The 70,459-nt window shown below is 46.0% G+C and overlaps 5 protein-coding genes across 7 annotated transcripts in view; 3 read left to right on the forward strand and 2 right to left on the reverse strand.

Annotated features, from left to right (window-relative positions):
- Nucleotides 1-5,582: 5,582 nt before the first annotated feature.
- LOC123061928 (calmodulin calcium-dependent NAD kinase) lies at nucleotides 5,583-10,473 on the reverse strand. The gene is made up of 8 exons (XM_044485217.1): nucleotides 9,579-10,473; nucleotides 8,790-9,013; nucleotides 8,614-8,675; nucleotides 7,517-7,738; nucleotides 7,174-7,303; nucleotides 6,593-6,918; nucleotides 6,210-6,351; nucleotides 5,583-6,105 (listed from the first exon to the last, which is right to left on the reverse strand). Exons 1-8 carry the CDS (start codon nucleotides 9,673-9,675, stop codon nucleotides 5,818-5,820), a joined length of 1,491 nt encoding a protein of 496 aa, XP_044341152.1. The 5' UTR covers nucleotides 9,676-10,473; the 3' UTR covers nucleotides 5,583-5,817.
- A 233-nt stretch (nucleotides 10,474-10,706) lies between these two features.
- Nucleotides 10,707-21,494, reverse strand: LOC123061911 (TNF receptor-associated factor homolog 1a). 2 transcript variants are annotated; one of them, XM_044485207.1, is made up of 13 exons: nucleotides 21,313-21,494; nucleotides 20,288-20,505; nucleotides 18,988-19,099; nucleotides 18,347-18,435; nucleotides 18,202-18,270; nucleotides 17,973-18,102; nucleotides 17,303-17,461; nucleotides 16,841-17,204; nucleotides 16,256-16,365; nucleotides 15,403-15,553; nucleotides 14,057-14,400; nucleotides 13,786-13,981; nucleotides 10,707-13,121 (listed from the first exon to the last, which is right to left on the reverse strand). In XM_044485207.1, exons 2-13 carry the CDS (start codon nucleotides 20,463-20,465, stop codon nucleotides 10,860-10,862), a joined length of 4,164 nt encoding a protein of 1,387 aa, XP_044341142.1. In that variant the 5' UTR covers nucleotides 20,466-20,505; nucleotides 21,313-21,494; the 3' UTR covers nucleotides 10,707-10,859. The 2 variants fall into 2 exon arrangements, with proteins under 2 accessions (XP_044341142.1, XP_044341134.1); XM_044485199.1 differs by having other exon boundaries at nucleotides 18,988-19,102.
- Nucleotides 21,495-30,617: 9,123 nt separating this feature from the next.
- LOC123061948 (40S ribosomal protein S15) lies at nucleotides 30,618-33,928 on the forward strand. The gene is made up of 5 exons (XM_044485242.1): nucleotides 30,618-30,698; nucleotides 30,810-30,976; nucleotides 31,106-31,163; nucleotides 32,401-33,321; nucleotides 33,417-33,928. Exons 1-4 carry the CDS (start codon nucleotides 30,696-30,698, stop codon nucleotides 32,647-32,649), a joined length of 477 nt encoding a protein of 158 aa, XP_044341177.1. The 5' UTR covers nucleotides 30,618-30,695; the 3' UTR covers nucleotides 32,650-33,321; nucleotides 33,417-33,928.
- On the forward strand, nucleotides 33,038-35,949 carry LOC123061935 (photosystem II reaction center W protein, chloroplastic). 2 transcript variants are annotated; one of them, XR_006429415.1, is made up of 3 exons: nucleotides 33,038-33,321; nucleotides 33,417-33,839; nucleotides 35,781-35,949. XR_006429415.1 is itself a non-coding variant. In XM_044485232.1 (2 exons), exons 1-2 carry the CDS (start codon nucleotides 33,261-33,263, stop codon nucleotides 33,743-33,745), a joined length of 390 nt encoding a protein of 129 aa, XP_044341167.1. In that variant the 5' UTR covers nucleotides 33,038-33,260; the 3' UTR covers nucleotides 33,746-33,928. The 2 variants fall into 2 exon arrangements, 1 of the variants encoding a protein (XP_044341167.1); XM_044485232.1 differs by lacking the exon at nucleotides 35,781-35,949 and having other exon boundaries at nucleotides 33,417-33,928.
- A 33,668-nt stretch (nucleotides 35,950-69,617) lies between these two features.
- Nucleotides 69,618-70,459, forward strand: part of LOC123061953 (putative rRNA methylase YtqB) — a 4,330-nt gene continuing 3,488 nt past the window's right edge. The window contains exons 1-3 of the mRNA XM_044485243.1: nucleotides 69,618-69,909; nucleotides 69,984-70,047; nucleotides 70,177-70,369. Of these exons, the coding sequence (XP_044341178.1) occupies nucleotides 69,741-69,909; nucleotides 69,984-70,047; nucleotides 70,177-70,369 (426 nt within the window). The 5' untranslated portion in view covers nucleotides 69,618-69,740. The remainder of the gene's footprint in view (nucleotides 69,910-69,983; nucleotides 70,048-70,176; nucleotides 70,370-70,459) is intronic.

Genomic DNA, 70,459 nt, shown 5'->3' on the forward strand with positions numbered 1-70,459 from the left:
GAACACCATGGAGAAACGTGTTCTGTACGTCAAGCTGCCTAAGACTCCATCCCCTGGAAACAGCAATGGACAAAACAAGACGAATGGTGGCTGCTTTTACCACAGGACTAAATGTATCCTCATAGTCTATACCATATCGCTGTTTGAAGCCTTTTGCAACTAGCCTAGCCTTATAGCGATCAATAGTTCCATCAAATCTCCTTTTGATCCGAAAAACCCACTTACAATCAATCAAGTTTTTACCTTGCTGTGGAGGAACCAAGTGCCGGGTCTTGTTTTTCTTTAATGCCATGTATTCTTCATTCATTGCCTTCTTCCACTTATCATCACGAAGTGCTGCATCAAGAGTCGCGGGCTCATCTGGTTCTCCTGTGGAACAGACCAAGCCATATTTGGTTACGTGTTTATAATTTAAAGGCTGAATTAAACCTTGTTGGAGTCGTGTTCGTCGTGAAGGAGGAGCTACAGAGTCCGCAGCCACAGAGGATCCGGAGGGCTGCATGGATGGATCAGCAACAAATCCCGAGGGGGATCCTGTCGCGGACCCAGTAGCAGGTGCAGCAGCAGCCTCAGTCAGTGCGGGGCTGGCCGGATCTTCTGTGGTCGCTGGCTGAGGCGCCTCGGCACGGGTGGGTGCAGAAGATCCCAAGGCGGGGACCTGCTCATCATTGTGCGGTCCGGTCGGTTGATCAGCACCGGTGGGGCCAGCTTCAGAGACCCGCGCAGATCCGCGCCGCTGATACGTGACGGGACGGGCGCCGTACCGCGTGCTGCCTGGAGGGACCCGCATGTCGGGGAGGGCGCACGTGTCGGTGGTGGAGACGCGCGCATCTGGCAGGGCGGCGCGCACGCCTGCACCTGGCGTCCCTGCACCACCAGATTCCGAGGAGGATCTGGTCAGCGGCTGCGCTGCCGATCCCGAGGCGGATCTGTCCCCTGGCGCGTTGTCTCCTGCCACGGGACACATGAAATATGGCCCGGATTTTTCACCTTGTTGATTATTTGCTTCACAATTTTTTCTATTTCATCAACACAAAGCTCATGCATGCCATTAGATGAGTTAGTCAATGAATGATCATCAATATTTAGTCCCCCTTTGTCAAAACTAGTGAGATGGGGGGGTAGGAGGAGAATTTCTTCTCGAAGTAGTGCACCGGCGTTTGGGTGGAGATCGGCAAATGGAAACTTGGTTTCATCAAAAACGACATCACGGGAGATGTACACTCGCCCGGTGGAAACATCTAAGCACTTGACACCTTTGTGTTGTGCGCTATAACCAAGAAATACGCACTGTTTTGATCGAAACATGAGCTTGCGGTTGTTGTAGGGACGAAGGTTAGGCCAACATGCACACCCAAATACACGAAGGGACTTATAGTCTGGTTTGGTGTGGAGAAGTCTTTCTATCGGAGTTTCATTATGAATAACACGACTAGGGAGCATGTTGATGATATGGACTGTGGTTAAAAACGCTTCATCCCAGAATTTTAGAGGCATGGATGCGCCGGCTAGAAGGGCAAGGCCAACCTCGACAATATGTCGATGCTTGCGTTCTGCTGACCCGTTTTGCTGGTGAGCATGAGGACATGACACTTGATGTGAGACACCAAGTTTTTGGAAGAAGGAGATTAACTTTTCGTACTCCCCTCCCCAGTCTGACTGGACAGCGATGATTTTGTTGTCAAATTTTCGCTTAACAAGAGCTTGAAAGTTTTTGAACACTTGAAACACATCAGACTGTTTCTTTAAAAGATAGATCCAAGAAAATTTGCTGAAATCATCGATGAAGCTAACATAATAAGTGTGTCTGCCAACAGAAGTAGGGGCAGGACCCCAAACATCAGAAAAGATCAATTGTAGTGGTTTGGTAGAAACACTGCTAGAGATAGGGTAAGGCAACTGATGACTTTTAGCTTTCTGACATGAATCACAAATTGTCTCATTATGACGCTCACCAACAAACGGGAGATTATTTTTCCTAAGTAATTTTTCAACTAAAGAAAAAGATGCATGTCCTAAACGATCGTGCCATCGTGTGGACGAGAGCTTGATAGCACCACAAGCATATTTATTTGGTCTTCGAAACTCCGGAATCAACGGACAGAGGCCACCAACGCATCTACCTCGATAGAGAACCGTCCTCGTTGCCTGATCCTTGATCAAAAAGAAGTAAGGGTGAAATTCAAGAAATACATGATTATCAAGGGCAATTCGATGGACAGAAAGAAGACTCTTGTTGGCACTAGGAACATGCAGAATTTTTCTAAGATGAATATTACGATGAGGGGTACAAAATATTGAGTGACCAAAGTGACGTATACTCATACCTTCTCCACTGGCAGTATGGATTTGATCCTTGCCGCGATATTTCTCCTTCATGGTTACTTTTTCGAGCTCATTGGTGATGTGGTTGGTAGCACCACTGTCAACATACCAGTTCGTGTCGACACCATATGAGCCATCAGCCGCCGCAGCGACCTTTTCTTCATCTTGGGAGTCGTAGTCGTCCTCCTCATACCTGTACCAGCAATCTTTTGTTGTATGCCCGACCTTGCCGCAGATCTGACACTTAGGGGTGTCCGGACGGTTCCTGCCGCCGCCACCAGCACCGCGTCCGCGACGGCCTCGGCCACCAGAATGGGGTGGCGCAGCGCCACGGTTGCTGCCGCCGGACCTGCCCTTATTGCGAGAGGAGCCACGGGAGCGAGAGTCGCCACCCCGCCTGTGAGTGGCCGCGTTTGCGGATGATTTGAAGCCGCCGCCACCGGCCCCCTGGAAGTGAGCCATGCGCTGGTCGAAATTGGATAACATGGCAAAGAGTTCATCAAGAGTTACCCCGATCACGCGAGCGTCGAGGGCAGACACCAGAGGCTGATAGTCGGCGTCAAGCCCATGGATGATGTAGGAGGCGAGTTCGTCGTCGGGGATCGCCTTGCCTGCGGCGGCTAGCTCATCGGCGTAGCCGCGCATGGCGGCGAAGTAGGAGGCAACGGAGAGACTCCCCTTCTGCGCGTTGATGAGGGACGTTCGTATATTGTTGATGCGGCTGGCAGACTGAGACGAGAACATCCCAGCGAGCGTCGTCCAGAGCGCGCCCGCGGTGGTGACCGTGGTCACCGTGAGCAGCACCTCACGTGTCAGGTTGTTCAGCAGGTATCCCGGAACCTGCTGATCCTCCCGGACCCAGATTGGGTGGAGAGGGTTGGGCGTTGACGAATCCTCCTTGCCGTCCTTGGTGGTGACGAGGAATTTCGCTGGCTCCGGCTTGGTGCCGTCGACATAGACGTAGACACCGGCGCCGCGCAGCTGAGGGATGACTTGCGTGCGCCATAGCACATAATTTGTGCGGGTTAGCTTCTCGGTAACTTGGCTATTGAGGTTGGTTTGGGAAGCGCCGGAGGTGGAAGACATGGCTAGGGCTAGATGGAGTTTGCAGGGAGCTTTGATGGGAAAAGGATAGCTCTGACTACCATGTGCGAATAGCTGGAAACGTCTTGCCTGTTGAGGCCGACGGGTACGTGTTAATATAGGCGGGGCGCACCTCCCGTACAACACATACAAAGTAGTTTGGATATAGGAGATATTCAGGGAGAAGATAGAACTTGAAGAGAAAGAAACAACTCATGTATATCTATCCTATATCTATCCTAACTACCTCCAGGTACGGGTCAAGGATGACACGCCAATATACGCCAATGTATACCGTACCAATATAACAGCATGTTTGACAACCCCAAAATGCATTATTGATTCCAACAACCTTCACTTCATGCTTGCACTATTTTAATATTGCATATTACTTCCGTGTTCACAGTTCACTTGCAACATTTCAAACTTCCGTTTCAATTGTGCTTCAGGCCAGTAGCGGAGCTACACAATTTTTGTTGGGCGGGCCAAGCTGAAGGAACGCATTGTTTTTCTCCCACATGATTCAACTTTTGCCTTCATTATTCACTGTTTTGGTCGTGGATTGGGCGGGCCACGGTCATGTTTTGTTTTAACTAAGCTCCGCCACCGCTTCAGGCCGCAAGTGACTTATAGGCATGTGGCTCAGTCGCAAACGGTTTTTCTTAGTGAGTTGTGTGGGACGTTGTTGTACCATTAGATGTTTTTATATTGATATATAGATAGATAGATCCGGGCCAGCTGCATTTCCTAGGCACGCCGAGGAACCCGATTTGTAACGCTCATATCGAAGATTGTCAAAGCACACAAAACTGTACTGACACTCGTGTGTGTGTGTTTTCGATACGAGAACAGGGACGCGGTTTTTTTACGTTCGCGTTCCGTATGCAGCGCGAATCTGAGCTAGCCATCATGCATGATGTCCAATCAGTTAGGCTCACCCTTGTGTCAGCCATGCACCAGTCACAGGCTAGTAGATTCGTTTCTCTAGCTAGGTCCTATACATGTTCTATGCATTTTTGCCTCCCATACTCCTGTTTAGTGGCAGGCCAGCCTTATAATTATATCTGACGTGGATAATTAACGTCGCTAGTTACTTTTTTGCAGAATAATGTCGCTAGTTACTGTAGGATTATTACATGTTAACCTACAACCTCATTAAAAAATCATGCGCGTACAATTTTTATGAAGGCTTTGTCGGATTTTATGAAGGATATGCTTGAACTTTGTCATGAAAATCAGAAAAACTTTTGGAAAAACCAAAAAAAAATGAGAAGTTCTTTGAGTTTTGGCGACAAAGTTCCAAAAATACGGTTAAAACGTTATCTACCTATTTTTCAAAAATTGTGAGCTATGCCAAAGTTTTCCAAAAGTTCTTCTATTTATCATGACAACATTCAAATACCAGTAAAACAAAGTTTGGTTCTATTTAAAACTATTTAAAGAACATTCTTTAAAAACAATTTCAATAAAGGATATTTTAATTTTGTGATGTTTAAATTAAATCCAACAACATAGGCTAGATAATCACAGGAATTAATTCCACGGCCGGAGGGGTAAAGTGAATCTAGCAACAGCATCATCTACTACTGAACAAGACTAGCCTGAGTCCTAGTGGGGCCCTTCTCAGCTTTTTCACACGCATCATGGGTAAATTTGATCGGTGGAAATACTAGTTGTGAACGGAACGCTAATGTAAATGCCTATTCCCCGAGAACAGTATACAATGGTCCATCGGGTTTGGAGATGGTAGAAAGCACGGCCTCTTCGGCGAGCCATCCATCAGGCTGATTGTAGTGAGAGTATTATAAGTAGTATCATGCATGCCAACTAGACGTTTTGAATGATATGGCACACAATTAAATGAGAAAAGAGAGGATGTAGTATCATATTATGATACCGTATCATATTAAATGCTCCGCTGGTTTGTGTCATGCATGACAATTAATAAGGCAATCTAAGATACTACCTCTCTCTCAGTTTACAGGGCGTGCGCGTGCCCCTAGGTTATCAATTTGACCAACCTAATACAAGTCATATATTACAAAAATTATACCAATATAAACTTTAGATGTTCTATTTTCAAACCGTATAATTTTTGTGTTATATAGTTTATATTAAGATGATAAAATTGACAATCTAGATATACGCGTAGAACTTATAAAGTGAAACAGAGGTAGTACTAACTTATAATACTATGCATTACGGAGGTAGTATCACACACTAGTATCATATGCATGATACTAATATATGATACTTCTCATTACAACCAGCCTCATTTAACACCAGTCAACCAGCCACATCAACCCAACACCACACCCCAGCCTGACAGTGTCAAGAGGAAGAAGAAGAAGAAGAAGAAGAAAGGAGAAAGAAAACACCCTCATGACGGATGAAACGCACGCACCGGACTCAAAAAGTTTGTACCGGCGCGTCGCCGCCGCGGAGGGCGCCGTCGGCCAGCGACGCGGCCCTGAAGCGCGCCTCGCTCGCCTGGACGGCGGCCCTGAGCTCGCGCTGCACGGACGCCCTCGACGGCGACGCGACGAGGTCCTGCCACGCCGACGGCGACGGCTGCCCGTCCGGGTAGAGCTCGTCCACGCAGTTGGCCTCGTCGTTCAGGCCGCTCACCCGCTCCAGGCACCCGATCTCCTCCGGATCCACCAGCAGGTTGCTCTCGCCGTCCTTCCACCCTATCAGCTGCGATGCCATGAAGAACACACCATAGGTTCAGCAAACATGATACTCCAGCTCCAGGAGCGGATAGTTCATTGTTGGCTTCAGACAGAGTGGTGGCTCCTCACCTTTGGGGCACCCATGGAGTTGGTGCTGTAGAGCCTCGCATTGTCGACGACGCCACAGTATCCGCGGAACGCAGTGGCAAATCGCTTGTGCGACTGCAGCTGGGACTTGACCCTCACCGCTCTCCCCGTGATCACCGCTCTCCTGCCAATGCCAAACTTTTAGATATGCCGCTTCTGTGTTTCCATTCAAGTATGAGCAGAAATCTTCCCCTTTGTAGGGTGAGATGTTCACTACTTAAAAGTAGTTCAGCCAAATGGCGATAGCGCGAGATACTAGAATGAGCAGAATTTTAACGATGCAGGGGCTAATTCTGGCATGGACTAGATTACTCTGAACTAAAACCACGACACTTATTATAGATCGAAGGGGGTAGGAGATTCACCTGATCCCTCTCACAACTGCGAGGTAAGCATCACAGACGACACCGACGAGCTCGATGCGGTAAGGCTTCCTCGGCCTCATCTCGCTCTCTTCGTCGGCACTGCGAGCCTCAACAGGCTCCCAGTAATCCTCCGTGATTGACCCGTCTTCAGTGACCTTGTAGCCGACGCCCATGCGGTATCGCTGCCGGTGCACTGCCCTTGCCATGGCTACCGTTTGCTGGAAAAATGGCTCCCACGACAGTGTGCCATCCATGATCACATCCCTCCCTTCGTTCAGGGCGGTCACCAGGAGCGATGAGGCCGCGTCCATCGATGACTGGTGCACCTGTATCGACGTTGTGAATCACGATATAAGATGTGCATAATGATTCATCAGCTACTTCTGTTTAGATAAATTGCTTGTTTCAGTCTGGACCAGTAGAATTTGATTAAACAGAGCTGCTGATATGGATTTTCATTATTTGAAGTCTGGACCAGTAGAATATGCAATCTTGTTTGTTTTTATCAGTCAATTAATCGGTATGTACTGTCCTACTCACATAGGAATATGCACATATATAGCAATCATAGTGAGACATACCAGCTCTGCCGTCTGCAACATGTCGTTGTGATGGCCTCTTGAGCTGATGGCTCGATATATAACATCTGTTTCCTTGAATGCATCTGCCTCCACCACCACTGCATTTGCTGCTGCCCCAGACCAAAATGATCTACAAATAATAGGGTGATCAGCTTATAGACACAAAGTCTTCTATTTAGCTGCTCTACTTGCTTTGAGGAAAGTCTCAGTACTGTTTCTGTCTTCTCAAATCAGTTTGAACAGCTCGGCATTTCCCCATTTACTCTGCTTTTTTTTGTGCAAAGTGTGCAGATTGCCAGAAGAAATTTACAGTGAGCAACAAGTACAGAATTGATAAACTTACTCCTTTAGTATATCTTTAAGTACAGTGCTCTTGCCAGCTCCCATTCCACCACCCATCAGGAGTAGGACTGGGCTGCGATCACAATGTGCTACTGGGACCATCACATCGCTGCACTGTGCCGGGCCTTGGGGAGAAAGTCCTATGGCCTTGAGCTCTTCCACCAGTGTGGAGAATAGCCTAGTTACCTTCAAGTTTCTTGTGACCCTTTCGAATCTCTGACTCCTGTGTTTAGAGGAGAATCAGATACTAGACTTCAGTTTTGGTGTCAGAGAAACAGAGATCATTACCTGTAGTTATTTCTCATACTTATGACTGAACCAGATTAGAGTTTACGTATTCTTTTTTGAGAAGAAAATAATATCTCAGATCCAAGTTGTAAACATATGCTTAATCTGAACTCCTCTACTTAGGAAGTTTAGGGAGATAGATGATGCATAAAGGGAAGGGACTTGTAAAGCATGCAGTTCATGTAGCTTTATTTTTGTATATTTTTCACATTTTTAATGGATTAATTCGACTATAGTTCTCCTACGCAGAACATACTTCACTTTATAAATGGCCAGATACACACCGGAATTATTGTACCCCACTGGCAGTGAATTAATTGCTTTCAAGATTAATAATAAGAAACGCAGACCCAAACTGGACCAGGCAAGTTAGCAATGCACTCATTCAAAGAGGCATTTCCAGGAAAGTGTCATGGCAAACCAACATGTGGTTGTGGGAGTAATTTAAAACCTTAGCACATGGGTGCCATCTCAATCTCATCACTCCTGACCTCAAAAGATGCAGTTTCTGCTACACTGCCCACGCTGAGCTCTGAAGTTGATCTAGTGCCAGGTTGACTAATCTATCACTCCGTCAGATGAAAGTAGAAGTCAACTGTGTGAATAATTCAAGGACGAAATCCAGCACGCCGATAAAGAAGAAGTTATCAAACCACACACTAGAGCGACATACCAAGCTACATACACTAAGATGATGTAAGCTAAAAATAATGGGCAAAACAAAACAAAGCAAAGAATAGACAACCACAATGCCTTGACAGGCCGTTCTACTATGACGCATGCAGCTTAAAGAATGGATAATTTAATCACCTAGTGGCCTCCAATACCATGTTCCGGAGCTTCCTTTTGGGCGCGCCTTCCACCGTCAGAACCTGTGGAGATCACACTGTATCAAATCAATATACAAAATATCAGTGGGAGAGCATCGTCGTGAGGAAGACAGAATATTCAAAAGCCGTCGTTCGTGGTCGCTCCTTAATTTGTACCTGGGTGATCATGTAGGTGGAGCATTTCCAGTGGAAGGAGAAGTAGCCGAGAATGCACTTGTCGAGCTCCTCGATGAAGCGGACGATGAGGGGCCCGGGGTCGGGGGTGTTGTGGAAGAAGGCGAATATGTTGTCCTCGTAGCCCTTGTTCTTGCGCAGGTAGTCGTAGGCCAGCGTGCACAGGTGGGGGCACTCGCTGGCGTGGTCGAACCCGATTTGCCTGGCTGGAGAAAGATGCCACAGATTTTTGTCAGGCAGGCAGGAAGGAAGGTGCAGTGCAGGGGAAGCAGCGTGGCTCTGTGGAAGCATTATTGTCGTAGGATTGTGCAGCGGCTAGTAGAGCCAGAAGGAAGGAACATGCCGTGCGTCTGGATCTCTTTGATGGCGATGTGGGTTTAACTAGTTTATTATTGCGGAAGATCTTTTTTCTGTATGGCATGGGCAGGTTGGGTGCCTAGTTAAATTGTCCACCATGAGCTGAGCAGGCCAAGGAGTTAAAAAACAAAATGGAGAGGGGATGCTTTTTGTGGCTGGGATTCCGGGCTGCGCCCCCGCTTCTTGGATTGGGATCGGGGGAAGCAATAAACGGGAGATGATGAAATGGATCGCGCGAACAAATTCGCAGGTGCAAACGAAGTAGTAGTTGAGTACTAGTGCTACAAAATGAAAGATGAGCATACAAACGGCACAGGCGAACAGGAACGGCGTCCAGATTACTCCAGGAACTGAGACTGGGCGAGGAAGGAGGAGGACATGGCGGGGGAGGGGAGGATCGCAGTGCGCACGTACCGACGTAATGGGAGAAGCGCTCGAGCTCCTGGACGCGGCTGGCGCTGGAGACGGCCAGGCGCGGCACCAGCGCCGCCGCGGGCCCGTCGTCCCTCATGCCGCCTCCTGACCGCTCCTTCCGGCGGTTGGAGGCGAGAAACGCGCTGCCGCACCCGCACAGGCCCTCCCAGTCGGCGGCAGGTAGTGGGATCAGGCAATGGGGGAGGAAGGAGGAGGGTGCGGCGTCGATTTGTTTATACGGAGCAGGAGCGGGAGCGGGTCGCCGATGCTTCTGGACAACCAGAGTGGGTCGGAAATCCTGGAGCCGGGGGGCCGGCAGAAGAGTGGCGTGCGCCTAGGGAATGAGCGGAGCGGCGGCGATGGGCGATGGGGACGGACGGGCCGGGGACGGGCAATCTGCGCTGCACTCGCCGGCCGCGGCGTGGAAGGAAGGCAAGCCTGGCTCTGGCTCTGGCTGGCTGTATATGTATGGACGGTACGGTACGTTCCGCGGCCTCACGACGGCGCGCGTACGCCGTACGGCGTAGAGGGAGGGAGGAAGGAGCGCGCGCTGGTGGTTGGTGGTGGTGTGCGGGGGAGAGAGAAAGAAAGAAAGCGTACGGGTGAAATCTGAAATGATCGCGCGGAGTTTTGACTTTGCTGCCCACCGCCCACACCAGATTTGTTTCAATTTCTCTTTCTGGAAAAAGAAGGGGCTCTCGAACCGCACGGTCGCAGCAGGCAGGCTGCCATGTGCTCGCCGCGACGAGTCTTCCGATCTCCTCGGCCCGCGTCCCCCGTCGCGTCAACAATGCACGCCTCCCTCCCTCCTTGACTCGTCTCGCGCCAGGAACCTGATGGTAGGCAGGCGCCGGGTGACCCGACCGACCAAAAGCGGTCGATCTTGTCCTGCTAGTCTGGTACGTAGGCGCTAGGCAGCGAATGACTGACGCACAAATGCCAACTACTTCAACATTTCCGACGGAGGGAGTGGTCGTTCCGCTCACTATGATGAGAAGATTCCTTTCGAGGAAAGAAAGGTTAGAACGGCGGGCGACTGGTCTAATAATGCGTTCACTCACTCCAGCCAGTCAGTCATTCAGGCACTCGACAGCAAACTTGAAAGCAGCCGGCGAACAGGGCTTTACGGAAATGTAACTGTATCCCTTTTCTTTTCTCCCCTTTTTTAAAGCTAAAGGTTTCAAATTACATGCCCATGGCGGCACAAGCATCTGTTACAACAAGCATTATTTTCCTCAACTGTAAGACTGACTGTATACAGGCATATATCAGCGCATCGCATCACCAGCGCCCGTTGTTGGCCTGGCGCCGATACGCGGCGGCGGCAGAGCCCACACCGTTCACCCCACTCGCCAGGTTGCTGCTGTAGTCCCCCATCTGGTGGTGGTGCTGTGGGAACCCGTTGGTGCTCAGCGATCCGAGATTCATCGACGACGGGTTGACAGGGCTATGCCCACCATACAGCCAAGGCTTTGATGTGCTCATGTCAGACAGGCCGCCATTGGTGGCGTATGTGTCCAGCGAGGAGAACTGCATCTCCCTCGCCCCCTGCCCCTGGAGAGGGCTCATGTCGTAGGCCCTTGAGAACCCATCGTCGTAGTACCGGTCGGTGGAATTAAACCGACTGGGACTGCTGACAGAAGCCATCATCTCCGGATCTGCCAGGCTGCCTCTGCTAAACCGCCCAGGACTGCCCACAGAAGACATCTCAGAATCAACCAGGTTTCCTCTGCTAAACCGCCTGGAACTACTGAGAGAGGCCATATCCAAATCTGCCAAGTTACCTCTGCTAAACCGCCCGGGACTGCTAACAGAAGCCATTTCTGAATCTGCTATGTTGCCCCTCAGCGAAAATGGCAGACCATAAGCATGGTAATCATGGCGCATAGGCTCTGCCTTGCTGCCATTGCTCTGTCCCTCGTCAAGCAAATCATTAATGATGTCAAGGTGCTGATATTCTTCAGCCACGGGCGCCTGTGGTTGCTGCATGACAAAACTGACAGGAGTCTGTCTAGGTGGTTGCAATCCTCCAAACCTGCTGAAGTTTTCTGTCTCAGTGCCCCGTGTCTGCTGATAAGCATCATCTTTCCAAGTTTGTTGATACGCATGACCATTTGTCGTCCGTTGGTAAGGGGAGTCGTCCCTCCAGAGATGATTGTTGATGCTACTATCACCTTTCCATGGTTGCCAACTATCAAGTGTATCTGAATTCCCCAAACCAGATTTAAATCCATGCCTCGCTGACAACAACTGATCATTCCTCCCAGCAGGAGGCATCATTAATGACGCAGTTGATGCATATGTTGATAGCGGCTGCGAAAGTGCAGTACCTTGTCCCAGAATAGTTGGCTGATATGAAAGAATTGAAGAGGGCGTACCCAGACCAGGCTTACCAAGGATGGCATTACGGTAGGTCTGTGGAACATACGCTGGGGCAGAAGGGGAAGGATCATTTCCTGATCTTCCAGCTGCTTCACTCGCTGAGCGCGAAAGCAATGTAGAAACTTGAACTTGTGGGGTAGCTGGTACAGTTGTTCTTGGTGTAGGGAATACAGGGGCACTTGAAGGCCTTGATGTTGTGACAGCAACCTCAGAAACTCTGGTGGATGTGACCTTTATAGGAGTGGTCTCTTCCCGAGCTTCTGAATAAGTGGTGGAAGAAGTTTGTGGCGATGCGGAGGGAAGTGGAGCAGCTTTATCAACTTGTGGTAGTCTTGGGGGGGCTGGTATGGTTTTATCAACTTGCAGTGATCTTGAAGGAGTGCCAGCATCCTTAGCAGATGGTGGTGTTATGGGTACAACAAGAGAAGACTTACCAGCTGATGGAGATTTTAGAGGTACCGGATTAGCTTTATCGGTCGCTGGAGATTTCAGAGGAACCACAGCAGCTTTAGCAGCTGCTGGAGATTTTGGAGGAACTGAAGTAGCTTTATCAGTCAGTGGAGATTTTGGAGTAACTGGAATAGCTTTATCAATTGGCGGAGATTTTGGAGGAACTGGAGTAGCTTTATGAGTTGGCGGAGATTTTGGGGGAACTGGAGTAGCTTTTTCAGCTGGTGGAGGTTTCGGACAAACTGGTGTAGCTTTATCAGTTGGAGGCGATTTGGGGGGAACTGGAGCAGCTCTATTGATTTGTGGCGATCTTGAAGGAAGAGGAACATCTTTATCTGTATCAGTTGGAGTCGATTTTGAGCTATTCGGAGGTGCTCTAATTGGTTGCGGTGTCAAACTTGATCCATGATCTTTGTTTGAAACTGGGTCAACCTTTGTTCTGGTAGGGGCCTTAACAGGCACAGCTTCAGTACTCGTGGTGGCTGGCATGCCTGAAACAGCTTCTTCTGGCACACCATTGGCCAGAGGGACCTCCTTATTGGCTGTTCCATTGGCTTTTACATCGTTCGTAACTTCAGGGGAATGTTCCGAGCTCTTCAGAACATCAGGTGGCTTCTCCGTAGAACTGGATGAGGATGATCCATTTGTCTTTGTTTGATTTTCCATTGCTTCAAAGTGAGCTTTGAAAAGTTTCCTCCCCTCAATGTTTTTCTGAAATATACATAGAGAAAGATAGGTTACAGAAATGAATTGGTTGAAGCTATGAAGCAGGAAGACAAGACCCAGGCAGCGCATCTGCTACGAGTGACTACTGTACATACATTTATCTGTATTGTATGCACTTGAGAGAAGGTTTTTCCTTTCCTGTAAGGAAAAAAGGACATATCGTTTTTTCCAACCAGACACTACCATGCGGGGTGGTGATCGAGTATAGAAAAATAAACCAGAACCTTTTTGCAGTTAAAAATTGTTTCTACCATAGGCCATAGATACCTTGTCCACTTGACAAACAAAAAAGCATGTAACAAGTGCATGGACATTGTCGACCAGCACAGAACTTAGGAACAAGTCTACCTTAACAGTGTTGATGTGAGATATGAACACATGAATTTATACAGACTGGATCAGTACTCAAATGAATAGAAGATGCATCGTTAACCATTTCGAAATTAATCTCAAACCATCTAATGCTAGAGATTATAGAAGTACATACGAGTAATGGGAAACGTATATTCCATATCTATCAAGTTTAAAACCAATTCTTACAATTCAGATCCTTCAACAATCAAACATATGTAGAAACTCGAAAGTACAGCAGAACTTTGAACATCATGACAAAAGAAAGGCAATGATATTTTCGAAAGAGTAACTTCACCTCATGGAGACGCTGCCCCAGCTCACGAAGTCTATCTTTCAAGGTGAGTAGAACAGTATCCCGGTCCAATTTTGGAGCAGTGCCACAGCCTGAACTATTGCGATCTGAACTACCAGTAACACTGGAGGAGGGAAGGCAATCGTCTTCTTCGGCATAACTGATAATGCTTATGCCCTTGTTACGCTGATTTTTCCCTCTGCACAAGTTCAGTTAGCCCAGGTGCCATCTTACAAGAACAATGCAAAACTTTAAACATATCGTCTTCACCTACCTATTTGGTGACAAGTGATTTCTGCTGTCTGGTAAATTGTTTATTTTGCTGTGAATACCATTCATAGCAGTAGAATCAGCTGAAAATGCTGATGAGTTGGCCTCCATAGAGGAGACTCTCTTTCCATTCATAGGTCTAGAACTGTCCAAATGATCTGGCCCATCTGAAGCACCTTCTTCCAAAGTAAGCCCAACCTTCAGTGCCACTTCTTCTGCCTGTTTAGATGGTAAGCCATCACTGTCATCAACTGTGATTTCGTCATTAAGTCTTTCCAGAATTCTTGCTTCAGATTTATCTTCTCTTTCCTTGTCTTTAACCTTACGATTGTTCTTCTTTTGTTTGGCCTGAAAAGAAATAGTAAGAACACACCAGCAGAAAACAAGAACAATGCAGTAGCAAAGAAAGCATCAACCAAACAAGATATTAGACCCAGGGGTATTTAACCTCGAAAAGATGTACACATTAGAAATGAAAACCATGCATAAACTACTAAAGTATCCATTGAGATACACTCAAATCATAATAACTTCATCGCAAGAAATAAAGCTGATCTTCAAGAATGGTGTAGCACAAAATGTAACCAACATAGGACTAAGTGCTAGTACTTGTATCTCGAATACACATAAAGGGGAGCCAGGGTAGGGAGACGGGTAAAATATGTGCAGTCAACAGTTCTAGGGATATCCTCACCGCAAAATAAGGTTAGCTGTGTGGGTATCATATACCAGAAAGAAAGTTGTTCCTTGGTAACACGAGATAGCATGCATGACATACCATACATCTATAGTCTATAAGTAAAAAAGCTCTTTCAAGCTCGGGAAACTTATGCAAGTTTTAGCTGGACTATGGGCCAAGTTCATCACAAGACATCAAGCTAAGTTCTTTAAGTGTTTTCACAACATAACCGAAAACTCAAGAGAAAATAAGTAAAAAACTAGAACGATTCCAAGTTTACAGCCAGTTCTCAGTACAAAACACAAGCTGCCTTGTTTTATTCATCCCAGCTATGAGTTCCAGTCAGTTCCTATCAGATAATCACCCACTGCCACTTCATAAAAGTAGTAAAGGATATGAAAAATTATGACTGATGAAAAATGAAAAATATAGCGCATCACTGAAACTCAAAACAATGCTTTAGCATGCATCAAGACCAATCAAATACAAAAGAAGAATTATAAATCCTAACTCGCAATGATCACTCGATAAATTAAGTTCAATAATTATTGGGCAGGAAAATTGCTCCAGATTCAGTGAATTGGTCCCTACTGTGGCATTCCTAAATAATAATGGCAATACAACATTCAACCTAAGAAAATAAGCGAGAAGAAGGCACATAGAAAAGTAACCTGCTTTTTCTTTGCGCGCTTGTCCTTTTCGTTCGCGCCACCACCACGTTTTCCCTTCGTCTCATTTTCAAGTCCCGCTGCTTCCTCCTCACGGATTAGCTCTTCTTGCCTCTTTAAAGCAACAGCTTCTTGGTATGCAACTTCAATTCCACTGACACAAGCAACATGCAAGAATCAGAAGCAACAGATAGTTGATCACATTATAGAACAACTGACCCACAGTTGAAGATTCATCTACCCAACTTTCCATCAAACTTATATAGAAGAAATGCCTTTGATTTCATTTGTAAACTACAAACAGCAGAAAAATAGTTTAGTCTATTTTGAACTAGATAACCGCATGGCCCTTGCTTCTTTAGAAGATCACCAAAACATTATTCATCAAATACACAGTGGGGCACAACCTCACAAAAAAAAACAGCAACTAACTTGTGCCACAATCTTATACTTCTTCCAGAAACAGGTAAGTGCTGTTTCAGACACTGGTACCGAAAATACAATTGACCACCAGTTTCTATTATAATATATTGTAAAACCTATTGCCTTTTGTTTTTAAGAAAAATCTGATCATATCACATTCATGTGTCTACCCTAATTGTTCATTTAGTTAACTGATCAAAGGAAAAATAGTTTGGCTGCACACAATCAAGAATAGTTCTTATGTTTTACACTTTTAGTTGACCAAGTTTTTGTTGCTAATGAGTATAACATAAATTTCAGTACAATAAGATATGGCTCAATATAGGATTAACCAATTCAGCACCTTTTGTAGTACTTCGTAACTGGATATAATATAAGCCTTGAACATTCAGATCAGACAAACTAAAACCTGGCTCTAGAAAACAGTTGTTACCTAAATATGTGAGATAGCACAAATGTTTCAAGTATCTTCCGCCCAAGCTCAGTTAGGCGTCTTTCTTCGCGCTCCATAGAGATTTTGTTAACCTCGCCAGAACTACCATCCTATGAAGATGGGCATAGTTACAAAATGATTAGGAGCGACAGTTATTTCACTGGTACAATAGACTACAGTTTCAAATTTGTCCATTACAGATGTTACAATATCATATGATAAATATAAGCTCACCAGTACCTGCTGTACCAAGCTAGTTCAAACAACATCATAAGTCCACCCCAAACCAACATATCATTCAGTGAACATATACTAGGCAGTTCAAACAAGAACCTACAACATCTCTTTCAACAACGGAAGAAATTGGACGAGCTGCAGTAAGGTAGGTATTGTGCATATCACAAAAGGAGGTGCAGAAACTACGCTACTAGAACGACATATTGCAAATCCAGTAGAAAAACTTTATAAATTAGATTAACAAACAGTATGCATAGATATAACTAAGGCACTAGCAAGTAGTAAAAAATATATATCCTAATAAACTGGAAAAAAATGTTGCAATATATCAAACCTCACTAATCATACCTTCATGCGGCTCTGGGAACATTTGTCATCCTTTGGAGATACTGGTTGACAAGGCAACGGTTCCAAGGCTGCTCTCTCAAGTAAAGTTATAACATCACCAGCCAAAACAAATATGTCCATATCAACATTGACCATGGGTGCAGGTAGTTCATCCAATTCTGCTATTTTTGTTCTCCCTTTCTTGCCCTTGCTCTGGTATTCGAGTGCCTTCAGACCCGTATACAAAGAGTCCATCACTAATGTTGAAGTAACCTCTTTCTCTACAAAGAAATGCTTCACCAGTACTTTAAGTATGGTATCAGTCTTCTCTCTGGACATACGGTGCCTGGTTCTTGGGTCAATTGCTGACCAGAATGCACGAAAACTGAAAGGCCAACAAAGATTTCAATCTGTGAACATAATATGAACAAACAGGCAACATTGACTTGTTGTGATGTATACTGGAAAAGATAATGGCGTTACCTGGACCATCTAATTTTGTCCTCAATGAGCTTGGTAAGTTTATTTCTTCGTTCCTCAATAAAACGTCGGTAAATTTGTTCTATATTGGTTGTATAGACACGGAGCAATTCTCTTCGGTAAGGGCGATCAAGGCAACGAAATGGTCTGTCCACTTTCTCCCTTCAATATGAAAATAGAGCAGTCTAATGTTACATGATAGTTCGCGGTTGATTCTACATATGAAGAGAAAACAGCTGCAGCTATCTACTCCCTCCGTTCCCTAATAAGACCTTTTAGCTTTTTCTTGATTCGTATGTATCTAGACACATTTTATTATGAATGTTCACTCATTTTAGTATGTATGCAGTCAATATTTTGAAATAGATAAAAGGTCTTATATTAGGGAACGGAGGGAGTACTATATAAAGTAGCTGGTCTGCATGAGTTACTAAAGATTGACCAAAAGATTAAGACAATGAAACTACATGCATTGCACTCCTGCCATGGGAATAGCCGAGTATGAATTATAGGAAGAAACAATATATTCAGAAAAATTGGCATTTTCACTAATGTTGTTCTTGCGAAGATGTGCTCAGATGAACAGATCGAACAGTTCCCTTCTGAGACATGAATTAGAGGCACAATGATGAAAAAATTAGCTATCAATCATGAGCATAGACAGATTAACTACCTGATAACTTGAACTTGAGCAATTATTTCAAGAACATCGTCCACGAGAAAACCATCCTGAATCTTTGACAACTCCATAAACTTTTTCCATCCCCAATCATGCTCCTTCTTCCAGAACCTATGCAAAGTGTCTACAAAAATTACTTCATTAATGCCTGAACAAGGTGAAAAGATATATGGATAGATATACTGTAGCTTCCTATGAAGAGAACAGACCAAGTTCAGCTCACCTGAGTATTTAATTTTCTTAGGATCCATATTGCCTACAGCTATAGTGAACTGTGCAAAATGGCTCCATCCTGAAATTTTCATACTAGAGTCAGATAAGTAATTTCCAATGTGTGCAAGATAGCTGTAAACATGGTAACATCAAACCTGGGAGGAGTTTGTCATGATTAGCAACACAAAGAAACAATGACAAGTGATTGGAGACATCACATCCTTGAGGGTATACAAGTATATACCTGTGAAATAACAATTGGAAACAACAAGGGAATCAGTATCTGTGCATACAGAGAAGAAAAAATATACACCAGAAAAATGAGTCATGAAGCTTTCAGATTAGTTCATTTAGACATCAGGGAAGCTACAACATTAAGCCCTCAGCGAAGCTAAAAAACCTTTCTGAAGGTAAAAATGGAAAAAATGGTGTCCAAAAAGAGACAAAAATGGTATCGTATACCAAGACGCACTGTGTCAACGGTAACAGAATAATCAAAACAGACATGTCAGGACCGTGAACACTTCCAGTCCTTACTCTTCCCTCCCTGGCTCCCACCCACGTGAAATAAATACTCTAGTCAAAATGTAAACCAAACATGTCAAAACATTGCACATATGAGAAAAGGATTGTGTGGCACTCTCCAATCTCCAGCTTAAGGACTGGGGTGCACAGAATGACAGAAAGGGAAACATAGCAAGACAAAATTGCCCCATATAACGTTTTATAAATACCAACACGAGAAAAATCAAACAAATGACAAGTGGTTGAACAAGGTTGTCAAAAGGCACTTTACCATTTGTAACCACCAGCCTCAAACGGCTCACTTTTCATCTCTCTCTTCTTCTCCTTTGAAAAATTCTCAATCCTCCAAGTATGCCGACCGTATAATTCTGAAGGTTTAGGGCCTGCTATGAGAGTCGAGAGAAATGAGATTAAACACACGAAAACAAATACAGCTTCCAAATCTCGGAGGAAGTTATCCTTAAAGGAAGTTCAATCAATAGCATGGTATGACTTGCATCATGGTAAGGAAATAGATTTTTCCATGCAATGAAAGCAAATGTTGACACAAACCAATTTAATTTGGGCAAGTATCAGCATGCAAATTATCTACTCCCTCCGTCCGGAATTACTTACCGCGGAAATGAATAAAAATGGATGTATTTATCACTTAAATACGTCTAGATACATTCATTTCTCCGGCAAGTAATTCCGGACGGAGGGACTATTTAAAAGATTGTTCCAATTTTAGAATAGAAAAGATTGCATCAACGGGACAACTAATGACATTGTGAACTGGCACAAAAGAGAAGGTAAATGAATTATTTCATTGTAGATTGAGAGAGAGAGAGAGAGATCCTCAGTTTTCAGCTTGTAGAAGCTATTTAGCTCAATATTAATTGCATGGTATTTTAGAGTGCAATTGACTAGGTGCATATGGATAATCTCAACAAACAAATGAAGGCATGATCACATTTTAGTTTATTTACAACGGAATACTGGGAAAATAGCTTAATCTTTATATATTACGCACCGAGCTCTAATATGCATGTGGCCTGAGTTTAATCATAAATGGTAAATGTCTTGAATCAACTGACGTTCTGGTCTAACCATATCATGATTTCTGCCTTTTTCATTGAAGACAGATAATAAGACAAATTAAACCTCTCTGTATTTATATTTTCTATACATTGAGAATCGGATACGACAAGCCTTTCTAAATGTGAGAGCCATGCCAGACGCTATCTATCATCATGCCCATGCAACGTCTGCATGTATAATCATGGCACTAAGTCCCAGCAACCAGCACGAACCAACCTTGGATACCATGGCACTGCAAAATGAACCAATATGTAGTGATGAATGGGTCACAAGCTCCACCCTTACAGCTTGACAAGATAATTTGGTGCACATAGGAGGTATAGTGTATCAGCTGCCCAGTTGGTGTTGGACTATTTGAACATGCCAATGATTCATTCAAGTACAATAGGCATCACAGCAATCCATATACCAAAATAACTTCCACAGCATGTCGCGCCAAAATAACATGCTAATCAAACCACGAAACCATATATGCAAGTGCATTCACGCACCAGGATCATCATCGTCGCAATCGGTGTCCCAAAATGGCGGGGACGTTGAAGGGCTTCCGCTCTCGCCCTGGTCGCAGGACCGCCACTCGGACAAGGACTCGCCGGACAGGCTGCGATCGTCATCCCTCATCCCAGCCGTGCTCGCAGAAGAATCATCGGTTGCTGAGGCTCCGGCCATCAGCAAACCCCTCAGCTACTTTGGACAACCTTATCCGCGGCTGCATGCATAAACGACAACGGAATTATTAATTTTGAGCTGAGTCCAGCACACCACGATGCTAGCAAAACCAGTGCTCTTATCCAACAAGACAACCACGGCGGTATCAAGTCTCCTAAGTCCGGACAAAGCCGTTATCAGACCGGTACAAAACCCACCGGAGGTATCATCAAGTCTACTAATGAGTAATGAGTTCCGACAAAACCGTTATCAGACCGGCGCAAGCAAAACCCACCGGTGGTATCAATCAAGTCTACTAATGCCTCCCGACAAAGCCGTTATCAGACCGGCGCAAAACCCACCGGCGGTATCAAGTCCGATAACCCCCGACAGAAGCGTTGCCGGAGCGGCACGAAAACCCCGTAAACAAGCCTATCACAGTCCAGCGAGCACAGAACCTTCCAATACTGGAAGGTTGTCGCCGAATTCAGCAATGTGATGACCCTACTCGGCTGAAGACAGCCTTCCATCCGTGAACTCCACGCTCTACGGCTCTCTCTACCCTCTATCCTCTAAACGCTACTCTGGCACATCCAACGGGGCAAGGGGATCTACCCGGCGCCCATTTCGGGAGCCAGACTCGCGGAAACGCGGCATCCCGAGCTGGCAGCGCCTCCCGGCGGGGGGCGAACAGCCAGCTCGCCGTCGGATCAGCCGGGGCCGCGACGAGGCCGAGCGAAAACGCGACCGCCCGAACCCTAGCCCCGCAACCCCGCGAGACGCGCCACCGCCCGCGCCCGCCCCGGGGGGCGGGCGCGCGCGGGCCCTGATCTAACTACGACGGGCCGGGAGGGCCGGGGGTCCGTACCTGCCGCGGCCGCCGCCCGGGGCAGGAGCGGTCCTGCGGCGGCTGGGGGCGGGGAGTGTGCTGGGCTGTGCTGCGGCGCGGCGCGGCGTGGCGGAGCTGCGGAGGGGTGAGGGGAATACGGTCTTGGATTGGGGAATTGCGATGCGCAGCAGCGAGACGGGAGGAAGGGGGGGGGGGATGGAACGGAATGGAAGGGGAGGAAAAAAAATCGAGGGGAGAGGGGTGGTGAGGTGTGTGAGACCTTTGGCACGGTCTGATTCCCCTTTCGTCCACTCCTTCGCTTGGCTCGCTCACTTCACCCGCGATGCGATGCCATGCGCGTTGGGCGGCGAGCAGGGGAAAATAACCAACCGAAAAGGGCAGGATGACCGACGGGGATGGTTCCGTGCGGGCGGGCGGGCGGGCGAGCGAGCTCGCTTTGTGGACCTGCGCGCGGTCGGTCGGCCCGGTGAGGTCACGCGGTGCACGGCCCGGATCGGGTGTCAGCCGTGCCCGTTGCGTTGAGTGAGCCCCTCGCCCCTCTCCCTCAGAGAAAAGAGTGAGCCTCTCTCTCTCTCTGTCTGAGTGTTGACAGTGGTTTCGTTTCTTTTTGGGAAAGGCTTTTCTCCTTTCGGTTTTCAACATCTTCATGGTTTTATGCTCAAAAGATGAAGGTCGGTGGCGACTATGTTATCTTTTCTTTTATTTGCACGCATGTGTTTGCGACTTTGCGGCCCTACGGTGACTCTCCCGTGTCCACTTGATGCGCCTTCGACGTTTCTTTCACGCGGAGATATTCGACGACTGGTTGCTTCGTGTCATCTTCTCTTCTTAATAGGTGTTGAGTAAGGCCGCTTCTTAGAGCAATGACACTCCTCGGCCGCCAGGCGTGTCATCGAGCCCGTTTCCACACGTGTGTGGCTATGTGTGATGGGTTTTGTTAGTTCCTTCGTCTACGTGTTGTCATTGCCTTTATCTCGTATCCTTCTACGTTTGCTTTTCTTGTCCTTCTTTCTCTTTCCCTTCACTGCTGCCACCTTATGCTTCACTGAGTTCGTCCCTTGCTTCAGCCCGCTGGAGGTGCTCTTTTAGCTCATCCCTGCTATCCGGTTGTGCCTTCCTGCTTAGTTTGCCTGTCGGTCTGGCCTTCGTCCTTCCTGTTGGCTGAGGTTCTTTCTCTTTCCTTTCTCCGGTATCTTTTTTCTTGCCTAACTGTGGATGTGCGAGACGTGTGATCACAACGGCCCCTGAAAATGAAAATCGTGGTTTGTTTTCCATCTCCAACCCAAATCCTGCTATGTACGTTTTTCATTTTTTTCCACCCCATTCACGGGGGGCAAGGGCAGTTAGGGTTCCGTCTCTAACCTCTCTGGTCGGCCCACTCTGGCGGCTTGTTTTGGCAAACCATGCCTCGCTCCATCTTCTCACCCGTCTTCCCCTGCCCCATCCTAGCCTCCTCTTATGTCCCATGCCTCGATCTCCTCCGCCCCGTCTTCCCCTGCCCCATCCTAGCCTCCTCTTATGTCCCATGCCTCGATCTCCTCCGCCCCGTCTTCCTCTCCTATGTCGTCGTCCCGAGTGGTAATTGCACCTCCGTGTGCCCATTCCCTTGGCCATGTGACCTCCCTCCTCTCTTGTCCCTCCTCCCTCTTTGGCCCCTCCCATCCTCTGTTGTGTCATATTCTTTCTTGCTTGTGAATGTTGCTTTCCTGACTATGCAATTTTTTTATGCAATGTGATTATCTGCTTTAAGTGCATGTTGTGTCTATGAATTATGGAGTGTATGATGTGGAATGGAGTTTGCTTGCAACGTGTTTGCGAAAATGCTTGTAGGAAAAAAGTGTCTTCTTCTATCTAATAATATATATGAATTGATCTTTAGAAGTTGGATTCGCCGATTACGCGTGACAATTTAACCATGCCCGTCAAACATCATGTGTGGTCGATCGTTGAATGCATGAAGTCGAGCACCCGACTAGAGAGCATTTTGTGCTTGTACGCGCATAGTGGTGGAAGCAACAACCATTTGTCTTGCCAAACTGCTATCTACTTTTTTTACACGTAACTGCTATCTACTCCAAGCCAATCACACAAAAACTGCTTTGCTATGTTACTTTGTGACAGGGACGACAGTTCCTGTCTTTCTTGGCGCCAGCGAGAACGCGATCTCCACCCCTCTCTGTCCGCTGCTCCGGCGGCTGGTGGAGAGGGTGGGCTCCTGTTTTCTCTCCCTGTTGTTTCATTGATTTAGGGCTTCGGCTTCGTCTAGTAGCGCCAATTTGGCGAGGTTGGTGCCGCATCAAATAAGGTGACCTCAGTCTCTTCCTCACCACGGCAAAGTTCTCTGCGGCGACGCTGTTGAGTCGATGGTCTCGTTTGCTTGCCGTTCATTCGGACCAGTAGGCCTTATGTTTCTTGTGTTTGACGGTTGTTGTCTCTCATGGTGGCGCTGACAAGTGGGACAGATTGGTGTTGGTACAAGATTGGTGGCTCGACGGCAGCAGATTTGACGTTCTTCCCCGACAACGGCCGAATGCGTTAGATCTGGATCCAGGTCGTCGCGGGGAACATCCTCGGTCGACACGCCACATCGTCGAGTGCAAGTTCTGCAAGTCCGGTATTTGGCTCACAATGCCTACAAGGCTATGGCGTTGGCCTGGATTTTGGTTTGCTGGTGCTCCGCATCTTCCCTCGATGTGCGTCTCAACGGCACTGGTGGTCAGCGGCCATTTCCGATTTGGTTGTTTGTAGGGACTCCAATAAACTTATTTGTAATCTTTTGTGTGGAGTTCTTTCTGCAATGTTTCCTAGACATATGTCATGACTCGGTCTTTCTGATAGTTTTCGCATGTATGTGTGCAATTGTACTTTGTTTTATTGATTAATATAAGGTTTTTTTTATCATTTATGCCACTATTTGTGTCCCACTACTCAGTTTTGTCATTAGAGTTACAACTGCTAAAAAATACCACCGTTCCGTTAGATGCGTGCTAAAGAATGCCATTGTATATCCAAAAAAAATGTCATCATTCCATTACATGTTTGCTCAAAAATGTCATTAGACATCGTTATTGTCAGGTCAAACCCGTTGACCATGTTATATGATAAAAATACCCCTAGACCCACATGTCAGCTCTCTCTATCTCACATGATAAAGAGTGGGCCCCACTTCTCAGGAGTAAGAAAGCGAATAATTTTAGAGGAAAATAACGACGTTGTTGGGATCAAGTGGGCCCACACTTCATTGTAGTGAGATAGAGGAAGAGCTTACATGTTGGCACATAGGTATTTTGGTTAGTATAACATGATAAACGAGATTTGAGGTGACAATAATGGTGTCCAGTGGCATTTTTTAGCATGCGCCTAACAAAGAGATGACATTTTCTTAGCAGTTAAAATACCTAGTGGCAAAAATGAGTAATGGGACATAACCAGTGGCATAAATGATAAAGGGTTTGTCTAGAACTCGGTCGACTGAGACTTAAGAAAGTCTCGATCGAGTAACGTCAGCGTAGTTGTTTTGTTGCAAGCAGCATGGTTAGATGCTAAAACGATTATGGAAAAATGTTGCGACAGTTTTGCAATCAGTGACAGTTGATGCTGCAACCGGTGTGATTAAAATGCTACAATCGTCAATAATGGATGTTACAACTGGTGAGACGATGAGGGACAACATGCTACAACTAACAAGACAGATGTTGCAAAACAGTAGAAAAAAAGTTGCAAATGTTGAACAAAATGTTGCATGGTCAACTGAGACTTGGTTAAATCTCGGTCGACTGACTTTTAGCAAGCCCGAATGATAAAAGCCCTTAATAATCCGTGCGATTCAAAAAAAAAAACTGCTATCTACTCACCAGAGAGTATCTATAACATATGAATTGAATTATGATCATCTTGTCACAAAAAAAATATGATCGCCTTGTTACACAAAAATGCTAAATATGACTGAGTTCATGGTACTTTGCGTTTAGATCAGTATCTTTCTGACAAGACCTCGGCAACTATCATCTTGTATGTGGTAGAGATGCCCACGTCCGCCGGAATCGTGGAACGGCGGCGAGAGAGACACATCAGCAACCTTCTCTTTCCAACTAAAAACGCGTCTAGTTCCGATCACCGCGACGTGACACTCACTGAAGCGAACTGCCCAACTACAACGGCGTCGCACTCGCAACGGGCGGGCAGCGTGCGTTCCTGCTCGCTCGGAGCTAAACCCGATCACGCGGCGCGGCGGCGCCGGCTGCCGGGCGGTCGAGCACGCCGGCGTGGGCGAGCAGCGCCCACAGCTGCGTCATGAACTCGCCGCCGGCGCCGAGCACCTCGGCGTGGATGTCCACGTTGTCCGACGGCGCGAGGAACAGCAGGAGCTCCGCCCAGAACTCGGCCAGCACCGCCCACCGCCGCCTGTCGTCCTCGCCCACGGCCGCCCCGAGCTGCCCGCCCAGCAGCGCCGCCTTCTCCACGATGGTGCTGCTCCCCGCCCTCTCCTCCGCGCCGCCGCCGGCCTCCACGCCCTCCATGTACTTCTGCTCGTCGGCCTCGATCTTGTGCAGCCTCGCGAGGATGTCGTCCTTGTTCTTGCAGCCGGCGAGGTGGCACCGCGTCTGCCGCACCACCGTGTCGAAGATCTGCTCCGCGTTGTAGCTCGGGTCCGGCAGCATCTCCGGCACGAACGACACCAGGTACGCGCAGTAGTTGGACAGCTTCGTCGCCACCAGCCGGTGCTCGTCGGTGCGGTCGTCGTCGCCGCGTTGGCCGCCGCGGCGACGCCTGTCCCAGTCGCAGCGCGTGGTGGCGATGTGCCACACCAGGATCTGGTCGGTGGCCTTGGAGAACTCGCACGCCCACGCCAGCCGCGGAAGCAGGCCGTGCCTCCGCAATGCTGTGACGCCATTGGTGAGGTGTCCCCGGCTCGTCTTGAGCGAGACGAGCACGGCGCGCCGGACCGGCGGCGGCAGCTCCTTCCTCTGCTCCCGCTTCTGCCCCTGCCGCCGCGGCTCCACCAGGAAGAGCGTCAGCCACGACAGCAGGTTGAGCGGGCGGTGCGCGAAGCGCTTGAGCAGCACGTACTCCCCGATCTTGTCCTCCCAGTACCTCGCGTCCGGTGGCGCGAGGCTCTCCTTCCACCAGAGGTGCCCGCCGCGCCGCTTCTTCTGCCAGGGCTGGCCGTCGCGCACGCAGCGGTACACCGTCTTGATGTACCTCCAGTTGTTGGAGAAGGCCGCCAGCGCCTGGCACATCTCGAGCGCCGCGGTGATCACGATCACCACCACCGTGACGGAGCGGTCGAGGTCCTTGACGCCGATCCGGAGGCGGCGGTAGTCGGGGCCGAGCGTGCCGAAGAAGGCCGTCCACATGGTGAGCGCCAGCACGACGACGGCGATGCAGATGTACGTCCTGACGCCCACCAGCACGATGTTCCGGGTGTAGAAGAAGTCGTAGAGGAAGGCCAGCTCCGCCTCGACGACCCGGAACGCGGCGTCGGGGCCGGTGGCGATGTCCCGGTGGTGGTTGTGGTGGTGCGACTGCGGGTGCTGCTGGTGGATGAGGCCGTCCAGGACGAGGCTCAGTGCCTTGGCCGAGCCAGCCTCCGCCGGGACGTAGCCATAGAAGCGGCGCTTGAGCAGCTTGAAGAGCGCGAAGGCGAGGCAGAAGTCCTTGGCCATGTCCTTCTCGACGTCGCTGTACCCCTGCACGTCGATCCATCGGTAGACCTGGTCGATGGTGACGACGGACTTGCAGGTGCTCTGCACCAGGATCTCCTCCCGGGACAGGCGGCCGAACTCGTGGTTGAGCTCCATGGTGTCCTCGCCGTGGAAGAGGTACTTGTACCCGGCCATGGTCCCGGGGTCGGGCGGCCGCTGGTCGGCGGCGGTGGCGGCGAGGGACTCCTCGACGTCCATGTACTCGGCGACGACCTTGACGGAGCGGTCGGGGAGGCTGGCCTTGATCATCTCGACGATCTTGGCGGCGGTCTTGAGCACGTTGAGGCTCCAGAAGGCCCAGATGGCGGCGCGGTAGCTGGCGTTGGTGCCGGTGGCGTTGAGGACGAGCCAGAGCACGAGCGCCGTCTGGAGGACGTGCTGCAGCAGCAGCTTCTTGCGCTGGTCGACGTCGCGGCGGCTGTGCACGGGCGCCGCGTACGCGCTGGCCTGGATGAGCAGCAGCGCCGCCGCCCACAGCACGAAGGTCTCGCCGTGGAAGGGCCCGTCCTGGATGATGCCGACGGCGTAGGTGACGACGACGTAGGAGAGCGAGTAGGCCATCCACATGACGCCGCGGAGGAGCCGGTCGCTGCTCCGGCGCCGGGTGGAGCCGTAGAGCACCAGCGCCGCCAGCACCATCGCGCTCAGCAGCACCACCACCTCCAGCCGCAGCAGCCGGCTCTCGATCGTGCCCAGGTCCTCGAAGATGCGGACGCCCATGGCCGCCCTGCCGACCACCTCCGTGTACGACGGCCAGGAGCCTGTAGCTAAGCTTCACCGGACTCACTCAGTGGCTGGCCGGCCGGCGATCTTGCGGTGAAATCGGTGTTATCTGGAAGGGTGTCAGTAATGCATGCCTACGGTGGACCGATGATCTGACGTGATGATCCGATGCACGGCGAGGATGAATTGGCACTGAGATGAGATGAGGAGGAGAAAGGAATGGGATCGATGAAATGTGTGCGTGTGAAGCATCGTTTTGGGGCATGCAGTGGGCGGTGGCACTGGGTGCAAGGCAAGAATACTTGCGAGGCTGAGATTTCACACGACATCTTTGCCAGAGAGAGCTTTCTTTTGATCAGGGCCGGGTTGGCAACATGAAGCAAAGGATAGATTGCCTACGGCTAGGGGTAACGTGAACCTATGTGCAACGGGGGTGACAGAGCAGAAATGCACGAGTACTGAGCAGAGCAAATGTAACTTCAGGATTGGAAGCCTACCTGCAGGTTTCTTTGGGCGAAAAGAGGCCCTGAAGAAGCGATAGAAAAAGGTTGGTTCCAAACGTAGGCCATCAGTTTTCATTCCACGGTCACTATTAATTCAAAAAATCTGGTAATATATAATTTGAAGCTAATATTGTAGTTATGTCTCAGTCGATGCTATATTCATGAGATCATACATTAAGATTGGTGTAAAATTTTATTTTTTCTTTCTTACATGGTATGTACTGGGCTGAGACCTAGCCACACCCATATGCATAAGTGTGATTGCGCGTTATTGAATACCAGATCTCTTATCAAAGTTGAACAGTTTTCTAAATTTCAAACATTTGTTTTCATTTTTGCTTGGAGGTTCCGGAAGCGACGCCAACCGGTCTTCAGCACCCAGCAGCTCTCAACTCCAGCGGAATCCTCTCAGCTTCACCGCCCCATGCACCGAAACCCCGGGGTTCATGATCCCTAGAGCCAGTCCCTCGAACTTCGCCGCACCAACAACGACCCCGCCGATCGTTGCACATGAGGCACTGCGACTACTCAGCACACCCTTGCCGGGGGATGACCCCACAATCAGAGCCATGTAGGCCATTAGGCAGGCCACCGTGCCCGCCCATCTGCAGCTACATAAGGACAAAGAGGAGGTCGCCGCACAACAAGCCTGGTGAAGAGAAACCATGGTTAATGAATAATGTTGGCAATCTCGATGTTGATACACCTTAAACATATCAATATTTTTTATATAATTCATGCTACATTGCTATCAATTATAAACACACTGTAGATACTTTCATTGATTTTAATTGTACTAACATACTAATCCAGGCCAGTTCCTGATTTCTAGTGTTTCTGTATTTTCAGGAAAACACCTAGAAAAGTACCAAAAAATCCACAAAAAATATATTACGAAGATATGCATCAAGAGACAGCCAAGGGTCTGGGCCCCACATCTGGAGTTGCCGAGGGGCTCTAGGCGTCCCCAGGCCAGGACGTCTGGGGGTGTCTAGAGGCTACATGAAGCTTCTAGAGCTCTTCTTTTACTGCAGGCTTTTCCCAGAAGTTTCTAGACTGTCATAAAAATTGCAAAATTTCCGAAGTTACGGATCTTCGGCAATGTTAAAAGCGGTGACAGAGCTCAGATTTTTAGCACCCACAAGCAAACTCCCCTCGAAATTCAGATCCCATCTGGGGGGAGGTTCTCATCTCCAAATCACCATAGCCACAAAAACCAGAGGAGAAAAACACCCCTCTAACCAAAGGAGAAGAAGGGACCCCCTTCCCCCTCTCCTCTAGTGGCGCCGGAATGTTGTCCGGGACATCTTCGCCATCTCCATCACCATCACCAACAATTTTCTTCATCATCCTCTCATGGTGATGTGTGAGTAAACTCCTTGGGGCCTAGGGATTGCAGTAGTAGCTATGTGTCAAACATCTCTCTTGCTTGATTTTATGATTTGCCCACCATGATTATGATCGTGGGCATGATGATTAGTTGAATTGTACGATGTTCCTCTTGTAATAAGTACCTTTATGGATCAAATCTTATTCATGTTATATTCTTGAACTTAAGGAGTTAATGAGATTATGTGATTCATATCTAGTAATTAGACAAAGATTGAACGATGTAGATTATGAGGTACTCCCTCCATCTCACAATGCAAGACGTCTTTGCAAGCTGGGATAGAGGGAGTAACTTTTAAGTATAGTTTTGGGGATGCCTGATATGACATTGGGGCATGTACTACAGATTTAGAGCGACAAACTTAAAGGTATACCTAGCCATACGTACACTAACTATTTTGGAATTGATCCAACAAAAAAGAACTTTATGAGGTTGTACCATGCATTTTAATGAAGTTATCATGTTGAGAGTTGAGACTAGTGAAATATGACTCTAGGCCTTGTTTCCAAGCATTGTAGAGCTTTTTTAGTCATGTTTCCATCTTGTTACCTTGTTGTCTTTAATTGTTCAGAAAATAAAGAAAAATGTTTGCATCATCCATATTATGCCAAGTATCGATTGCAATAGTTGCAACACCGGTGCTGTCGCGATAGCACGGCGAGGCTTTGCAACGTGTGCGGCGGCAACACACTTTGTCTGGATAGGCTACCCGAGTAGAAGGAGATTTTGTTGTGACTGCAATAGAGGCCTTGTTGCAAGAGCTGACATTCTTGGAGTGAGATCGGTTATTCAACGCTCTGGGGCAAGGGATACTTTTAAATTATCATCCGGCCGACGCGTAGCGTTGCCCTAATTGAGAATAAGCTACTTCACCAGTCTAATAAATGCTCGACTCATCAACAAAAAAGTAAATAGAAATATCCTAAAAAAATAGAAATAAATGTCCTAACTATATTACCACGGCCACGGACAAACATACCCCATTTTCGCCAAAGCCCTAGCGCCGCCTCCTCCGCTGCTCCCCCGACAGCCGTGCCTCGCCACCTCCACTCCTCCTCCCCCAACCAGCCGCAGCCAGCCATGGTGAGCTCCGCCCTCCGCCCTCCGCCCTCCTCGCCCCTCCCCCAAACCAACCCTCCCGCATTTCCCGATCGCCGGTCCGTCTAACCCGTGCGCCGCGTAATCGCGTTGCAGGCGAACGTCGCCGCGGGGACGAAGGTGGCCGCCGCTGCCGCCGCCGCCGGGCAGCCGAATAAGAGGACGTTCCGCAAGTTCACTTACCGCGGCGTGGACCTCGACGCGCTCCTCGACATGTCCACCGACGACCTCGTCCAGCTCCTCCCCGCCCGCGGCCGCAGAAGGTACACCCCCGTCCCCCCAGCGGCGTGCGTCGAGAGTGGAATCTCTCGAAGTTGAAGGGAAGGGAAGGGAAGAGTGAACTGCTGGCTCGTTTGTCTGAAAGAAAGTGCGGTGCTTTGGTGTTGCTGCAGGTTCCAGAGGGGGCTGAAGCGGAGGCCCTTGGCGCTCATCAGGAAGCTGCGCAAGGCGGTAATGGACACTCCTCCCTTGCCTCTCTGCTCCTGGGTGTGATGAACTGCCTGCTATTTATAACTGTCTCCGTGTTAGATAGTTGTGCCACTTGCCGGCGACAGCATGCCTGAATGTGTCTCTTTTCTTTTGGATGGACGTGCTGTTGACTGCATGTGATTTGTAACTCAGCAATTGGCATGTGTGCTTGGAGCCTAGCGTGGAATCGTCTGATCAATTACATTTTCCGGCCCAAATATTCGACTTTGATACTTTTTTTTGCGGGGAATTCGATGTGCGTTCTTTCTGGCTGCAGCCTGTAGTGTCTGAAATGTCCATTTTGTTTGCTCACTGACACTATTATTGATGAGGATGTGTAGAAAAACATCGTGGCATGTTTACTGTTTGCGGCGCTAAGATGTTTGGCAACAACCAGAGCATTAAGTTGGGACTGTAGGTTGTTAATAAAATCTTTGAAATTATTTGCTTATATGTCACTTTTCTGATGCTTTGGCAACTCATTCTAGTTTTGATTTGCAGTTCAGGTTGTTGATTTAATATGTTTGGATACATCGTTGCAAATACACTCACTTTTAGCAAAATGAATTGATCTTTTCTGGAGTACTGCAACTTCCAAATGTCAATTCTCACTTTTCTGTTTGAATGGGCTCAAATATTTTGCTCACTCTACAGAAGAATGAATATTTGTCTAGTGCACATACTGTATATTCTTGAGCTAGCATCTTCTGGTTTAGGATTTGTGGTTGTGGAAATATTGATGTTGGATAAATGGAAGTATCAAATATCAATGCATATCTATTGACCATCTTACAAGTGAATATCCTATTGGTTGGTCTTTTGACCACTATGACTCACTAGATGGCTGTATAGTAGTTCTGAACAGTGGTGGTAGTCTATTTTGCATCTTCTACTGGGATACATTTAATGTTCTCTAATTGCTGTGACGAGTATCCATTTTGTTATTGTGGCAGGAAAAAAAAGAAAATGAATAACTAGAAATGTACTATGATATAAACTTCCAAGTATATGCTCTTTGATAGGTGTTGAACGACGTGATCTGTATTACTGTATATGTGTTGATTTGAGTGTTTTCATCATTTCCAAGTTTTTTGCGTGACACCAAGTTCTAACAGTTCACTGCTAATGCTGTTTTGATTTGAGCCATCAATTATATTGCTTTATTGGTTCGAGCTCAAGCAACCGAAGCTCATTCCCTTTTCTCTGAAAAAATGTACAGAAAAGGGAGGCACCAGCCGGTGAGAAGCCAGCGCCTGTGAAGACTTATGTGCGCGACATGATCATCATACCAGAGATGATAGGCAGCCAAATTGCAGTGTACAATGGGAAATATTTCGTCATAAATGAGATCAAGCCCGAGATGATTGGGCACCACCTCGCCGAGTTCTCCATCAGCTACAAGCCCGTCAAGCACGGGAGGCCCGGCATCGGCGCCACCCACTCCTCGAGGTTCATTCCTCTCAAGTGAAAGGATCCCGCGGCCTGACTGCCCTCGGCCGACTCCATGTACCTCTTCCTGGAGTGAACGCCGTGTATGTCCGTTTTGTCTGTGGTGGAAGAACTTCTAGTATATCTATCTAGTGGAAGCATGAGGTGGAACTTCTAGTATGTCTATCTTTCTAGTGGAGCTGTGGGAACCCATGTATGGAAAATTGGGAGAAGAAAGCAGCATCTGTTATCTATCTGTGTGGCTGTAGCTAATGCCCACTTGGTTTGTCTCTCTGCATCCTCTGGTTCCTGGTGTGCCAGGTCCGTTGTCCATGCTGTGCACTTTGCAACCTTCTGATACTTATGGCACTTGTAGATGGTTTTGCTTTGATGATGTGTTGGATCTGTCGCCCACCATTCCAACCTCAACTCTGGTGGGGTTTGCATTGTTGGAATGTCGTTTCACCGTGCAAGCCTCTGGTTACTTTTCCGTTAGGTGCCTGTGGTGTCCAGTTGGCAAATGGCAATTGGACCCAAGAGGATAGGACATATACGGCGCTGGGATACCCAGAGAATTTGCTCACCTTCACTTCAGTTGGTTCCCCTGCTCTCACTTGCTGCATCTCCCCCGGAGCTCGGGTCAGGTCTACAATGGCAATGATCAGCCCTGCCGCCGCCACCGTCGTCGCCGCCAGGCCGGCCCAAGCTCTAGGTAGGCAACCTTGTCAATTGTCATCCTCTGTAAGAATGTCGACCATATGAAGTTTGTTAATGTTGAGACGCTGATGCTGGGGCGCTGGGCTGCAGGGCTCCCTCAGCTGAGGGTGACCAGGGCTGAGAAGCTGAGGTGCGCCTACTCCAAGGACGGCAAGGAGGAGGCGGCTGCGGCGACTCCGGCGGTCGTGAAAGGCGTGCCGCTGCTGGCCGCGGCGAGCGCAGCCATGACGGCGGCGTCCCCGGCGCTGGCGCTGGTGGACGAGCGGATGTCGACGGAGGGCACGGGGCTGAGCCTGGGGCTGAGCAACAACCTGCTGGGGTGGATCCTGCTGGGCGTGTTCGGCCTCATCTGGTCCCTCTACACCGTCTACTCCTCCACCCTCGACGACGACGACGAGTCCGGCGGCCTCTCCCTCTGAAGTCCCGCCACCACCACCATCTTCCTCTTCCTCCTGCCCGCCTGCCTCATCCTTGAAAGCTTTGCGTAATTACCGTCAGCCTAAGCATGGACGAATGCTGAGTTACTGATTACGTAGGAGAAATGTAAGATGCAGTATGTCAGTGTTAAACCGTTGCAGTTTTTAACTGAGTCAATTACACCACATGTGCTTGAACTTGGCAAGAAAAGTCAGTTTGGTGCTAAAACTTGTGAGATACATTGAACCGGTGACAAAACTTGGCTCGGGCGTACATCTACGATGCTAATCACGTTTTGTATACGCTCAACGTGCTGACGAGGCACGCCAATGTGGCGTACAACCCATTGTCAGTGACCAGAAAGGCAGGGATTGGCGTGTGACCTGTTTTTTTTTTGTTTTTTGCGAAAACAGTCTGGAAATTTTTTTCTCGTCGCAAAAGAGCCCCTTGATTTTTTTTCCTAAAAAAAAAGTGAAGCCCACCCGTCAGGAAACAGTACAAGAGGAAACGAATATGCAAAGGTAAGGAATTCGAACGCGGACCTCATCATAACAAGCCGAAGCTGCTAGCCACCACGGCAAGTCAAACAGGTTTTGTTGATTGGATAGCTAACCCTAATGAAACATACTCCCTCCGTTTCTAAATATAAGTTTTTTTAGACATTTCAAACATATGGATGTATGTAGATATATTTTAGAGAGTAGATTCACTCATTTTGTTCCGTATATAGTCACTTATTGAAATCTCTAAAAAGACTTATATTTGGGAATGGAGGGAGTACATGTCTAACAAAAAAAGTAATGACCCAGATGGGCTTAAATGGTCTGCAGTGACCGCGGCCAATTTCTACAATGATAGTGTTTTTAATTCATATATACGGTTAAGTTCATATTCATTTAAATTATATAATTGTTTTCTAGTAAATGCTTGAATATATTTTAGAATTACATGAACAGTATTTTAAGTAATAATATTTCTTGGAAAGTGAATACATGAATATTTATCTGAATGCATGAATACAGCCTAAAAATCTGTGAATATTTTTCTGAAGACATTAATATGACATGAATATTTTTATAATTTATGAAAATAATTCATAAATATTACTTTTACTATAAAATCATTTTCAAATAATACTTGAATATTTAATAGGATAACATTAACATTTGTTCAAATATGAACATCTTTTAGAATTAAGCGAACATTATTTAAATAATAATGTTTTGAGAATTGCATGAACATTATTTTAAATAATCATAATTTTTAGAATTACATGACCATTATGTTAAATAAGAATATATTTTTAGAATTACATGAAAATTATCTTAAATATTTTTCTTATAATTACAAAAACATCATCTTAATTAAGTTAATTTATTTGTATGTATAATCTTTTTAATTTACATTTTCTTACAAAATGCTATGAAAAAAACTAACATGTGAAAATGGCATGCGGTGACTGTAGCCGATTTAAGCCCTATGTGTGTGCTTGTCTATAGGTCATTATGGGTGGAAATCCCACTTGTACAGCATTGGTATGTGGTGTGGTGGCTGGCCTGTGTGGGCTGGCGGTATGTCATGTATTCGAACCTGGGGGCCGTGCTACATTTTGCGTCCTCATTTCTCTCTGTTGTATTGCGCCCTGACGGGTGGGGCCCAATTGTCATAGTGAAATTTCAGGGTTATTTTAAGAAAAAAATTGAGTGGCTTTTATGAGAAAAATAAAATATCAGGTCGTTTCTGCAAAATATCAGGCTACACGCCCGTGCCCACCTTCCTGTCACTTACATTGAGTCCCACGCCATGTTGGCGCGCCTCGTCAACATGTTGTGCGTATAGAAAACGTGATTAACACCGTAGATGCACGTCCAAGCCAAGTTTTGTCACCGGTTCAATGTATCTCACAAGTTTTAGCATCAAACTGATTTTTATTGCCAAGTTCAGACACCTGTGATGTAATTGACTCTTTTTAACTTGTTGTTTGGATCTTCAACGCAAATCTCGTTGCCAGTACTACGAAGCAAGTCCAGTTGAGAAAAGCATATCTACCATGTATGGGATATCCCATGCATGGTACAACCGTTCATCTAGTTGGATTTGGTTACATGCACATGCGTTCCCATTTTCTCCATCAATATTGACAACTTTTTCAATAGCTAGCTTTGTGACAGAGATTAATTACCCAGTACCCACCCATGTCTTTTCATATGGTTTCCAAGTTTGCATCCATTTTATCTTTCCAACTTTTCCAATAGTCTAGTTTATAAACGTTTTGAATATTTGTGTAAAAATCTATGTAACAAAGTGATGTAGTCTAGAACACGAAGAAACCTACTATAACTTGATAAGAACACATGTTGAATATAAACTCGTAATATTATGTTTGAAACAAATTTACCAAGTGCTACCAAGTTGCCTGTGCATCAATTTGAAATCTCTAGGTATTTCAATACATTATGTACAATCTGTTAGGCAAATGTCTATGATTTTTGGTTGTTTCATTAAGTTAAATCATGTTTGAAAATTCAAATTTTATTATAATATATTCGACATTGGTCTCGTTTCATAGCTCTCATCCCTAGGAACACAAATATACAAAGAGATCGGAAAACACACTTTTGAATCAAAGATAAACAAACATGAAAATCAAATGAAAAAGAATCAAGTGGATAAGTAGAAACAGAGAGAAGCCGAATTGATTGTACTGTGTATAGTACACAACCATAGTGCATGTGTCAGCATGCATGCATGGGATATCCCATGCATGGTAGAAAATCCGTTCTCAAGTCCAGTTGTGTTAATTCATCCATGGCCCACACAAGCCTTGGGGCTCGAAGTAAGATCCAACACGTCCCTTGATTTTTATCCCTCCGTAAAGAAATATAAAAGTGTTTAGATCACTTTACCCTCCTATATTTCTTTACAGAGGGAGTAGTATATACAAATGCATGTACACAGACGTTGGCACTTAAATTCAAGGAACAAACAGGCCTTGTGTATAGTTACCCACTTGTACACGTCCCAAAATGGTAACTCACTTCTGAAACTAGGTGGTAACTTTAAAACTCGGAAAAATTGAAGAGAACAATCAAAAGTGGGATATAGTTTCAAACTGAAAATTAATTAGGATTGTTAAATCTCAGTTGACTAAGATTTAATGAAGTCTCAGTCGATGCTATATTCGTGAGATCTTGCATGAAGATTCGTGTAAAATTTCTTTTAAATTGTTTTTTACTTCTTTTTATATGTTCTATTACTTGACTCTTGGTCGACTGAGATTATAGCTGGCCATCCCTCGGGCTGGGCCGGGCTTCGGGCCGGGCCTGACCAAGCCCGAGGCAGAAAACCTAGGCCCGAGCTCAGCCCGACCTGGCCGCCGTGCCTACTTTTTTAGGCCCAAGCCCTGACCCGTCAGAGGAAAAGCCCGCCGGTCCTCGGGCCAGGCCCCTTCCCTAAAACGTGAAATACCAAAGCACAGGCCTGGCCCGACGTGTGCTTCGGGCTCAAAACTCAGGCCCAGGCCCGGCCCGGCGTGTGCCTCGGGCCGGGCCGGGTCAGGCGAGGCGGACCGAGTATCCTGTGGCCAGGTATAACTGAGATCTAGACATGCACAAAAAGTAATCGTTGATTGGGTGGATAACTTACATGTTAATGGTGGGTAGCTTTTGGGTAAAAAAAGTATCGTCGAAACATTTTAATATAGGATCTAATTTTGAAAATCTTGACGTGACTAGTCCAACGGTAAAAACGGATCATAAATCGGATAAGCGTTTTGAGATACAGAACATTTTGAATTTTTGAATTTCGCATTACTATAGGATGATGTCAGCCATTTTATCATTTAGTGCATGCATTCAAACTAGTGGCGGCAGGACTGTGAGAACTTGTTTTTCGAGCGTGCGAGTGGGAGTTAGTGGTTAAGACAAAATTTGTCCCAACCACCGTTGTGTTCATAGTCCCTGTCCATTGTCCGTTCTGTTAACCCAAACGGGAAAAAGCGGACAAAATCCGTATCCGTTTGGGTCGGCCGGTTAAAGTTGCCCTAACATCCTATGGTTATGTCAAATTTAGGGCATCCTATGGCTACTCACATCCTTATTTTAAGAGTTTCTAGCATGAAATAAAAATATAAAAATGAACAACAAACATGCAGAAACAACAAAACTGAAAGGTTTGAACATCCATTAAGTGCCAAAAGCAAAACTTGACCATTTATTAAGAGAATAGAAAGAAAACAAATAAAAACAAAAATAATAAATCCCAAACTTTCGGATTTTAAGTATGACAACCTGAACATGAAATACCCAAACCCAGGTCTGGCCCGACGTGTGCTTCGGGCTCAAAACTCAGGCCTAGGTCCCGCCCGGCGTGTGCCTCGGGCCGGGTCGGGCGAGGCGGACCGATTATCCCGTGGCCAGATATAACTGAGATCTAGCCACGAACAAAAAGTAATAATTAATTGGGTGGACAATTTACATGTTAATGGTGGGTAGCTTTTGGGTAAACAAAGTATCGTCGAAACATTTTAATATAGGATCTAATTTCAAAAAATCTTGCAACAGTGAAAACAGATCATAAATCGAATAAATGTTTTGAGCTACAAAACATTTTGAATTTTCGAATTTCACATTTACTATAAGATGACGTCAGCAATTTTATCATTTAGTGCATGCATTCAAACTAGTGGCAGGATTGTGAGAACTTGTTTTTCGAGCGTGCAAGTGGGAGTCAGTGGTTAAGACAAAATTTATCCTAACCACCGTTGCGTTCATAGTCCCTGCCCGGACATAGTCCCTGTCCGTTGTCCGTTCTGTTAACCCAAACGGAAAAAAAAAACGGACAAAATCAGTATCCATTTGGGCCGGCTGGTTAGAGCAGCCCTAACATCCTATGGTTACGTCAAATTCACGGCATCCTATGGCTACTCACGTCCTTATTTTAGGAGTTTTTAGCATGAAATAAAAATATAAAAATGAACAGCAAACATGCAGAAACAGCAAAACCGAAAGGTTTGAACATCCATTAAGTGCCAAAAGCAAAACTTGACCATTAATCCCGTGCTTTCCCTCCGTGCCTTCTTGTCCGTAAGTGTAGGATTTTCGTTAATTTACTCGATCCAGATACAAATTAATTATCGCGTATGAACCTAGCGATCTGATCGCCCCCATTCTTTACGTCTCTCCATGTATGTGTACCTACGGCAAGAAGACGAAGTTGACTCGGGCCTCTGGGATCGATGGAGAGCTCCGGAAGGCGTGTGCGGTGTCTATACGTTGTTAGAGATCGAGCAAGTACAGCAATAATAGTGGGTTATAAGATTGTTTTCGATTCGTAGCACTTTTGATAATGTAGAGGAGAGAGGCAATGAGAAAAAAAGAGGTGGACTCTTATTCATGAGTGTCCTTATGTGAAAAAGGTAAAGGAGAGAAAAGAGAAAGATGAATAACCTATATTTTCGGAAAAACTTTCAATCTATTAATCTTGAACAACGATAGTGCAACGGATAGTAGAAATAATAAAGATTACATCCAGGTCTGTAGACCACCTATCGATGACGACAAACACTGAAGCGAGCCGATGTCATCGCCCCTCCCTCGTCGAAGCCAGACAAAACTTGTTGTAATAGACAAATGAGAAGTTGTCATGCTAAGGCCCCATAGGACAAGCGCACTAGAACAACAACCGGTGTCGTTGAAGAGTAGCGTAGATCGGAATGATCCAACCTGAAGACACACGAACATAGACGAACTACGACAAGATCCGAGCAAATCCACCATGGACAGATCCGTATTATGGAGTAGTAGTGTTTGTTTGTTTCATTGTCGGTAAAATATACCCATGTCATGAACCAACATCTCATCTTACAACTACTACAACAAAGTGTATGTAGTTTAATGAGAGGTGAAATATACTCTCTCGCTGCCATAATATGGTACATATGAGATTTTTTTTAATGTCAAACTATGTAAACTTTGACCAAGTTTATTGCAAAAATTATCTATTTCTACTATGTTAAATGTACAACATATGAAAATATACTTCATGATGAATCCAATGTATTAATTTGGTATTATAGATGTTCATTTTTCATATAAACTTGGTCAAAGTTTTTATAGTTTGACTTTAAAAAAATCTCACATGCACTACATTTTGGCAAGGATGGATAATATACAAGGTATTTCTCATGTTTTTTTGAAGCTTGTGCAAAGATTATTGGTTCATGAAAATACAACCCCTCCTCTCCTCACTTATTCTATGCTATGACATAAAAAATCCTATGTGGCAAAATCTACCGACAACTATCTTACAAGTATTGGAGACGCCATAAGTGCGATAAACAAACTCTACAACGACTTGGGTGTCCCGACCTTATGTCGAGTGGGTATTGCGTGGACTATTCTTTAGGGTAAATGGCAGCTGAGGGACCCCGACCCCCTCCTCCTTCCTCGCCCTAGCGTCGCCTCCCCCGGGGGCGGTTGGGGCGGCGTACCGGCCCTTCCCTCCGCCCCCTCCTCCTCCCTCTTCCCCCGCCGCCACCAGCGGGCGCCCCCGGATCTGGCCCAGGTGGTGTTGGCGGCGGCAGGACCTCCATTCCCCGTGCAACTCCTCTTTCGAGGCAGGGGGTGCCGACGGCAGCCCGGCGCCCTGGTGGTGGTGCCCGACGGCCAGCATGGTGGTGGCGCCTTCCTTGGGGGCTGGGCGTTGCGGGGTGGCTGGCGATGCGACCCTGGCCCAGATCTGGTCCCGTATGGCCCCATCTGGGCTCTAGCGGGCCAGCTCCGGCGCGTCCTCGTTGCCTCCTGCGCGGTGTGGAGGGGAAGCTCGGACGAGGGGCGGCGACGCCGATGGCATGCTCTCTGCAGCGCACTGGCGGGAGCTTCACGGGCATTTCAGAGCCCGGCCGGGCCTGCTGGCTCACGGGCCTGGTTTGCTCCTGCTGGCGCGTCCGGTCCGATACCGTCGGTGATGGTGGAGGTCATGCCCTCCCGCAGGCCGACAATACTGCTGCCCCGAGTCCCGACTCTTTTTCTTCATGTGCAGGCCTCACCCCACGGTGCTGTTGTGAGACAACGTGGATGGCTTCATGATCGTGTTCGCGCAGGGTGGTGGCCGGTATGGTGGAGTGCTCCGGAGCGCCCGGGGTGATGGTTGGGATCGGGTGAAATCCCTGTCGGCATGTCCGACACTGACGCAGTGGCGCCTGAGGGTGCTGCCGGACCTTCCTGGAGGGCGTCGGGGGCTACCCTTCCTCTCTCCTCGCCGCGTATCGGGAGAAACCCTTGAAAGCAGCGCCGTCATCGCCACATTCCTTCTTGGAGGTGTTGTTTGGTACCAGCGCTTCAGAGTCTAGGAGGTTGGTTGGAAATCTCCAGTGGGCGCTGGTGTCGGCATTTGTTCCTTTTGTATTTTCTCATTCGTTTCTTTTGGGCATGATTGTACTGCTTCCGATCCAGCACTTATCGATGATTGTATCAATGTTGTTACTTTGTAATACAAAGCGGGGGAAAACCCTTTCTCGGTGACTTTATGTCAGGTGTACCGTCCAACTTACAAATCCAATGGAAAAATAAGGCTATAATGATCTGTATGACTAGATATATAGTTGGTCGTCGTCGTCGTAGTAGTAGTTAAACTTCATGCTGAGATGCCTCTCCTCCGTTCAAGTCTTCATCCTCTGTTGGGCTCATCTTGGCCATTGTCCTCCTCTTTGTTCAGCTTTTCGACGAAAGCGTCGTGGTCGGCTTTGGCCTCCAAATAATCCTCGAGACTGAGCTACGACCTCCTGGCCACCTTGTCATAGTAGTCGTCGTCGAGCTCGACGTAGGCCTTGGCCTGCTGCTCCTGGCGCAGCTTGTCCTGGGACGCCTTGAGCTGCCTGTTGAGGTCGTTAAAGAAATCCACCGCGTCGTTCCACATCTCCTTGCACTGAGTCTCGTCGTCGTCGTCTAAACGGGGAATAGTTTTGTACTCATGGGAAAGGAGATCCTCAACCTCCTCTGGCGGCATCCGGTAAGACATTTTCCTCTTGTCGTCGGCACCCGCGGGCTGGGTCGGGAGCGCCGCCGCATCAGCCCCAGGCCGCTCCACGTTGCCCTCTTCACCGGCCATCGCCTCGCCGCAAGATGGATCGATCGATCACACGCAAACGTAGGTTTGGTTTTTTTTAGACAACGTTCGCGAAGCTTTTATTGATTCGTCACAATGTTTACATGGACGGATGGTAAGTTTTCAGGATGTCTTAATCAAACATGATGGCCATCACCAAAAGATAAAGCATGCTTCACTAGGTTGTGAGCTTCAAAATTTAAGCTTCTAAACTCATGATTAAAATTACAAAAATCAAAAGCTAAATAATGTTCAACTATTTCATGAATAACTGCACCATAGCTCGCCAAATTCTCTTTATTTAAATCCTGCACCACCGTTTCGCAATCCGATGCGACTTGTATGCGCCTCAAATAGAGATCATCCGCCAAAGCAAGCGCTTCTCTGATGGCGAGAGCTTCCAACGTCGGGGGATCCACAATGTATTTGAAGAGAGAGTCGACGCTCCCATGAACATACCTCTGTCATCTCTGCAAATAACCCCAACTGCTCCACCATACCTGGTCACTGTTGCGCCAACATTGAACTTGGCATCCCCTTGGGGCGGGGCTACCCATCGCCTCGGCCTGGCACTGGTTGGAGTGAGCATCGATGGAGACCTTGAATTAGTCACTTGGACCTCACCTATATATTTAGATATGAAGCTGTCAACAGAATAAGGTGGCTGAAATATATGCTCGTGAATTGCCTTCCTCCTGGCGGCCCATATTGCCCAGAGTGTCACCACTAGTCGAACAAAGAGTTGTTTCGTCAATATTTCATGCATAGAAAACAGCCACTCCTTCGGGCACACTTCCACACGGTCGACCATATGCTGCACCAACTCCTCCGGGGCCAATGCCCACACACTTGCCGCCATCGGACATGAAATAAGAGCATGTTTCCAAGTGTCAACAGCCCCACATATCAGGCAAGTATCCTCTGTTGCCATGTGACGATGCTTAAGGAGTGAACCCGTTGGCATGGATTGACGAACCAGTCGCCACACGAACACCTTGAGTTTTGATGGAACTTGCATGTGCCAGATCATGGACCACTTCTTCGTCTCTTGATGCTCGTAGGATGTACCGTCCTCCTCATATAACCAAGCCTCCCTGCTATGTTTCGTCCTTAGTATCATCCGGTAAGCTGAGCGAACACTAAACATTCCTCGAGGCTCCTCATGCCAGCCCCAAAAATCCCCCACACGACGTGTGCATAAAGGAATCCATAGGATCTTTTCTGCGTCAAAGTGAGTGAACAGTGAGCGTACCAAGTTTTCATTCCATGTTGCCGACGTTGCATCTATGAGCTGCACCACCTTATCCGACGGGTTATGAACAAGTGAACTGATGGGTCTCTTGATGCCGTCGCGTGGGATCCAATTATGCCTCCAAATATCCGTTGTCTCTCCATCTCCAATGCGCCTAATGACACCTTGTGCCAGAATGTCACGGCCATCCAATATCGCCCGCCAAATCTGGGATGGATGCGGCCCAAGTTCGGCTTCGAGGAGAGAACAGTGCGGGAAGTATACTGCCTTGAGAATACGCGCACTCAGCGAAGTGCTATCTGTAAGGGTACGCCATGCTTGCCTTGCCAGAAGTGCAAGGTTAAAAATCTCCATGTCATGAAATCCCAGGCCTCCCAAGTGCTTTGGTAGAGTCATTATATCCCACGCTACTCAGCTCGGCTTTCTCTTACCATGCTTGGAGCCCCACCAAAACTGTCGGATAAGTGACATTATGCTCTCACACAAACCTTGTGGCAATCTGAAGCAAGACATAGAGTAGACCGGTATAGCTTGTGCAACAGATTTGATCAAAACTTCTTTGCCAGCAGCTGATAATAATTTCTCCATCCACCCTTTGATTTTCTCCCACACACGGTCCCAGAGATATTTAAACGTACACTAGTAGAAAACAGGGCTTTGGTTCGGGCAGGGCAAGCCCATTAGTCCCGGTTCAGTCATGAACCGGGACCCATGGGGGCATTCATCCCGGTTCTTTAGCCCAGGGGGCCGGCCGGGGCCTCGCGGGCATTGGTCCCGGTTCGTATGGACCCATTAGTCCAGGTTCTAGGCACGAACCGAGATCAATGGGCCTCGCTCCTGGCCCACAAACATTGGTCCCGGTTTTTGGCTCGAACCGGGACAGAAGGCTGGGCTTTAATCCTGGTTCCAGCCACGAACCTGAACTAATGAGTTGCCTATATATACCCCGTCGCAGCACTCCACGGTGCTCTGTTTTTTCTGGCCGGCGAGGAGAGGGCATTTGGGTGCTCTAGCTCACCTCCTATGCACATGAGGTGTTCGATGAAATTCCCAAGCCACGCTAGTTAAGTTTTCTCCTCTCGAAGCTCGACTTTCAAGCTCCATTTCCCCCGAGATTTGTCTAGGTTTAGCGGTTCGTCACGTCCCGTCCCCGTCTTCACCGTCGTCGATCGCCCGCGCCGATCTCGTCGCCTGCACCACCATGGTGAGCCTCTTGTTCTTATCTTCTTCTGAAAGAAAAAAAAAATTCTTACTTTAGATATATACTTGTCTAATTTTCTTACTTTTATTATTGCTTGTTATTATATAGTGCAATGATTTTGGTATCCGCCTCCGTCGGCCCTCGTCCTGGCTATGATTCGGATGTGGTATATATATTATCTTTTATAACTATTTGGTTCATTTATTGTTTATGACAATTAAGCCCATCAAGTTGACATAGATTTTATTTATGTAGGAGGTAGTTGAACCGGAAATTCCAACCGACCCTATTGTCGAGAGGTTAAATTTAGTTGAAGAAGAAAACAATTACTTGAAGGAAAAAATAAAAAAGTTGAGGAGGAGAAGATGATATTGGAGTTGCATGTTGCGGATGTCGTCGATGATCACAAGATCAAGATGGATGCAATGCAGTTGAAGATTAGAAAGATTAGAAAATATGTCATTCATACCGAGGCTTGGTATCATTATGCCGTTGGATCAATTTTTACCTTGGTTGTGATTATAATCGCATTTGTTGTTGCATTGAAAGGTTTACATAGTTTTAATGTATGGTTTAACTAGATGCTCTGGAGAGCTATATGTTGTTCAATGAGAACTATGTATGTACTTTGTTTTTAATGTGATGATGAACTTCTATTAATTTGGTCACTTATCTATTCATAAGAGCTATATGTACTAAATTGATGATGTGGCTTTGAATGATGCATTTTGAACACAGAAAAATTATGGAGTTCAAACAAGTTCAAAAAAAATGAAATCCCTTTGTAACAGACGAGTTTCCGTACGAAACCCTCATACTTCGAAAGAGATTGTCCGTTTTGTAACCGAAGTGCATTCATTTTTTGCCGTAACCCTCTCTACTTTGTTGCACATGCTATGTGGGTGAAATGATGATATCATGCCAACTTTCAACATTTTCAGAGTTCATTTGAAATGCTTTTCAATTTTAGGGTCTTATAGCTCAAAATAATCAGTAAATGCATGAAAAATAACAAATGAAGTCAGAAAGGGTTGAAAATTGATGATGTGGCTTTGAATGATGCTTTTTGAACACAGAAAAACTATGGAGTTCAAACAAGTTCAAAAAAATGAAATCCCTTTGTAACAGACGAGTTTCCGTACAAAACCCTCATACTTCGAAAGAGATTGTCCGTTTTGTAACCGAAGTGCATTCATTTTTTGCCGTAACCCTCTCTACTTTGTTGCACATGCTATGTGGGTGAAATGATGATACCATGCCAACTTTTAACATTTTCAGAGTTCATTTGAAATGCTTTTCAATTTCAGGGTCTTATAGCTCAAAATAATCAGTAAATGTATGAAAAATAACAAATGAAGTCAGAAAGGGTTGAAAATTGATGATGTGGCTTTGAATGGTGCATTTTGAACACAGAAAACTCTGAAGTACAAATAAGTTCAAAAAAATGAAATCCCTTTGTTACACATGAGTTTCCCTATGAAACCCTCATACTTCGAAAGAGATTGTCCATTTTGTACACGAAGTGCATCCAGTTTTTGCCGTAACCCTCTCTACTTTCTTGCACATGCTATGTGGGTGAAATGATGATACCATGCCAACTTTCAACCTTTTCAGAGTTCATTTGAAACACTTTTCAATTTCAGGGTCTTATAGCTCAAAATAATCAGTAAATGCATGAAAAATAACATATGAAGTCAGAAAGGATTGAAAATTGATGATGTGGCTTTGAATGGTGCATTTTGAACACAGAAAAACTTTGGAGTTCAAATAAGTTCAAAAAATGAAATCCCTTTGTAACAGACGAGTTTCCGTATGAAACCCTCATACTTCGAAAGAGATTGTCCGTTTTGTACACGAAATGCATCCAGTTTTTGCCGTAACCCTCTCTATTTTCTTGCACATGCTATGTGGATGAAATGATGATACCATGCCAACTTTCAACCTTTTCAGAGTTTATGTGAAATGCTTTTCAATTTCAGGGTCTTATAGCTGAAAATAATCTGTAAATGCATGAAAAATAACAAATGAAGTCAGAAAGAGTTGAAAATTGATGATGTGGCTTTGAATGGTGCATTTTGAACACAGAAAAACTCCGGTGTTCAAACAAGTTAAAAAAAATGAAAACTCCTTTGTAACAGACGAGTTTCCGTATGAATCCCCCATACTTCGAAAGAGATTGTCCGTTTTGTACACGAAGTGTATCCAGTTTTTGCCGTAATCCTCTCTACTTTCTTGTACATGCTATGTGGATGAAATGATGATACAATGCAAAGAAAAAATTAACTAAAAAACTTTTATAAAACTCTGATAGCAAAAGGAATGAACTAAAAAGCTTTTATAAACCTATAGTATTTTTAAACTAAAATTATATAAAATTCATGCCACTAAAATTATCAAAGTATTTTTTGTTCAAAACATGAAAAGCAGAAAGAAACAAAATAAACTTTAATAAAAAGTAGAAACAAAATTAAATAAATGAAAATTTAATAAAATAAATAAGTAGAAACAAAATAAACTTTATAAAAGTAAAATAAATAAACTTCAATAAAATAAATAAAATAAACTTTATAAAATAAAAAAAATTTACTACAATAAATAAGTAGAAACAAAATAAAATATTTTTTTATAAAATAAAGAAGTAGAAACAAAATAAACTTCATAAAAATAAAATAAATAAACTTTAATAAAATAAACAAAAATAGCAACAGTAAGTTTTTTGTTGTAAGTAGAAACAAAATAAAATAAATAAAGCAACAAAAAAAATTAAAAAAGTGCCAACTACTTGGCCACCACGACCTGAATACGACTAGAAACCCTACTATGGGCCAGGTTTCAGGCCCGCAGAAGGCCCAGTAGTCCCATCAGACATAGCAGTGACAATTAGGCCCATCAGCCTGCAATCGAGAGGAGCTCGAGAGGGGTGCGGCAGTGGGGCTTATAAACCACCCCGCGCCCCTCTCAACTAGCGAGGTGGGACTAAAGTTTTGGCCACGAGGAGCACGAGGCCTTTGATGGTATTCGTACCGGTTTGTGCCACCAACCGGTACGAATGCCATCCTTTGGTACCGGTTGGCCTTTGGTCCCGGTTGGTGGCACCAACCGGGACTAAATGGGGCATTGGTCCCGGTTGGTGCCACGAACCGGTACCAATGCCCTGGGTATATAAGAAAACACTTAGTAGTTTCGATGAAATCCATCACTTCTTCTCCCCCGATGCCCCTGCTCCTCCTCGTCGCCGTCGCCGCCCGACGCCCCTGCTCCACCTTGCCGTCGCTGCCGCCACCGACGCTGTCAGGATGCTCAACGTCGCCGTTGCCGCCGCCACCGACGCCGTCAGGCTGCTCAACATCGCCGCCGCCGGCGCTGATGCCCTCTGCCCCGACGACGGCGTTGACCCTCGCGCCCCTGCCGGCCCCAACGCGTCGCCCACCGTGCCTCGCCGCTCCCTGTGAGCACCAGCCTGCTCCCGTGCCCCTCCCCTGTCCCGCGCCCCTGCGCCCCTACCCCGCCCCGCCGGTGCCGGCCCCTCCACCGTGCCCGCGGTGCTATTATATTTGCAGATGTTTTAGATATTTTTAGATGTTTTAGATACTATTCTTAGATGTTTTTACATGTTTTTTAGATTATTTTAGTTTATGTTTAGTTTAGTTTTAAGATTAGGAAAATTTTGGATGTGTAGTTATATTTATTTAGATGTCTAGTTAATTTAGATGTTGTAATTTGTTCATAAAAATTGTGCACTTTTGTATAGAAACTTTATTTTTTTCATATGTACGATAATGTAGAGTGAAAAGTTTTATATATGCAAAAGTTACATTTTTAGAAAAAATTTATATATCTAGCTAGGAAAGGAAAGAAGAAGAAAAATAATGAGAGGAAAAAGGAAAATAAGAAGAGGAAGAAGAGGAGAAATAAATAAGAAGAGGAAAAAAGAAGAAAAATAAGAGGAGAAGAAGAAAGGAATAGAGGAGAAGAAGAGAAAATAGAATTTAGGAAGAAGGAAAACAAAAAGGAGAAGAAGAGGAGAGGAAGAAGAGGAGAAATAAATAAGAAGAGGAAAAAAGGTAAAAAAAGAGGAGAAAAAGAAAGGAGAAGAAGAGAAGCCTCTATTCCTTTCTTCTTATCCTCTTTTTTTTTCTTTTTTTCTTCGATCTTCTCCTCTATTCCTTTCTTCTTCTTCTCTTTTTATTTCTTCTTCGTCTTCTTATTTTTTATCGGGTATGTCATTGTCGATATACCTCGTCCCCGATAACTTCGACATGAGGGGGGGAGGGGTCGCCGAGGGTTTGAGGGGCGAGGGTCAGGAACTAGCTAGGGTAGAGGGTCGAGGGTCACCGAGGGGTCGAGGGTCGCCGAGGGTTCGAGGGTCGAGGGGTCGTCGTATGTCGTCGTTGTCGATATACCCCCTCTCGACCATGATAACTTATACCACGGGAGCACCCCCCCGGCCATCTCGCTCGACCAAAACTCTCTAGGACACCCAAACTGTAGAAAAAAATGATGTCAGTCTCCTACCCCCTCCCGCCACGCCCCTACCCGAAACTCTCTCGAGGCCACCCAAATTTACCAAGTTAAAAGAGTGTTGTCGTCGAGGACACTCCATACCCTTGAAGCGTTGTCGAGGCCACCCCAAACCCTTGAAGCGTTGCCGATCGAGGCCACCCCAAACGCTAGAGAAGCAGCGTCGAGGCCACTAATTAATATGATTCCTTATTGTGATTAGCTAGCTAGTTCTATGTTTGATGCTAATATATCCATCTGTCATGTTTGAATATTAATTGCCATGTTGTAAAAATTTGCAGAAACTATGGACCCCCGAGACGAAGCAACATAAGCGATATCATGTGGTGAATAAAATGACTCTCCAAGCAAAACACATATCATGTGGTGAATAAAAATATAGCTCCAAGTAAAGTTACCAATGAACCAAGACGAAAGAGGGGATGCCTTCCGGGGCATCCCCAAGCTTAGGCTTTTTGGTGTCCTTGAATTTTACCTTGGGGTGCCATGGGCATCCCCAAGCTTAGGCTCTTGCCACTCTTTGTTCCATAATCCATCAAGACTTTTAACAAAAACTTGAAAACTTCACAACACAAAACTCAAAATAGAAAATCTCGCGAGCTCCGTTAGCGAAAGAAAATAAAACACCACTTCAAGGTACTGTAATGAACTCATTATTTATTTATATTGGTGTTAAACCTACTTTATTCCAACTTCTATATGGTTTATAAACTCTTTTACTAGCCATAGATTCATCAAAATAAGCAAACAACACACGAAAAACAGAATCTGTCAAAAACAGAACAGTCTGCAGTAATCTGTAGCTAACGCAAACTTCTGGAACCCCAAAAATTCTAAAATAAATTGCTGGACATGAGGAATTTATCTATTAATCATCTTCAAAAATAATTAACTAAATATCACCCTCCAATAAAAAATGGGAGCAATTCTCGTGAGCGCTAAAGTTTCTATTTTTTACAGCAAGATCAACAAAACTTTTCCCAAGTCTTCCCAACGGTTCTACTTGGCACAAACACTAACTAAAACATAAAAACTCAATCATAACAGAGGCTAGATAAATTATTTATTTCTAAACAGGAGCAAAAATCAAGAAACAAAAATAAAGTTGGGTTGCCTCCCAACAAGCGCTATCGTTTAACACCCCTAGCTAGGCATGATGATTTCAATGATGCTCACATTAAAGATACGAATTGAAACATAAAGAGAGCATCATGAAGAATATGACTAGCACATTTAAGTCTAACTCACTTCCTATGCATAGGTATTTTATGAGAAAACAATTTATGGGAACAATAATCAACTAGCATAGGAAGGCAAAACAAGCATAACTTCAAAACTTTAAGCACATAGAGAGGAAACTTGATATTATTTCAATTCCTACAAGCATATATTCCTCCCTAATAATAGTTTTCAGTAGCATCATGAATGAATTCAACAATATAATTATCACATAAAGCATTCTTTTGATGATCTACAAGCATAGAATTTTTATTACTCTCCACATAAGCAAACTTCTTCTCATGAGTAGTAGTGGGAGCAAACTCAACAAAGTAATTATCATGTGAGGCATAATCCAATTGAAAACTAAAATCATGATGATAAGTTTCATGGATATCATTATTCTTTATAGCATACAAGTCATCACAATAATCATCATAGATAGCAACTTTGTTCTCATAATCAATTGGAACCTCTTCCGGAATAGTGGATTCATCAGAAAATAAAGTCATGACCTCTCCAAATCCACTTTCATCAATATAATCATCATAAATAGGAGGCATGCTTTCATCATAATAAATTTGCTCATCAAAACTTGGGGGAAAAATATCATCTTCATCAAACATAGCTTCCCCAAACTTGTGGCTTTGCATATCATTAGCATCATGGATATTCAAGGAATTCATACTAACAACATTGCAATCATGCTCATCATTCAAAGATTTAGTGCCAAACATTTTAATGCATTCTTCTTCTAACACTTTGGCACAATTTTCCTTTCCATCATACTCATGAAAGATATTAGAAAGATGCAGCTATGAGGCAAACTCAATTCCATTTTTTTGTAGTTTTCTTTTATAAACTAAACTAGTGCTAAAACAAGAAACAAAAAGATTTGATTGCAAGATCTAAAGATATACCTTCAAGCGCTAACCTCCCCGGCAACGGCACAGAAATGAGCTTGATGTCTACTACACAACCTTCTTCTTGTAGATGCTGTTGGGCCTCCAAGTGCAGAGGTTTGTAGGACAGTAGCAAATTTCTCTCAAGTGGATGACCTAAGGTTTATCAATCCGTAGGAGGCGTAGGATGAAGATGGTCTCTCTCAAGCAACCCTGCAACCAAATAGCAAAGAGTCTCTTGTGTCCCCAACACACCCAATACAATGGTAAATTGTATAGGTGCACTAGTTCGGCGAAGAGATGGTGATACAAGTGGTATATGGATAGTAGATATAGGTTTTTGTAATCTGAAAATATAAAAAAGAGCAAGGTAACTAATGATAAAAGTGAGCGTAAACAGTATTGCAATGCATTGAAACAAGTCCTAGGGTTCATACTTTCACTAGTGCAAGTTCTCTCAACAATAATAACATAATTGGATCGCATAACTATCCCTCAACATGCAACAAAGAGTCACTCCAAAGTCACTAATAGCGGAGAACAAACGAAGAGATTATGGTAGGGTACAAAACCACCTCAAAGTTATCCTTTCTGATCGATCTATTCAAGAGTCCGTAGTAAAATAACATGAAGCTATTCTTTCCGTTCAATCTATCATAGAGTTCGTACTAGAATAACACCTTAAGACACAAATCAACCTAAACCCTAATGTCACCTATATAATCCAATGTCACCTCAAGTATCTGTGGGTATGATTATACGATATGCATCACACAATCTCAGATTCATCTATTCAAACCAACACAAAGTACTTCAAAGAGTGCCCCAAAGTTTCTACCGAAGAGTCAAGATGAAAACGTGTGCCAACCCCTATGCATAGGTTCATGGGCGGAACCCGCAAGTTGATCACCAAAACATACATCAAGTGGATCAATAGGATACCCCATTGTCACCACAGGTATCCCACGCAAGACATACATCAAGTGTTCTCAAATCCTTAAAGACTCAATCAGATAAGATAACTTCAAAGGGAAAACTCAATCCATTACAAAAGAGTAGAGGGGGAGAAACATCATAAGATCCAACTATAATAGCAAAGCTCGCGATACATCAAGATCGTATCACCTCAAGAACACGAGAGAGAGAGAGAGAGAGAGATCAAACACATAGCTACTGGTACATACCCTCAGCCCCGAGGGAGAACTACTCCCTCCTCGTCATGAAGAGCGCCGGGATGATGAAGATGGCCACCGGAGAGGGATTGCCCCCTCCGGCAGGGTGCCGGAACGGGTCTAGATTGGTTTTCGGTGGCTACGGAGGCTTCTGGCGGCGGAACTCCCGATATATTGTGCTCCCCAAAGTTTTTAGGGTATATGGGTATATATGGGAGGAAGAAGTATGTTGGTGGACCTCCGAGCTGTCCGCGAGACAGGGGGGGCGCGCCCAGGGGGGGTGGGTGCGCCCCCACCCTCATGGGAAGCCCGAGACTCTCCTAGTCCAACTCCGATACTCCGTGGGCTTCTTCTGGACCAAAATAAGTTCCGTGAAGTTTCAGGTCAATTGGACTCTGTTTGATTTTTCTTTTCTGCGATACTCTAAAACAAGGAAAAAACAGAAACTGGCACTGGCACTGGGCTCTAGGTTAATAGGTTAGTCCCAAAAATCATATAAATGCATATAAAACATCCAAGGTTGATAATATAATAGCATGGAACAATAAAAAATTATAGATACGTTGGAGACGTATCAATCACTGGCCCGCATTTGTGGCCAACAAGACATCGGACAAGAGTAAGAAGATGTCAGTGACAAACAAGAAGAATGCTGCGAAGAAGAAGCTTCACCATCGCACGGGGTCAGGTGGCTACCTCAAAGCCCGGCCGTTGTGGGACAAGGATGAGAATGACCTGCTTGATAAAGGGGTCGAACCAGAGACATTGAGGTGGCCAGACCATTGCCGGACTTGGTTCTTTGGGGCTGGCGGAACCTTGGACCCTGTATCAGGGAAGTGCGTTTGGACGGACGAGCAAATGAGAATACCAGTCACGAGGCTTCAGGAGTATATTGATGCATCCCAGCAAGGGACGTTCGTTCCAGACAGAGAGAATGACGAGCTCACAATGGCCCTCGGGAATCCTGAGCACCCTGGAAGAACACGAGGCACGCCAGGCTCCGTTCCATGGAGGGCTGGGTTTCCGGACGCAGGCGGTTACAAATGCCAGGAGAGGAGGAACAAAGTGGAGCAGATCCAAATTCAGGCGCTGCACGCAAGGGTACAAGCGATAGAGCAACGAGAAGCAGATCGCAACAAGCGACCTGCCGAATCTTCCGCCGAAGCTACCCCGCCATCTCAGCGGAGAAGCAGCATGGCTTCCACTAAGCTGCAGCAGCTGGAGCCTGTCTTCATGGCTCCTGCTAGCTACCCCGTGGACTTAATCACGGAGTCTCAAAATTGCCACCTTATGACGCAATGGATGAAAATGAAAGTCAAGGCGGCTGTTGGCTCTGTTGCACCTCCTGAACCTGGCGCAACTTTTCACTGCCGGCCGATTCCAGAAGGATATGCTAGGGTGATGGTGGACGAAATAATGGAGGGATTTGAGGAGCTCGAGCTTGACCACCCTACCGGTGAAGGGGAGACTCGACTGGGTTCTGCTCTGAAGACTCCATGCCTATGGTGGAAGGAGCTCATCAACCTTCCGAACTGGATGCCTCCACCTCCTCCTCCTCCTCCTCCTCCGGCGAGTCAGGGCACTCCGCCTCCTCCTCCGCCTCCTCCTCCGGCGAGTGACCAGGGCACTCAGCCTCCTTCTCCGGTGCGTGGCGGCACTCCGCCTCCTTCTTCGCCTGCGCCGGCGCACCCGAGCAGCCAGCCTACTCCTTCTCCGCCTCGTCAGCAAGGGCGGAAGAGACCCGTTGCCGCTTCGGCTGCTCCGGTGCGTCATAGTCCTCCTCCTCGTAAGCAAGGAAAGAAGACAGCCACAGTCGCTCCGTATGCTCCGGCGTCTAGCAGTACATCCAGAGGCAGGAGGCAGTACAGGAAAACAAGAAGATCGTGCGAGACGAAGTGAGGAACTTCTTTGAAGGGGTGAAAGCAAAGAAACATCCACCTCCAGAGGAGAAGGTAGATCCGGTGAAAGCGAAGCGCACTCTGGAAGCCCCGAAGAAACCACCAAAGTCTCCGCTGAAAGGCAAGTATGAGCGCATTATTGAAAGGTCATTTATCGAAGCGGAGCGGTCGGGAAGTACTGTCAGTGATCAAAGGTTAGCGGAACGACGAGCTGGGAAAAAAATTGCCCAGCTCGGCGAACAAGCGAACCAATCGTCCCCCCCGCTCAAGGTGTCTAGCGATATCATTGCTAACGATTCGAGGATGGTGCCCGGTTATAACAATCTTGAATATTACCTACCCGACAATGTACATTATGAATTCTTGGAGGTGGAAGAACACAGATACGAGTACGGGAAGCCTCTCGTCAAATATGAAAGGTCTCTAACAATGTTGATGCGAAGATTCCATGATTGGTACATGAACCTGCATAGAGTCTGGGGGAGGAATACTTTGACGCTGAGAGTTAAAGAGGAGCATGACCTCGTTGGAACTGATCTGTTGAATGTTCCATTTGAGGATTTTTTCCAGTTTTTCAATCACAGGGCCCTCGATAAATTAACGGTCACTTGCTACTGTCTGTAAGTACTACTTCTGTCATTAAGTCTCTATATATAGGTCAGCTCTTTCATTGCATGTATTTATAATTATCCTCACTATATTATGCAGATTGAAGACCGCTGAATTGAAGAAAAGACAAATCGGTGATATTGAGTTCATTAACATAAATATCATATATGCATATTCGGTTGAACTTAAGAAAAAAGAAACCAAGGCCAACTTGCTATGATCGTTGGTATTAATCAAAACAAAGCTATAATACTCTTTCCTTACAACTTCAAGTGAGTGTTATTTCTTGTGCATATTCGGTTTCCCTTATTAGTCGAGGTTATAGTAATGTAATTGATGAGTTATGCATGCGTGCGCAGGTTCCACTATATTCTCCTAGAGATTAAGCTCGAGCAGGGACTAGTAACCGTCTTAGACTCGAGATGAAAAGATCCCAAGGAGTATGTAGACATGACTGAAATTCTTGAGAAGTAAGTTAAATCGATCATTATCGCACCATATCGGCAACTTTGTTCACTTCCTGATATCAAGTAATTGTTTTCCTTGTCTAGCAGGGTTTGGAAAAAATTCACCTCAAAAGCTCCGGGACTGCCGAAGAAGCTGGAATTTAAACACCCGAAAGTAAGTACTACTAGCATGTTCCGCGCATCTCCTAGTGATTCAAGTGCTAGTTTCATCAATATCATTTTAGCATGCTTGCTTATCAGTTTGATTGACCTCTATTTCTTGTAAAGTGGTTGTGGCAGGAAGCCGGGAATAATTACTGTGGATACTACATTTGCGAGTCCATCCGCCACATGACCTGTGAGCGGGGCTACACTAAAAAACAATATGAAGTGCGGAAGCAATAATATTCAGAATTTAACTTTATTTACCATCTTTTGTGTTGAGTTTCATTCATTCATATATATGTATTGACCCCCTTCTTCAAATTAGATGTTTCGGATGCGGGATGAACTCCTAGCACCAGATCGCATGCGAGGAATTCAAGAGGAATTGGCGGCATTATTTCTTGACCACGTGATCGATAAAGACGGAGAATACTATGTGGACCCTGTGTTCATATATAATTAGGGGATTATATTGTAAGAGACCTTATATTGTATATATGTAGCCAATAGCGTCGGATAGATATACGAAAACTTGTTGTTCGACCAATCTCTCGGAGAAGGAGAGGTCAATATCACTTCTCTCTGTATGCATATGTTCATGACGATCTTCTGTTTCCTTCATTTTTGCTTACTAGCTAGCGTGTCGAGTGCTCTCTATACGTATAGTATGTAGTGTCGACCAAGCACGGAGATAAGAGAGGACACTTCTCTCTATTAATTAATTAGCTACCTAACACAATATATGAAACACCTTAATTAACCATACAAAACCCCCAAATCCTCCCTCCCCTTCAGAAAAAAACAAAAATCCTAGCCCCTAAACAGCTGCCGCGTGGATGCCCATTGGTCCCGGTTGATGCCACCAACCGGGACCAAAGGGCCTCCTGCCTGGGCTCGCCGCACCGGCCACGTGGAGGCCCATCTGTCCCGGTTCGTGTAAGAACCGGGACTAAAGGCCAAGGGCATTAGTAACGACCTTTTAGTACCGGTTCTAAAACCGGCACAGAAGGCCCTTACGAACCGGGACAAATGGCCCTTTTTCTACTAGTGGTACCATTCTTCGAGTGGCCAACGTCTGTCGGCATGCCCAGGTAGCGCTCACTCAAATACTCATTGTGTACTTGCAAATTGTTCTTGACAATTTCCCTCATCTACACCGGGCAACCCTTACTGAAAAAGATTGAGGATTTCTCATTGTTGACCCATTGCCCCGAAGCATTGCAATATGTATCAAGTAGGTTTGACACCATAGTTGAACTCTCCCCACTCGCCTTAAATAACAGCAGGCTATCATCTGCAAACAATAGGTGGTTAACGGTAGGAGCCGTGGGTGCCACCTGGATACCTGTCAGAGACGACAGAGAACTTGATTTAAGGAGGCACGAAAGGCCCTCTGCAGCAATCAAGAACAAGTAGGGGGAGATTGGGTCTCCCTGCCGGATACTGCGTGATCGTAAAAAGAGTCAAGCTTCTCGCCATTAAAACAAACAGAGAATGAAACTGAAGAGACCATGCCCATGACCACATCTATCCAGTGATGATCAAATCCCAATTTAGTCATGATACCTGGAAGATAGGCCCATTCCAACCTATCGTATGCCTTCATCATATCTAGCTTCAAAGCACAATAACTGTTTGATTTTGCTCTCGACCTTTTCATGAAGTGTAAGCACTCATAAGCACATATGATATTATCCATAATCAACCTCCCAGGCACAAAAGCAGACTGTTCCTCAGAAATTATGTTAGGAAATATAATTTTCAACCTGTTTGCTATAACTTTGGAGGCTATTTTATACAGAACATTGCAAAGACTTATAGGCCGGAATTGAGCAAGTACCGTGGGATTCGTTACCTTGGGGATCAAAACCATAACAGTGTCGTTGATAGCTGCCGGGCTCTCCTCGCCATTCACTATTCTTATCACTATATTTGTCACTTCATCCCCACAAATCTCCCAGTGCTTTTGGTAAAAATGAGCAGGAAAACCGTCTGGACCCGGAGCTTTGGTCAGAAACATCTGAAATAGAGCGATCTTGACCTCCTCTTTGGTGTACGGGGCACACATGTTGGAGTTCATCTCGGCTGTCACCTTCCTCGGGACATGGTTGAGCACCGCATCCATGTTCTGGACCCCTTCAGATAGATATAAGGATTTATAAAAATCATTAGCCAAAACCTTTGACTCTGCTGGGTCGGAGATCTCGACTCCTAGCGAGTTATGAAGTGCTTTGATCATATTCTTCTTGCGACGAAGACTAGCTCGAAGGTGAAAAAACTTCGTGTTTTTGTCCCCTGCCGACAACCATTCAACCCTCGCTCTCTGCCTCCACATAATCTCCTCCATGTAGTACATCTCTATCAGCTTTTCATTGATTTTGAGCTCAACATGGGAAGGACCAATTCTTATTGGGTTGTTCTTAAGTTCCTCAAGCATGAGTTTGAGTTTTTTTATCTCTTTCCTTACACTACCAAAAGTGTCCCGGCTCCACCTCTGTAAATCATTCGCAAGATCCTTCATCTTCTGGCCTAGCTCTGCCATGGAAGTGCATGGGGGTCCGACCCCCAACTAGAAATTATAGTGTCATGGAAGTTTTCGTGCGACTCCCACATTAGCTCATACCTGAATGGTCTTTGTCCCCGCTCATGCGTACCAGCATCCAGCTCTAGCAATAGGTGTGCATGATCTGAAGTTACCCCCGTCAAGTGTGTGACCACAGCCAGCGGGAACTTGGCCAGCCATGACGCGTTAGCGAGAGCTTTGTCAAGTCTACACCTCGTATAGGTCCCACCTGTTACCTTCTTCTCAAAAGTCCAAAAATTGCCTTTGAAGCCCAAATCAAGCAACATGCAAACGTCAAGAACTTCTCTGAAGGCTTGGATCTGAGCGTTGCTACGCTGACCAACTCCTTGATGTTCATCTGGACGTGAAACCTCGTTAAAATCACCTAAGCAAAGCCATGGAAGATCGCTCAAAGTGATAATATTTTTCAAGGTTGTCCAGGTGTGATGCCTCATATGTGTTTGTGCCTCACCATAGACGCAAGTCATCCTCCAGTTCTCTGCATCTTGTTCCTCAACAGACACATCGAGATGATAAACAGAGTAACCAAGAATTTCAACCTTTATTGAATTATTCCAAAACAAGCCTATTCCACCACTCCTACCTTGACTACTTACAGTATAGGAGTTATCAAAACCCAATGTTCCAGCCAAAGCTTCTACCGTAGCACCCTCAATTTGAGTTTCAACGACGCACAACAGGGTAGGGGTAAATTGCCTTGCGAAATCAAGAAGTTCACGGACTGTCGCAGCTTTACCCGCACAACGACAGTTCTAGCAAAATACATTCATTGGGCCCGGCGGCGCTCCTCGAAGGAGCCCACCAACGATGAGACAATCTTGCCAAGATCACCACTCTTCTGCAAATCATCAGCTACTGCATCTGTTTTAGCCCTCTTCAGGTCCTGTTTGCTGCTCGGATTCAAAGGATCAGTGAGGGGAGATGGCAGTGCAAGGGTCGCCCCCTGTCCTCCTGTAACAGGCGCATTATGACTTGATTGTGGCACATGTTGCATCTGCGTCCTCTTCCTGACATAGTCCGCCTTTGTCATATCTGTATCAACTTTTGAGGTATAATCCTCCTTCCTTTCACTGCCCACATCTTCATGAGAAAAGTTACCGTTTTCCCGAGCACCCCTGCCTCCTCTTCGGCCTCCCCTCCGGCCACGGCCCCCACCGGGACCCTGTCCTGTGCACATAGACTAGGAGGCTCGAAGGTCTTTGAAAACCAGTGCTGTACGAGAGTGGATTCCATTGCCATGTTCTTTGAAAAGGTGGCCCAGCTTACCACAGACCGCACACCGGTCTAGAAGCTGCTCATATTTAACCCTATAAATTTGGCGCTTTCCATCCCTTATCATAGAAACTGCATTCTTCAAAGGCTTGTTGACATTAATCCGGACCCAAACCCAATGGAAATTCCCCACAAAGTCATGTGATTGGGGTTCTGCATATAAGACTTCTCCAGCTTTTTGAGCTAGAGATGGCACCAGATGAGCATACAATGGTAGGACATCATGAATCTGCAGCCAGATCTCGATAGTATCAAGTTGAACTGTTGACGGTTTTGCCAATCCGTCATATGGTTTCAGAATAATGGCGTCTCCCCGAAATTTCCATGGACCATCGCGTGTTACTCTCTCCCAATCGCCCAAACATGAGAACTGGGTTGTGTACAGATTGTCTTCAAGCGGTTTGAACTAGACCTCCTAAGCTAGATCCCACGCCGCCCTCGTATTCTTAAAAAAACAAAATTGGTTGTATGATTTGGGTGTGTGCACCCGAACCAGCGCGATCCAGCGTGCCACCGGCGGTGGCGCCTCATCTTCATTGGACACCACATCGTCAAGGTCCTCCTCTCGAAGACCTAGCTCCTTCATCAATGTTGTTACGTCGTCCGTCTCGGAGGGACCTGCAGAGCGCGATCCCGAAGCTCCGTCCAACGACATGGAAAACTTCAAACCCTAACCCGATTGGAACACCGGGCCTTGAGGATAACCCTAGAACCCCTCCCACCCCAGTCCCGCTTGGACCAGGATCGGCCCCGCATGCCCGCTCGAAGGGAGGGGGCCGGAGGGCACAACAGAGGTAGGGAAGAGAACGATCTCAACGACGGGGATCAGATCGCCTCGAGAGAAATAAAACTCTAACTCGAGGGAATTCCCACGTATTGGTTTGGAACCCTAGCTTTCAATTCGATGATTTGGGGACGGCGGCGGCCTGGGCCGATGTTATAAGGGCGGAGCCCCCCCCCCCTAATTCGACACGGGTGTCAATCAATTTTTTTGAGAAACGGATGGCAATCAATTGGGTCAGATACCTCGACGGCCCAATACCTTTCGATTCAATTCAGTCTCCAACACGGTTCAACTTTCCAATTCCGTACGAGTTAATTCTCAAAAAAAATCCGTACGAGTTGATCTAAAAAACAGGATAATGTTATAAGTGGCGACCGTTCGCCGGGGACTAACCCCAGTGAACGCCATCCCTGCCGTCGCACGAATCTTGGAGCACGAAAGTCATTGTGTAGCTGCTCCCGTCGAAGCTAGACAGGGGGATCTAACCTGCGACCTCGTGTGTGTGCCCGAACTCCCACAGCCACCGGGCTAGGGGAGCTATCGTGAAACCATTTTTGTTTGCAATGTCACATATATTTTTCAATCCCAAATATCTTGTTTTCTTCTGTTCATTTTCACATGGTAGTTCTATTTTTTACAGCATGACATCTTTTAAGTGGATGGAGGTTAGTAGACATTAATATCAAGCTTGTACAAATATTATCAGAATATCCCCTAGAGAAGTCTAGGGTTCCCTTGCCTCGCATCGGCGCCATCATCGATCCGCCTTGTCTCCGATGGCCTTAGGGCCATGGTGGCGCGGTGGATCCTGGCCCTTATCGGCGGGAGGGCTCTGTTTTCAGTTGTTCCTTCGTGTTTTGTTAGGATTTGTGTTCTGCTCAAGAAGCCGAGACGGCGGCGGCTCCCTGAAGATGAAATAAGGTTCTCCCCGTATAGCCCCTTCCTGACATCGGTGGCCGTGTGGAGGTGTGTCTCTAGCAGATATGTCCTTGTGGATTTGCTTGGATCTGGTCGTAGTTCATCTACGTTCATGTGTTTTCAAGTTCGATCATTTCGATCTACACTGCTCTTCATCGGCGGCGGTTGCTGTTCTGCTGTGCTGGTCCTATGAGGCCTTAGCACGATGACATCCCGACTAGTGTTCGTTGTACTTCCATGATTGAAGATGAATGGATCAGAAGTTTTCTCGCAAAAAGAGAGTAAATGACATCAGCAATCCTATAACTATTCAGAAGGCATCAAGTATGTCCTAAAACTGTGAAACTAAGTATTTGTGTCCCAAAACATTTTAAGTTCTGCACCCGAGGTCCTAAACACGCCTCCACCTGCTCATGTGACCATCAAGTAGCGTGCATAAACCCATATATATGTTGTTGAGTATTGCAATTCATTTTGTACCAGATTTAACATTAAAATCAAAATATTTGAAAACATGACAGAATAACAATTCAATTTGGGAACATGACCATGCCTTAGCATGTCATATCATATTTTCAACATGACAACTATTCTGATTGGAACAGAACAATATCAACTTGACCATCAATACATAACCACCAAAATAAGACGAATTAGGTTTGCAACATCTCCAACAACATGAAGTAACTACCAAAATTAAGCATCATCATCGCTTTGCTGCCTTCTATGCCTATCCAAAATGAAGCAACATCATCACTTTACAATCTACTAATTGCTTTTCCTAGGAACCACATTTTCTTTCTCCTTTTCTTTGGAATTCTTCTTTTTCTTCGGTCCTACCACATGTATGGTTCTTTCGTTGACCTCCATGGCAGTGCATCCTTATGTCTTGCAATAAAATCGTTCCCTGGAAGAGGAGGAGGATGTGCAACCTGACATTGTTGAGTTCCTACAGCTTAGAGGAGGAGGTGCAATTAGTCCAAAAAACAAGCACTAAGAAATGATGTGTAGCGGAACTGTCAATAAGCTAAGTAATTAACTTACATCTTGCATCAGAACATGGAGCACTCATAGGTTCTCCTAGCTAACATCATGAACAGTAGATGCAACTAAACTTTTGGATGAGGATGCCTTCAGATTTGCACAAAAAATTAGTTTGTAGCCATGTACTAATTTAACTAGAGAACACCACACATGTTGTTGCGAGAATTTATAGTATTAAATTTCAAGAATAAAATTATAATATATGTGAATAGTTCATCGCCACATTCTCTGTCATATATGAACTGTAGTGGATTGGTGGTGGAGCCAACATCCAAACAATGGTGTACATAGTCCTTGAGATTTACAATTTTACTCATGTTTCCTGATCTCTTGATGTATATTGTTCTATATACATGAATCATACATAGGTACTTAGAAGTTTTGAAAAATAATAGGTGCACATTTATACACCCAAGTCCATACATAGCTTTTCCCATAAATGTACACCCAAGTTTGTATGTAGCTTTACCCATGTAGGGAATCTAGTAGTAAATGGAGAGTGGCTAGATGGTATAGTGCCTTTTGTGTTGGGAAACGTTGCATGGAAAACAAAAAATTTCTACACACACATAATGATCTATCTATGGAGATGCATATCAACGAGGGGAAGAGTGTGTACGTACCCTTGTAGACCATAAGCGGAAGCATTTGACAACGCGGTTGATGTAGTCGAACTTCTTCTAGCTCCGACTGATCAAGTACCGAACGCACGACACCTCCGAGTACTGCACACGTTCAGCTCGGTGATGTCCCTCGCCTTCTTGATCCAGCAAGACGTCGAGGTAGTAGATGGGTTCCATCAGCACGATGGTGTGGTGATGGTGATGGTGAAGTGATCCTCGAAGGGCTTCATCTAAGCACCACGAAGATATGACCGAGGGTGTAAACTGTGGAGGGGGGTGCCGCACACGGCCAGGAAATTGTTTGTTGTGTGCTAGGCGCCCCCTCCTCGTTTATATAGGTGGGAGGGAGGGAGGAGCATCCATAGGAGATGCCCAAGTAGGAGGAATTCTACTTGGAGTCCCTCCCAATCCGCGTGCCCCCCTGCCATATATAACCGAGGGGAAGGAAAGAAGAGGGGAGAGGGAAAGACGTAGGAATCCTAACCCACACTTTCCTTGCCCTCCCCTCTTTCCTCCTCCTCCTCATAGGGTTGTCCTCCATGGGGGCGCACCAGGGCTGGTGTGTTCCCTCACTTGGCCCATCAGGCCCATATCTTTGCCGGGGGTGCCCGAAACTCCTTTCCGGTGACCTGATAAGTACCAGGTACCCTCTGGAACACTTCTGGTGTCCGAATACCATCGTCCTATATAGTAATCTTTACTCTCGACCATTTCGCGACTCCTCTTCATGTCCATGATTTCATTCGGGACTCCGAACAACATTCGGTCACCAAATCACATAACTCATATAATACTATATCATCAACGAACGTTAAGCGTGCGGACTCTAAGGGTTCGAGAACTATGTAGACATGACCGAGACACCTCTCCGGTCAATAACCAATAGCAGAACCTGGATGACCATATTGGCTCCTACATATTCTATGAAGATCTTTATCGTTCGAACCGTTATGATAACATACGTAATTCCCTTTGTCCATCGGTATGTTACTTGCCCGAGATTCGATCATTGGTATCTTCATACCTAGTTCAATCTCGTTACCGGCAAGTCTGTTTACTCGTTCCGTCATACATCACCTCGTGACTAAATCCTTAGTCGTTTGCTTGCAAGCTTATGATGTGTATTACCGAGAGGGCCCAGAGATACCTCTCCGATACTCGGAGTGACAAATCCTAATCTCGATCTATGCCAACTCAACAAACACCTTCAGAGATACCTGTAGAGTATCTTTATAATCACCCAGTTACGTTGTGACGTTTGATAGCACACAAGGCATTCCTCCGGTATCCGGGAGTTGCATAATCTCTTAGTCGAAGGAATATGTATTTGACATGAAGAAAGCAATAGCAATAAAATTGAACGATCATTATGCTAAGCTAACGGATGGGTCTTGTCCATCACATCATTTTCCTAATGATGTGATTCCGTTCATCAAATGACAACACATGTCTATGGTTAGGAAACTTAACCATCTTTAATTAATGAGCTAGTCTAGTAGAGGCTTACTAGGGGCACGATGTTTTGTCTATGTATCCACACATGTATCAAGTTTCCGGTTAATACAATTCTAGCATGAATAATAAACATTTATCATGATATAAGGAAATATAAAATAACAACTTTATTATTGCCTCTAGGGCATATTTCCTTCATTTTGGCCTTCTGAATTATGTGTAATAATTTTGAACTTAAACATGAAAATAAATTGGTAATAAAGAAACAATTATAAATTACATAAAAGAAACACTTTTTATTCATACAGATACATGCATCGGATCATCATGAATTGGGAGTGCTATTTTTTACTACTATTGAAGTTGATCAACCTAGTGATCACTTTATTCATGATGTAAGCAACTATATTTATCGTCAGGGAACAGAGCACAAATAACATTTACCAACCCTTTTTGTCTATCACTCATAATAGTCTAGGGTGATGTGTTATCTATGTTCAATTCTTCCTTCAAAGTTTGTAGAAACCATTTCCATGTTGGGGTGTCCTCCACTTCAACTACAACAATTGCTATATGGAAAATGCAATCGTTTGGATCAACACCTACTACAATCAATAACTGCCCACCATGCTTGTTCTTCAGGTGACACCCATCAATGCAGATTAGTGGCCTGCATCCTGATAAAAAAACCTGTTACACGCATCTATGACATGTATAGCCTATAGAAGTTCCATGAATGCTGCTCCCAGGATTCGACCTTCTTATCTCCTCGGCATAATCCCATAGCATGATGTATTGCTTCTCCTCATCCCCATTGACTAACTTCATGGTTATCCTTCTTGCCCTTTGTAGCTTGCTTCTTGTCACAGTCATGTTATAGTCTTGTCGCACCAACCTTGAAAATCTTATGAGTGTCATCTTGTCATCTGCCCTAAAGTTTTGAATATACCTTGCAACCAAATATTTTGCAGAGAATGCTTTCAGCTTCCACTCTTTACTACATGTGTGAGTTCCAACATATGTTTTCACCACATAACTCTGATTCCTACTGTCAGGAGCTGCAAATAGATACCACAGACAATTTTCCTCATAGTGTGCCTTGATCCTTTGCTTATCATTCTTGGCATACTTGATAGCACCACTATTCTGGATACTATACTCTTGGATTGCTTTGAGATCAACAATTACGGAACACTATCCCTATCTCAAATGTGGGAGCAATCATGTCCTTTGGTTCGAATGTCCTAAGCTTTACATTCTTATTTTTCTTCTTTTTTCCTTTCTCCAAACCACTTCATGATCTGACTCTTCTTCCTCATTTTCTAAAGTTGGGAGCTGAAGATCATCAGAATCATAGTCAGAATCAATGTGATGCTCCTTTGCCTTTTTTTGCTTTAATATCTTGAGGCTCCTCATTGACCCACTCTAGAAACAAATCATCATAATCTTTGTCAATGTCATTGTCTCAATCATAGTCAGAATCTATCACACCCGATCATCACGTGGTGCTTCGAAACAACGAACTGTTGCAACGGTGCATAGTTAGGGGGAACACTTTCTTGAAATTTTAATGAGGGATCATCTTATTTACTACCGTCGTTCTAAGCAAATAAGATGTATAAACATGATAAACATCACATGCAATCAAATAGTGACATGATATGGCCAATATCATATTGCTCCTTTTGATCTCCATCTTCGGGGCTCCATGACCATCATCGTCACCAGCATGACACCATGATCTTCATTCATCATGATCTCCATAATCGTGTCTTCATGAAGTTGTCTCGCCAACTATTACTTCTACTACTACAGCTAAAGGTTAGCAATAAAGTAAAGTAATTACATGACATTTATGTTGACACGCAGGTCATAAATAAATTAAGACAACTCCTATGGCTCCTGCCGGTTGTCATACTCATTGACATGCAAGTCGTGATTCCAATTACAAGAACATGATCAATCTCATACATCACATATCATTCATCACATTCTTCTTGGCCATATCACATCACATAGCATACCCTGCAAAAACAAGTTAGACGTCCTCTAATTGTTGTTTGCATGTTTTACGTGGCTGCTGTGGGTTTCTAGCAAGAACGTTTCTTACCTACGCAAAAACCACAACGTGATATGCCAATTGCTATTTACCCTTCATAAGGACCCTTTTCATCGAATCCGATCCGACTAAAGTGGGAGAGACAGACACCCGCTAGCCACCTTATGCAACTAGTGCATGTCAGTCGGTGGAACCAGTCTCACGTAAGAGTACGTGTAAGGTCGGTCCGGGCCGCTTCATCCCACAATACCGTCGAAACAAGATTGGACTAGTAACGGTAAGCATACTGAACAAAATCAACGCCCACAACTACTTTGTGTTCTACTCGTGCATAGAATCTACGCAATAGACCTAGCTCATGATGTCACTGTTGGGGAACGTAGCAGAAATTCAAAATTTTCCTATGTGTCACCAAGATCTATCTATGGAGAAACCAGCAATGAGGGGAAGGAGAGTGCATCTACATACCCTTGTAGATCGCTATGCGGAAGCGTTCAAGAGAACGGGGTTGAAGGAGTCGTACTCGTCGTGATCCAAATCACCGGAGATCCTAGTGCCGAACGGACGGCACCTCCGCGTTCAACACACGTACAGCCCGGTGACGTCTCCCATGCCTTGATCCAGCAAGGAGAGAGGGAGAGGTTGAGGAAGACTCCATCCAGCAGCAGCACAATGGCGTCGTGGTGGTGGAGGAGCATGGTACTCCAGCAGGGCTTCGCCAAGCACCGCAAGAGACGAGGAGGAGAGAGGGGTAGGGCTGCACCAACAAGGGAATAATTCATGTCTCTAGCAGCCCAAAACGTCAAGTATATATAGGGGAGGGGAGGGGCTGCGCCCCCACCTAGGTTTCCACCCCTAGGGGTGGCGGCCAGCCCTAGATCCCATCTAGGGGGGGGGGCGGCCAAGGGGGGAGAGAGGGGAGGCGCACCTGGGGTGGGCCTCAGGGCCCATCTGCCCTAGGGTTTGTCCCCCTTCCCTCTCCCTTGCGCCTTGGACCTTGGTGGGGGGGCGCACCAGCCCACCTGAGGCTGGTACCCTCCCACAATTGGCCCATGCAGCCCTCCGGGGCTGGTGGCCCCACTTGGTGGACCCCCGGGACCCTCCCGATGGTCCCGGTACGTTACCGATAAAATCCGAAACTTTTCTGGTGACCAAAACAGGACTTCCCATATATAAATCTTTACCTCTGGACCATTCCGGAACTCCTCGTGACGTCCGAGATCTCATCTGGGACTCCGAACAACATTCGGTAACCACATACAAACTTCCTTTATAACCCTAGCATCATCGAACCTTAAGTGTGTAGACCCTACGGGTTCGGGAACCATGCAGACATGACCGAGACGTTCTCCGGTCAATAACCAACAGCGGGATCTGGATACCCATGTTGGTTCCCACATGTTCCACGATGATCTCATCGGATGAACCACGATCTCGAGGATTCGATCAATCCCGTATTCAATTCCCTTTGTCTAGCGGTATTGTACTTGCCCGAGATTCGATCGTCGGTATCCCGATACCTTGTTCAATCTCGTTACCGGCAAGTCTCTTTACTCGTTTCGTAACACATCATCCCATGATCAACTCCTTGATCAAATTGTGCACATTATGATGATGTCCTACCGAGTGGGCCCAGAGATACCTCTCCGTCACACGGAGTGACAAATCCCAGTCTCGATTCGTGCCAACCCAACAGACACTTTCGGAGATACCTGTAGTGTACCTTTATAGCCACCCAGTTACGTTGTGACGTTTGGCACACCCAAAGTATTCCTACGGTATCCGGGAGTTGCACAATCTCATGGTCTAAGGAAATGATACTTGACATTAGAAAAGCTTTAGCATACGAACTACACGATCTTTGTGCTAGGCTTAGGATTGGGTCTTGTCCATCACATCATTCTCCCAATGATGTGATCCCGTTTTCAACGACATCCAATGTCCATGGTCAGGAAACCGTAACCATCTATTGATCAACGAGCTAGTCAACTAGAGGCTTACTAGGGACATGGTGTTGTCTATGTATCCACACATGTATCTGAGTTTCCTATCAATACAATTCTAGCATGGATAGTAAACGATTATCATGAACAAGGAAATATAATAATAATCAATTTATTATTGCCTCTAGGGCATATTTCCAACAGTTTTCACCACATAACTCTGATTCCTACTGTCAGGAGCTGCAAATAGATACCACAGACAATTTTCCTCATAGTGTGCCTTGATCCTTTGCTTATCATTCTTGGCATACTTGATAGCACCACTATTCTGGATACTATACTCTTGGATTGCTTTGAGATCAACAATTACGGAACACTATCCCTATCTCAAATGTGGGAGCAATCATGTCCTTTGGTTCGAATGTCCTAAGCTTTACATTCTTATTTTTCTTCTTTTTTCCTTTCTCCAAACCACTTCATGATCTGACTCTTCTTCCTCATTTTCTAAAGTTGGGAGCTGAAGATCATCATAATCATAGTCAGAATCAATGTGATGCTCCTTTGTCTTTTTTGCTTTAATATCTTGAGGCTCCTCATTGACCCACTCTAGAAACAAATCATCATAATCTTTGTCGATGTCATTGTCTCAATCAACCTGATCTGCATAGTCACTATCATCACTGCCATCCATGTCACTTTCTTTGTCCTCTGCAATGGGTACTCTTTTACATCACCTCCCTTTTTGTCCAATATTATTGGATGTTCTACCACTGCAGCCCCTGTTCATACATCAAGTTGCCCTTTGTTACCATCGTCTTCAACCTAGGACTCCTCATGGAATTCTGTGCAGAAATCATTGGTTTTTGAGGGCTCAAAACTTTTGTTAGTGATGGTGAGCCTATAATGCAAACATAATCGAAATGAAGATCACTGTACAGGTCAGCTTGGTGCACATACAACTTAAAAAATTGGAACTTGGGCCCTACTGCAGTCATACTGAGACAATCTTCATCTATGTTCATGATCCTCAAACAAACATCCAGATTCATGCCGGGAAGAAACCAAATTTGGATTTTACACGTATCATGTCCAAGTTCTTCTAAGAAACCCTTCAACCATAGTGGAGACTAGGTGTCTACTTCACATCGACCAAATGTGTCGGTCGAACCATCAACATAAGACTTGTTCATCTAAGAATAGCTCCTCAAGTGGTCCTAGCACAGGAAGATTTCGAAGTCAACATCATCAACTCCCGCACTATCATCGCCCCCTTGTTTAGAACCAACGAATAGAGAAAGGGGATTGAGGGTTAGGGTTCGCACCGTACTCCGACGCGAGGTCACCAGGCCGTTGTCAAGATGGGGCCATCATGATGGACGCCCCCTCGATCAGGGGCGTGCTGCCCTTCCCGCCGTCTAGGTCTGCTCGGTTCCGTTGCCGGATCAACGACCAAACCACATTCTGAGAAGCGCAGCCGACCGTCGAACATGGCCAGGGTGGGGCCGGGCGAGTGGGGAGCAGCACCGGGCGAGCTACGTTTAGATTAGGTTTCACATTGCATGTAATAATATGAATTTAAGGTTTCTAATTTAAGATTTTCAGATGTGAAATGTATTTTTTGAGGCGTGTCCGGCCACTGCTCGCGGACGCGCCGCGGGCGTTTTAGGCGTGGGATTTTGCAAGTCACATCTGAATCATCAGATTGACTCGAGCAAGTCTGAACCTGGTCTCTCTCTCTTTTTTTTTTTGCTGCGTCTGCTGGGTACCAATACCAATCCTCACGGTCTCCTCCTCCTCCGCCGCCGCCGCCGCCACCGCAGCAGCCATGCCTCCGCCGTCACTGCTGCGCCCTCCGCTCTCGCTGCTCCTCCGCCGCTCCCAGACTCCATCTCCTCTCCGACGAATCCCCAGCTTCACCCCATCCCCTCCGCTCGTCCTGCCCAAGCGGCGGCACCTCTCCGCCGCGCAGCTCGCCGACCCGCTCTCCGCCGCAGGTTCGTATTATCTATTCTTCCCCCTTCAATAACGCGTGCCGGCCGTGCGACGTCGTGACCGGGATTGGTTGCAGGGCCGGAGGAGGCGGTGGTGGGCTTCGTCGCCGGCAAGCGCAAGGCCACCGAGGTAGCCCACGCGTAGGCACTCTGCTTCCTTCCCGTTGCTGAAATTAAACACATTTCCCCCCCAACCCGAGTGGCGTTCTAGCAGCAGGGCAGGGCAGCATTCTCGTTCTAACTGTTGTTACGCTGTTACCTGATTATTAGGGTGTGGAGGAGTATCGTTCAGAGAGGAGACACGGTGGTCGATGCCACCTGTGGGAACGGGAATGATACGTTTGCTCTGCTGAAGATGGTGTCCGATGACACCGGCAGAGGGCGTGTTTACGGGATGGACATCCAAGATTCCGCGATAGATAGCACCGCCTCTTTTCTGAAAATGGCCGTCGACAGTCGCGAGGTATGTGCATTTGAAGCAACTTAGCATTGTTGCTGGTCTGTTTGAGGGCTACACAATGTGGCTTCTCTTATGAGTTTCCTTTGATAAAGA

The sequence above is a fragment of the Triticum aestivum genome, chromosome 1A (assembly GCF_018294505.1).
Source record: "Triticum aestivum cultivar Chinese Spring chromosome 1A, IWGSC CS RefSeq v2.1, whole genome shotgun sequence".
NCBI lineage: Eukaryota > Viridiplantae > Streptophyta > Magnoliopsida > Poales > Poaceae > Triticum > Triticum aestivum.

Excerpts from the sequence above, each read along its gene's own strand:
- LOC123061928 (XM_044485217.1), bottom strand. The coding sequence starts at position 9,675 with ATGAGGGACGACGGGCCCGCGGCGGCGCTGGTGCCGCGCCTGGCCGTC. Across the intron at positions 8,676-8,789 it reads CCACCTACATGATCACCCAG|GTTCTGACGGTGGAAGGCGC; the intron begins GTACAAATTAAG and ends TGATCTCCACAG. Across the intron at positions 6,919-7,173 it reads TGTTGCAGACGGCAGAGCTG|GTGCACCAGTCATCGATGGA; the intron begins GTATGTCTCACT and ends ACGTCGATACAG.
- LOC123061911 (XM_044485199.1), bottom strand. The coding sequence starts at position 20,465 with ATGGCCGGAGCCTCAGCAACCGATGATTCTTCTGCGAGCACGGCTGGG. Across the intron at positions 18,436-18,987 it reads GAGGCTGGTGGTTACAAATG|GTATATACTTGTATACCCTC; the intron begins GTAAAGTGCCTT and ends GTTATTTCACAG. Across the intron at positions 14,401-15,402 it reads AGCGCGCAAAGAAAAAGCAG|GCCAAACAAAAGAAGAACAA; the intron begins GTTACTTTTCTA and ends ATTTCTTTTCAG.
- LOC123061948 (XM_044485242.1), top strand. Across the intron at positions 30,977-31,105 it reads CCCGCCCGCGGCCGCAGAAG|GTTCCAGAGGGGGCTGAAGC; the intron begins GTACACCCCCGT and ends GTGTTGCTGCAG. Across the intron at positions 31,164-32,400 it reads TCAGGAAGCTGCGCAAGGCG|AAAAGGGAGGCACCAGCCGG; the intron begins GTAATGGACACT and ends AAAAATGTACAG.
- LOC123061935 (XM_044485232.1), top strand. The coding sequence starts at position 33,261 with ATGGCAATGATCAGCCCTGCCGCCGCCACCGTCGTCGCCGCCAGGCCG. Across the intron at positions 33,322-33,416 it reads CAGGCCGGCCCAAGCTCTAG|GGCTCCCTCAGCTGAGGGTG; the intron begins GTAGGCAACCTT and ends GCTGGGCTGCAG.